The sequence below is a fragment of the Phaseolus vulgaris genome, chromosome 1 (genome assembly GCF_051622355.1).
Source record: "Phaseolus vulgaris cultivar YP4 chromosome 1, ASM5162235v1, whole genome shotgun sequence".
In the NCBI taxonomy this organism is placed as follows: Eukaryota; Viridiplantae; Streptophyta; class Magnoliopsida; order Fabales; family Fabaceae; genus Phaseolus; species Phaseolus vulgaris.
This window is the reverse complement of record NC_143498.1, coordinates 19,525,852-19,597,940: the sequence shown is the minus strand read 5'-3', so window position 1 is coordinate 19,597,940 and position 72,089 is coordinate 19,525,852. Positions and strand designations below refer to the sequence as shown.

The 72,089-nt window shown below is 37.7% G+C and overlaps 2 protein-coding genes, 1 long non-coding RNA gene and 2 pseudogenes across 6 annotated transcripts; 2 read left to right on the top strand and 3 right to left on the bottom strand.

Moving 5' to 3' along the window:
• Nucleotides 1-19,239: 19,239 nt before the first annotated feature.
• Nucleotides 19,240-33,055, bottom strand: LOC150029545 (uncharacterized; annotated as a pseudogene).
• Nucleotides 33,056-34,255: 1,200 nt separating this feature from the next.
• On the top strand, nucleotides 34,256-34,361 carry LOC137816796 (small nucleolar RNA R71; annotated as a pseudogene).
• Nucleotides 34,362-41,429: 7,068 nt separating this feature from the next.
• LOC137815581 (uncharacterized) lies at nucleotides 41,430-43,832 on the bottom strand. Its single transcript, XM_090295823.1, has 5 exons — nucleotides 43,563-43,832; nucleotides 42,785-43,070; nucleotides 42,093-42,631; nucleotides 41,845-42,042; nucleotides 41,430-41,801 (listed from the first exon to the last, which is right to left on the bottom strand). The coding sequence occupies exons 1-5, from the start codon at nucleotides 43,830-43,832 to the stop codon at nucleotides 41,430-41,432; spliced, it is 1,665 nt and encodes a 554-aa protein (XP_090151949.1).
• A 10,747-nt stretch (nucleotides 43,833-54,579) lies between these two features.
• On the top strand, nucleotides 54,580-59,730 carry LOC137813668 (uncharacterized). 4 transcript variants are annotated; one of them, XR_011081474.1, is made up of 3 exons: nucleotides 54,581-54,885; nucleotides 57,286-57,378; nucleotides 59,110-59,730. It is a non-coding gene; the product is annotated as an uncharacterized LOC137813668 (long non-coding RNA). The 4 variants fall into 4 exon arrangements; XR_016519899.1 differs by having other exon boundaries at nucleotides 54,600-54,807; XR_011081475.1 differs by lacking the exon at nucleotides 57,286-57,378 and having other exon boundaries at nucleotides 54,580-54,807.
• Nucleotides 59,731-64,808: 5,078 nt separating this feature from the next.
• On the bottom strand, nucleotides 64,809-66,509 carry LOC137813667 (NAC domain-containing protein 41). The gene is made up of 3 exons (XM_068616043.2): nucleotides 66,097-66,509; nucleotides 65,461-65,717; nucleotides 64,809-65,185 (listed from the first exon to the last, which is right to left on the bottom strand). Exons 1-3 carry the CDS (start codon nucleotides 66,278-66,280, stop codon nucleotides 65,003-65,005), a joined length of 624 nt encoding a protein of 207 aa, XP_068472144.1. The 5' UTR covers nucleotides 66,281-66,509; the 3' UTR covers nucleotides 64,809-65,002.
• Nucleotides 66,510-72,089: the final 5,580 nt, after the last annotated feature.

The following is a 72,089-nucleotide window of genomic DNA, read 5'->3' as shown; positions in this document are numbered from 1 at the left end:
TCTAGTCCATAGAGATCAATTGATGCCGACCGTGGGGCCAAGAGGGGCTTCAGAAAGCTTTATAGGGTAACTGATGGAAGAGGGCCAAGCACAACCTCATATAAAAGACAAGAGCCAAGACATGAGCATCCAAAGCCAAACCAAGAGCGTCTAGGCCAAAGGAAGGAGCGTCTAGGCCAAAGTGAAGAGCGTCTAGCACAAGGTGGAGAGCGTCTAAAGGGAGAGCGTCTAGAAGGAAGGGTAGACCGTCTAGGACCTATTACTAGGTCCATGACCAAGCTACGGATGTAAGACTTGGGCCAAGCTATGGATGGGAGAAGAAGCAACTTGTATATGCTATATGAAGGCCCATTAAGGATAGGTATGGAAACAAGAAACCTAATGAATTCAATTCAAATAACTATACTTGTTTTGGTTGTGGTGAGCAAGGTCACATAAAAGCAGATTGTCCTAACAAGAGCAAAGAGAAAAAGACAAGCTACAAGGAGAAGAAAGGTAAGACAAAAAGAGCCTACATAGCTTGGGATGAAAATGAGGTGTCATCTCATCAAGTGAAGATGAAAAAGCAAACATATGTTTGGTAGCTGAGAATGATGATGATTCTTGCAGTTCAAGTGAGGTAAGTTCATGTGCTTCCTTAAATGAACAAAATTATAGTGAATTGCTTGAAGCTTTTCAAGAAACACATGATGAAGCTAATAGATTGGTTCTTTCAAACAACCGATTGAAAGATCTTAACAGTGGGCTTGAAAAGAAAGTTAAGTCACTTGAAAAGGATCTGAGAAAAGCAAAAAATGATTGTGAAGAATTGGAAAATCATTTCAAAAATGCCTCTTGCAAGTGTGATACTCTCATTTGCACAAATTGTGAAAATCTTGAGAAAAAAAGGTTCACTATCTTGTTGAAACTGTGGACAAGCTTTCAAAGGGGAAATCAAACTTTGAGAATGTCTTGCCATCTCAAAGCTGTGTTTTTGGAAAGGCTGGTTTAGGCTTCAATCCACAGAACAAGCAAGATAGGTTTTCAAAAAGTTTTTTAAGAAAATCAGAAAAACAACCGGTTGTTACATGCTTTTACTGCATGAAGAAAGGCCACTCTGTTAGATTCTGTAAAATTAGAAAATATTATGTTCCTAAAGGTTTTATGAAATGGATTCCTAAGGGATGTTATGTTTCTAACAGCAAAGTAAAGTCAAATGGACCCCAATTTGTAAGGGGACCAAATCTTGCTACTTGAAATCATTTATGCAGGAAATATAAAGAGAAAAAGAAGAACTGAGCCATCTGATCAAGCTGTTGAAGAAAGAGGCAGTCATTGAAGCTGAATCAATGCTATGCAAAAGATCAAAACAGTGAAAAGGAGTTTTCTTGATCAACAAGCAATTGGCTCATTGAAGAATCAACACAAGGATAAGACTTTCTTTTATTTGTTCTCAATCTCTGTTTCAAAGTTCTTTCTTGTGATTAATTTTCTTTTAATCAATGTCATCTGATTTAAACTGCTTCTGCTTATGGTTAAAATTTCAAAAATCAAGTTTTAACTGCTGCAGAAAAACAACCAATTGTTTTGGGTCTAACAGCACTGTGAAGAAGATGATTTAATTGCATTTTTGAATTTCTATCCGTTGCAGATCAATTTAAAAGAGAGAATCTTGGTCAAAAGATCTGTGTTGAAAGCTGATCATGTTCAGAAAGAAGTTACAACAGTCATAAAGGAATATATTCCAAAATCTTGGAAATTCAAGAGCCTTAATGACTAGTCAAAGATCACATGTGAAGACCATGTGATTTTCAACTTTTTCTGACATTTTCTGTGCAGAACAGAGTCAAGTCCTCTCTGAAAATCAGGTACTCTTTGAATGAAATTAAATTCAAATTGATTCTCTTACTGCTATAAATTCCAGTGTAGATTTCTTCCACAAAGAACAACCAATTGCAACATCTCTTGCAATATCTCTTGCACCATCTCTTACAAAAATCTGTGAACCTCTGTTTTCATCTCTGCTGTCACGGAATCAACCCCTCCCACCTCCAAGAGAGTCAAAACCAGAGCTGTAAGGTCTGAAGGAAGGCTGGAAGGCTGGTTTTCTGGAGACAATGATCTCATTGAGAAATATAGATATGAGACAAGCATCAAGAAGATAAACAACCCCAAGGTTGTATGTTTTGATTGGCTGAAAAGTCAAAAGCTTGATAATGTGAGAAGGCTGCTCAAGGATCAATCTCTCAGAAAGTTCCTAGAGATGAAGGGTAACATCTATCCAGATTTAGTGAGGGTATTCTACACCAACTTGAAGTTTGAGGGAAACAATCTTGTTTCTCATGTGAAAGGTGTGGAAATGGAGATAACCCATGAAGTTTGGGTTGTTGTTGTTGGACTTAAGTTCTCAGGTCTGAGAATCAACAAGGGAAACCTTGGTGTGGTGGAGGATTTTAATAAAATCAAGTTCTACAAAAGTTGCTTGAAGAATCAACATGTTCAAGTTAGTACATGCTCGGTTGGAGGTTTGAAGCTTGATGAGAGGTTGCTTGCTCTCATTGTAACTTGGATTCTAACTCCAAGGGTGAGTAACCACTCTGTGCTAACTGAAGAAGATCTGGTTTATATCTTCTGCATCACCAAAAAAGTCAAGATCAATTGGATTCATATAATCAAAGAACACATGCAAAAAGCCATGAGGTTAGGTGATTATCATTATCCCTATGCTGTTTTAATATCTAAGTTTCTACTCTATTTTGAAGTTAATCTTGAAGATGAAACTTCTGAGCTGGTCAAGTCAACTCAAGAGTTGAACAATGGATCACTCAGCAAGATGGGTTTTACAAAAGTAGGTGGAAAATGGATAAGTAAGGACGGTGATCATGGTGCCTCATCTAGTGGTGCTGCTCATCTTGAACAAGATGAACCTGCTGATATGGATGTTCAACATGAAGATCCAACTGAAGATTTTCAAGATGCAGGATGATATGATTCCAATAGCAAGATATAGATGATTCTTTGACATTTTATGGAATCAACTTGAGTTGGACAATGAATAGGCACTTTTAATAGAAATGGATCAATGTTCTATGTTTCAAGAACTCACCAAAACTTGCACCAAACACCAAACTCACATGGAAGACCCATTTCTTGCCAATTGAACCGATTAAATTGAACAAGAAAGTAAATGAACCGATTGAAACTCTAAAGAAAGCAATTGAACCGAACAAAACATGAAAAGGATCTACTGAACTGAATTAAAATAGTAAGAAATTGAAAAGAACCGAACAAAAGTGCAAGAAAAGGAAGATGAACCGAATAAAAGAAACTACACTTGTTTTAAAGTTCATATGGACATGGAAATGGAAGAACTAAATGGAGAAGAGAGGAAACTTATGTGGATGAAGAACTTGATTGATGAACACGCCACTTGAAGTGTGATTGCTCCAAGATAAGTGTGAATTGCCGCCACTTGAGGGAACCGAGGCTCTCAAGATGAGACTAGGAAGAGGAGAAATCAAATCTCACTCACTCAATCACCAAATTGGGAGAGTTTCTTTACTACAAATTCCAAATCTGCATTAGGGCTGGTCATTTACATAGCTTATTCCCTAAGCTACCCAAAATGCTCCTAAGCTTACGCCCCCTTACTAAGCTCACTCCCCAAGCTTCTAGAATTTTCTAAACTAAAGCCTAGAGATGTTTTTACAAAAGAGGTGTCTAATGTTTCCCTCTAAGCATCTTTCTAAACACTATTCTATATTATTTACAATTTAAAAGAAACTATAAAGAGAGATATTTAATTGAAGTCCATTCTTGAAAGCTTGTAGACTTCTTTGGCTTTAGGCTTGATCCTCTCTTTATTTTATGTCTTCTTTTAATTTTGAGAAGACTAGAAGGAAGAACTTCAAATGTGAGGGTGAATGCCCTCTTCCTTCATTAATAAAAGCCTCCTTTATTGGATTCTCATCATACTCCTCGAGTTGGAGAGAATTCGTCCACGAATTCTGAATTCCTGCATATAACAAAGTCAGTTTATTTTTACACTTAAAAGTGGAAGAAAAAGGTAAACATTACTTAGCATTTGGAAACAAAGGAATTTCAGAAAAAGAGGTTCTAGAAATCGACCAAGTTGGAAAAATTTGTTTGGGAATGACGATATGTTTTGGAAAAAGACCTCGTAAATGGTGAAAACCATTAGGAGGTATGAAATCATCCCTAACACTTTTTAACCAAGATGGTGTTGAAATAGAAACCTTGGGTAATGAAAAAGGTAAGGAAGGAAAACACCTTGGAGGTGAAAGGATAAGACTCATGTCAACTTGGCTTTCTTTGTCTTTTTCATTTTTACGTGAGGGAGGTTGGTGAGGTAGGTCTTGTTTTACCTTGTTTGTCATTAAGGTTTTTTGTGGACAATGAAGAGCTATGTGCCCAAAACCTAAACATTTAAAACATTTTATATGTGAAGTTTTGGTAGGTGACTTAGGAGTAGAAGAATTTGTAGTAGAAACTTGTTTTGTAGACGTGGTTTTCAAAAGATATAATTCCATCTTGATGGCTATGCGAAGCACTTGCTTCAAAGAAGAGTACTCATTTAATTCTATAAATTCTCTAATATCTCTTCTTAAACCACGTATAAACCATTTTATCTTTGACTCTTCATTAGCATGCATATTCATTTTAGTCAAAGTTGTTTCAAAATCTTTAAAATATTCATCTACCATCCTATGTCCTTGAGGAAGCCTTTGGAACTTCAACAAGTGTTCCTTCCTGGAAGGAGGAACAAACCTCGCGCGCATATACTCTTTCAAAATATTCCAAGAAACCACGGGAGGTTTTTTGAGTACATAATGTCCATTACAATTGTACGCCACCATTCTTTGGCATAATCACTAAATTCTAAGGTGGCTAGCTTATATTTGTGCTCATCAAGGATCTTATGGGTCTCAAATATTTGTTCACACTTAGCCTCCCAATCTAAATATACATTAGGATCACTAGAGCCATTGAAACAAGGAAGCTGGACCGAAGGTAGCCTAGCCTTTGCATTTCGGTAGTAGCCATCTTCACGTTTATCTTCATGAGCATGAGGTGGTCTAAATCCATGAAAGTTGGGTTGAGGTCTCCTTCTTCTATGTTCTTCTTCACGTCCATGATCATTGGAAGAGCCTCTTGTTGAAGGGCTATGTGAATGATGCTGTCCATGAATAGAATATGAGGACCTAGCTTGCTTCATTTCAAGTCTTTGTAATCTTTCCTCCAACTTTCTTATAGCTTCATCATTGAGATTAATGGTTCGTTTTGCCTTTTTTAATTCATCAAGAGCAGCAGATTTGCTAGAAGAATGTTGTTTGGAAGAACCACTGTTGTAATATGAAGCCATTTATAAAAGAAAACAGCAAACAACAAAACAGCAAACAAAGTTAAGAAAACAAAGTTAGCAAAAAGTAATTTGGTAGCAAACTTCCGAAGTGAATTTGGCTTGACAAGAAGTCACTCTTCAAAGAAATAATGTCCCTGCACCAATCTGATCTTGAGGTCTAGGAATCCTCAAATGAAAGATGTCAAAGCAAGGCACACTAATCTCAAAGCCAACCACAACAAAACCAATGAAGCAATGAAGACAAACAAGAAAAGGTATAAGCAATAAAAGGCTATAACAAAAGGAATACTAGATGTATGACAAACTCAAAGATTAATGAACAAAAGACAAGCAAGAAAATAAGGAACTCAATGAAAAAGTAGGCACACAAAAGAATACCTAAAGAAAAGCACTAGAGTAGATGAAGAAAACAAAAACAAGCTACTGGAAAATATTTTTATACAAACTGTGCTTGATGTTCACTGATTTAACTGGAACGATATAAAGCGAACTGGATTATGAAATTTTAACCACAGAAACTTCAAGATCTTAGCTCAAAAATGGAACTGGAATTACATAAAAACAGTAAGCCAATTAATTGAGATAAATTTTTCAAAATCGCTGCCAGATTACCGTATTTTTTTCGGCAGAATTGTACACTTTTTGTATTTTATTTATCATTTTTTGTGTACTTGGAATTTTTGAGTACTTCTTTTTTTCTACTATTTTCTAACACTTTGAAGAACACAAATCCAGAATTTCAGAATTTTCCAGTGAGTAAATCAATTGCAGTAAATCGAAACAGTAAGCACGTTTTCAGAAAACAGAGAAATCCTAACAGGAATGAAAAACAGCATTATGAACTAGCAAAGACATAATGGAAAATGAATACAAGTATGAACTCAATTCTAAAACAGAAAATGCACAAAGGATCAAGAAGCAAACTCAGAAAAATTATATGACACCAAAGCAAGAAACAAAAAATCACAATAAAAGTACTACAAGAAGTGATGACAATTATGGAAAAACATGACTATGACAAAACTTGTATGGATTCAAAAAGGAAAAAACACAAACACTTGGTAGGCACAATTAAGAAAACAGCAAGAATACTCAATTATAATCCTAAAAACAGAAAAGAAACAACAAGAAGATAGAGCTCTTGAAATAAAAGTGCAACACAACTCAAAATTAAACAAGAACAAACCTAAGACTCATGATACCACATGATGTGATTCCAATAGCAAGATATAGATGATTCTTTGACATTTTATGGAATCAACTTGAGTTGGACAATGAATAGGCACTTTTAATAGAAATGGATCAATGTTCTATGTTTCAAGAACTCACCAAAACTTGCACCAAACACCAAACTCACATGGAAGACCCATTTCTTGCCAATTGAACCGATTAAATTGAACAAGAAAGTAAATGAACCGATTGAAACTCTAAAGAAAGCAATTGAACCGAACAAAACATGAAAAGGATCTACTGAACTGAATTAAAACAGTAAGAAATTGAAAAGAACCGAACAAAAGTGCAAGAAAAGGAAGATGAACCGAATAAAAGAAACTACACTTGTTTTAAAGTTCATATGGACATGGAAATGGAAGAACTAAATGGAGAAGAGAGGAAACTTATGTGGATGAAGAACTTGATTGATGAACACGCCACTTGAAGTGTGATTGCTCCAAGATAAGTGTGAATTGCCGCCACTTGAGGGAACCAAGGCTCTCAAGATGAGACTACGAAGAGGAGAAATCAAATCTCACTCACTCAATCACCAAATTGGGAGAGTTTCTTTACTACAAATTCCAAATCTGCATTAGGGCTGGTCATTTACATAGCTTATTCCCTAAGCTACCCAAAATGCTCCTAAGCTTACGCCCCCTTACTAAGCTCACTCCCCAAGCTTCTAGAATTTTCTAAACTAAAGCCTAGAGATGTTTTTACAAAAGAGGTGTCTAATGTTTCCCTCTAAGCATCTTTCTAAACACTATTCTATATTATTTACAATTTAAAAGAAACTATAAAGAGAGATATTTAATTGAAGTCCATTCTTGAAAGCTTGTAGACTTCTTTGGCTTTAGGCTCGATCCTCTCTTTATCTTATGTCTTCTTTTAATTTTGAGAAGACTAGAAGGAAGAACTTCAAATGTGAGGGTGAATGCCCTCTTCCTTCATTAATAAAAGCCTCCTTTATTGGATTCTCATCACAGGACCTAGTGCTGCTGATAGACATCAAGGAGAAAGAATGCCAACCATGTCATCTTTTGAAAGACAAATGATGGATAGGCTTGATAGCTTTGCTGAAAATCAAATGAGCCTCCATGATCTCTGTGTGAGTAATTTCCAAAGGATTGACACCAGGTTTGACAACATGGATGCAAGGTTTATGACTTTGGATGAACAGATTGAAGCTGTCCAGAATCAAATCTTTGATCTTCAGTTTGCTGATGAAGAAGAATGAAGGAAAAACAACTGATTGGTCATCGAAACAATCGATTGTTTTTGGCTGTTCTTTTCTGGTTTTAAAATTTCTTTCCTTCTGCTGTTGCTGTTTTATTCTGATGTAATGAAAACAATATTTTGTTTTATCTCTTATCTTTGTCTATTTGTGAAGACAAATAGCGAGAGATATATGCTGTGTTTCGAGTTTGTTTTAAGTTTCTGTTTTAAAGTTGATAAAACTGTTTGGAATATGTAATATGTTTCTTATATTAGATATGTTTTAAGCTTTTATGCTAACAGAATATTAGAAGTTCAATGTATTGCTCAAAGTACTATTGCAGGAATTGCTTCAGATTTAATCAGGTACAACACAAGCATCAGGGATTTGTCTTCATCAAATAGGGGGAGATTGTTGAACCAAGTGGTGTTCAATGTTTTGAAGAATCCAAATCCTTTGAAGGATGTTGAAGCCTCTGCTTTGCTTGTTGTTGCTGTGCTGGTTTAAGCTTTGTTCTGGGGTAGTTTATATTGTTTAATCCACCCTTGTATTAAATCTCATGCAATTAGCATCTCAATCTTTATGAAAGTAAAATGTTTTTCAAACTAAGTTGAAACAACCGATTGTTTTGTCGAAACAACCGATTGTTTTGTCGAAACAACCGATTGTTTATACTTAGGTGTTTTGAGAAAGATTGAAAACTGTTTTTGAATGGTTGAAACTGTTAAGTACCAAAACAACCGATTGATTCGAGGAAACAACCGATTGTTTGTTTTGGAACCATAACAGAAAAACTGTTTTCTTTGACTGAGCTTTAAATCCTTTAACTGTATACGCTCCAGTCATTAAATGCTTTGACCAATCTTTTAATGCAATTTAAGAGTTTGTTAAGATTTGATAACAAACTATATCTTTGAATATATTAAGAAAAACAGTTTTAAGAATTAAGGATCTTTTGACAAAGTTTTTCTAAGAGTTTTCAAAGTGCTGAGATTGCTTAAGAGTTGTGTGATTGATCAAGGTGCTGGAATAGGATTCTACTTGTATTGATTTCAGATATTCATCTGTAACAAGTGTAATCTTTGTAATTTTTGAACAATTTGTTTCTCTGTTTGCTGAGATTGGCTGTGTGTTCTTGAGGTGTTCAAGATCAGCAATCTTAGTGTTGGCCAAGGAGAGTGTGTTTCTTGAGGTGTTCAAGGTCATTCTCTTGGTTGTGGTGTAAGTGATCAAGTGGTGATTGCTTAGTGGATATCCTCAGGGTTTCTGAGAAGACTGGATGTAGCTCTAGTTTGGAGTGAACCAGTATAAACAATTGTGTACAATCTCTCTATCTCGAACTCTTTAAATTCAATTTATTTGTTGTTTGCTGGTATAAACAACCGATTGTTTCTACGAAACAACCGATTGTTTTTCTGGTACTACAGCTTTTGCTTGCTGGTTTGGCTAACTGAAGTGCTGAATCAATTGGTTTCTGAAATAAATTCATTCTAGTTTTGAAAAGTTTGCGAAAACCCCTTTAAACAATTCACCCCCCCTCTAGTTTAAAGCCATCTTTTCTAACAGTAGTGCCTAAAGAAACTTGTCATGTCTTATTGAGACAACCATTGCAAAGTGTACAAATTCTCATAAAGAATGGTTGTAACAGCGAGACTATCTTTACACATAAGAGAAAAAGTCTTCATGAAGGAGAACTCATAGGCCAAATTAGAGTTGATAAAACTCTAGAGCTTTTAAAAGGAAAACTTTTGTCACCCATGAGAAAAGAGGTTCAAAGACATTACCTTAGGTACAATTCTTGTTTTCAAACTACACCTAAGGCAATGTCTCAAGAACTCTATACTCCTTCACCTTTTGTAAATGATCCTTGGAAAGACACAAACTTCATATTAGAGCTTCCTAAGACAACAAAAGGTTTTGATTCGATTTTCATGGATAAACTCTTCTCTAGAGAAGTGCTACATCTTCATGGTTTATCCTCAAGCATAGTGTTGGACAGAGCTCCAAATTTCGCAAACCATGATTTGAGGATTCTCTTTGGAAAACTTGCAACTAAGTTGTACACTTTAAATTCTTATCATCCTCAAAGGCATGGTCAAAATACATTTGAAAATCTAGCTCTTTCTACTATGCCTAGAATAATCATAAAGGACAAACACAACTCTAGAGATGAGCATACATACCATAAAGTAGTTCACAAAACTACTTGTATTTCTACTTTTGAGGTTATATGTGGGCTAAATCATCTTTCTCCTTTTAAGTTGTTACCATCTCCTATAGGATTTATGCCTAAAGAGAAAGTAACCACAAATGAACATTTCAAAATGCATAAGATGATTAGAGAACACGTACAACAATCAAAAGAGAAACATTGTCCAAAGTTGCCAAAACCAAAAGAAAAACAAAAATGGCAACATAGTAAAATTGATTTTCAAACTAACACCTATGCTTTATTTGATGATTTCTATAGGTGGACGTTTGATCCAGGAGGACAAGCTTTGGCGAAACAAGAGGCTGCTATTCGAGATCAAGTCTGTAGATTTGAGGATAGATCTTCTCAAGAAGGAGGAGGTGATGGACACCATCCAGCCACATCCATCCCCCTAGTTGAAGAAAAAGTGTTGGATTTGAGGACAAATCCTTTTCAAGAGGGAGGGGATGATGGAAGAGGGCCAAGCACAACCTCATATAAAAAGACAAGAGCCAAGAAGTGAGCATCCAAAGCCAAACCAAGAGCGTCTAGGCCAAAGGAAGGAGCATCTAGGCCAAAGTGGAGAGCATCTAGCACAAGGTGGAGAGCGTCTAAAAGGAAGGGTAGACCGTCTAGGACCTATTACTAGGTCCATGACCAAGCTACGGATGTGATACTTGGGCCAAGCTATGGATGGGAGAAGAAGCAACTTGTATATGCTACATAAAGGCCCGTTAAGGATAGCTTAGTATTAGTTGTGGTGTAAATAGCATAAACTTGATTCCATGAGACTTGACCTAGATTTGCTAAAGATTTGGTCACTTTCTAGAAGGATTGATGGCAAATTCATGAAGCTCTTCTTAGAATCATGTGAAAGATGGTGCAGAAGCCATGGATGTGTATGTGCAAGATCCTCCTAGGAGTTATGGTGATCTTGAAAGTGCATGATATGTATGGAAGTAGGGAGGTTCGGACAGCCCTATGGTAAGTGAGGAAGATGAAGATTAGAGCCTAGAAACTAGGTAGAAGCAAAGCATGGCACAATGTTGGCAGCATAACTTTACTCACAATAATCTTGAAAAATACGAGATGGCCTTCCCTTTTATAGGCTAATGGGCCGTGAAAGCTAAGCTAATTACACATGAAATGCATCTCAAATGAAATGGAAAATGACAAGGCACATGGCACATGGCCGGTCATGTGTGCTAAGGTTCTAGAAAGTGCACAAATCTAGGGTAAAACATATATAAGACAAATTTGTGCTTTCTAACACTACCCTAATTACTAAGCCTCCCCTAATGGGCCTCCATGTAACATGTACAAGGTCTTCTCCTTCTAAACCGTAGCTTTGACCCTTGTGTGCGTGAAGTGCTTGGTCCTAGACGGTCTAGGCTTCCTCCTAGACGCTCCTTATGTAGCCGCTCCTCATCATGGCTAGACGCTCTCCTTTTGAGTCTAGACGCTCCTCATCATGGGCTAGACGCTCTCCACATGGTTCTAGACAGTCTAGACTTGGAGCTTGGCTTTCATAGTGTGGTGAGCTTGGGCCTCTTCCATCAAGGATTCTCCACATGGCCATGTGCTCCATGTGATGTAAATTTGCATTTCATTTTGATTAGCATTAGGGTTGCATTATGGTCCTCCTTAGCCTATAAAAGGAGGAGCCTACACCTTGTATTTTCAAGATTGAATAGAGTATTGTTATGCTGCCAATTTAGTGCCATACATTACTCCTTGCCTAGCTTCTAGGTTTTAATCTTCATTTCACCACCTTCAAAGGGGCTGGCCGAACCTCCCTATTTCCACACTCTTCATGCACCTTCAAGGTCACCACACCTCTTAGGAGGACCTTGTCCATCTCCTCCATTAAGCTTCTGCACCATCATCAACAACATCCAAGAAGAGCTCATAGGAAATCCATCAGTAACCACGAGAAACATGACCAATGACACCAGAGGGACCGAGACTGATAAGATGGCCATCCTCCTTGCCCTTCAAAGGGAGATGGCCGAACTGAAATGCAAGAATGAAGCACTAGTGCAAAACAATGTCAAAAACTATTGTTTTTTTTTTTTGCAATTACACAGCGGTTTCGAGTACTTTGTCTATTAGTATGTAGTCTGTTGTATTGCAGTATAGGCGATGGCTCTAGAATTGTCGTTTATAAGTCACACACAGAAGGCGGTTATGGTCATAGCCGTCATTTATACCCTTTCCTGACACTGCTCAGAAAGTGCACATTGTTGAAGTATAGATGATGTCGTTTATACTCTTCCCTGACACTACTAAAAAAATGCACATGGTGGAGGTATAGGCGGCGGTCATGACCATAAAGACAAATTATACCCCTTCCCCGGGAGGTATAAACGGTGGTTATGACCATAACTGCCATCTATTGTGGACATTGTTTTTAGTTCATTCTATTTTATGCGTTTTCCAATCTTAAATAACCTGTTCATTTAAACTCAGCCGCCAGATACATAAATTAAGTAAATTATGTGGCTACTAAGTAGAAAATTATATATTTTGATAAAATGTATAATTAAGGAAATATATTAGAGTTATATTAATTAAGGAAATATGTGGCCCAAGGATTTCTAACATAATTTAGGGCGGCCAAAGGCAATGGTTGCTGATCCATAAAAAACTGCATTACAAAATAAGGTTCACATTAGTGTTAAGATACATATACTTTAAAGAATTATAAAGAATAATTTAAATATTATTACATGCTCTCAATCTTTTCGAATGCCTAGTCTTACAATGGTAACCATCCATTACATAACATAGTAGTCACACTTATAGCCTCTCAGTTATTTATTACACTATAATTTGATATAGATTAAAAGTTAATATTGATATTTTGATAAACAATGAAAAGAGGAAGACAAAAATTACAAACCTTTAGGTTCAACCATGTCAGCTTTTTATAATTTGCACTAGGTCGACCTCTGAGTATGCTATATCCACACCATGCCCTGATTAATACAAAAAACCTTGTTATTTGACGTTTAAGTAAGATACACAATTAAGTTTATAATGTAATTACACATAAATTATTTGCTTCAAATGTGTGGATGTGAAAGTGAGAGTCCATGTGAAGGAGACTTATTAGTAGTGAGGCGTATGCTAGGTCAAGTTTTAAAACCTTTTGATGAAAGTCAAAGGGAAAACATTTTTCACACTAGGTGCCTCATTAAGGATAAGTTGTGCTCCTTAATTGTGGATGGGGGGAGTTGTGCAAATGTGGCAAGCACAAGAGTGGTAGACAAACTTGGGTTACCTACCATCTCTCATGCAAAGCCCTATAAACTTTAATGGTTAAGTGAAGAGGGGGAGATCATAGTAAATAAATAAGTCTTCATAGCCTTTTCTATTGGTAAGTACAAGGATGAGGTGTGATGTTGTCCCTATGGAAGCTACTCATATTCTTTTAGGTAAGCCATAGCAATATGATAGGAAAACCCTTCATGATGGCCTTACCAACAAAATCTCTTTTACCTTCCATGGGCATTAGGTCACACTAAAATCTCTCTCACCAAAAGAAGTCCATGAGGACCAACTTAAAATGAAAGAAAAGAGAGAAAAAGAAAAATATAAAAAGAATTCTAAGAGAAGCCTTCTCATTTCATCACAAGAGATTAAAAAGGTAATGCTTTCACAAAAGTCTATTTCCATAGCTTTTCGAACGAAAACCTTTAGGAGTGAGTCGGCGGTAGATAGTCCTAAGTGCTTGGAAAATTTGGTAAAAGAGGTTGAAGATGTGTTTCAAGATCCCTCTAAAAGACTACCTCCTCTAAGGGGAATTGAGCACCAAATAGACTTCAGACCCGGGGCTTCTTTACCAACTAGGTCAGCATATAGGACCAATCCAACCGAGGCCAAAGAAATTCAACAACAAGTGGAGGATTTAATAGCTAAAGGGTGGGTGCAAGATAGCTTGAGTTCTTGTGCTATGCTTGTGATTCTTGTCCCTAAAAAGGATGGGAGTTGGAGGATGTGTACAGATTGTTGTGCTATAAACAACATAACCATTAAGTATAGGCATCCCATTTCTAGATTAGATGACTTGTTGGATGAGTTACATGGGTCTCAAATATTTACCAAAATTGATCTTAAGAGTGGCTATAACCAAATACGGATTAAATCGGGAGATGGATGGAAAACCGCCTTTAAGACCAAGTTTGGTTTATATGAGTGGTTAGTCATGCCCTTTGGCTTGACCAATGCTCCAAGCACCTTCATGCGACTTATGCACCATGTTTTAAGGCCTTTCATTAGCATGTTTGTAGTGGTCTATTTTGATGACATTCTTATCTATAGCCTGCTGTTCCCGCCGATTGACTCGAACGGCAGCCTTTGGCCCTCCTATCTCCACCTGAGAATCATACTTCCTTGATCAAAGAATCTCTCACCTACAAAGACAAAGGGCTCCTTGACGACCGTTTGCACTCCGACGCTCAAGTCAGTATAAGGGCAAAGAAACACCAAGTGTATAAAGTAGTTTCAGTCTTACAAATTGTGTACCTTACTAGGGTTCTTAGCACCCTTTATATAGGTTGAAACTAGGGTTTACCTTTGTTTCCTTTCCGGTGTCTAGGGTTCCTTGGAGAAAGCCCCTGCGTCACTATTACATAATATCAGCGTAATCTGGCACATGAGACTTCCCTTAACTTGAGTGCAACAACTAACAGAGTGGTCGCCTGGGTACCAACCTGTGCACATAATCTCTGGCGCCATCTGTTCTGCGAGTGCCCAATGTATTCACGTGCCATGCATGCAGCTTCCCTTGGAAACCCTAACCCTAATGGGCCTTAGCGCCTCCAAAGATGACTTACTCGTACCGCGCCTGAATGCGTTATACACACCACATGCATGGATCCCTTGTGACTTAGGCTTTTCTCATATCTGATGTTTTAACTGATAACTTAGTATAATTATGGGACCCACCTTACGTGGCCCAATACAAACGTTCAGACCGTCGATGTCCGATCTCTCCCTCTGTTGGCGAGGTCCGATCTCTCCTTCTGACGTCGAGGTATATGGTACCGATGTCCGAAGATTGACCAATCCCCTGATAGGTGCGTCTGGGGCCCACCTCCACTATCAGGCACCGGTGCCTGATGTCTGAGGTTAGTCACTGGAGTCAATGACCGAGGACTGGTCGAGACACAAGCCCCCCAGTCTCGAGTTGTAACTTGTTTCAGCAAAGAGACTAAGTGATTGCCCTAGGCGACCTACGTGGCACTAGGTAACGGGATGTGAACAGTACACCGAAGTGACGTCTCACCACACTTTTTAAATCAGCGTACACGTGGCAAGATCAACGACTATTACTTGTTGGCGCTTGCGCTTCTTCGTATACTATTCAAACCTTTAAACCCTTACGCTCTCTTCACTGTTTCATTACTTTCACTTAAGCAAATCATTTCTCAAGCATTTCTTCGAAACACTCTCTCTTCTCCTTCCAAAACTCAGAACTTCAAACCCTACTTGATCAAAGGTGTGAACTTTATTTGTTTCTTGCTCTTGCCTTATGATTCCGTTGCTCATAACATGCTTATAACTGTTCTGAGACTGTTTATGTTTTCTGCACTTTAGGTTTTCTGCATTTTACGTTCCCCTGTTTTTCGCTTTGCATCTCTGTTTTTCTGGGTTTGCTAGGTCGCACCTCTTCTAAACCATTGTTTTCTCCCTTCTTCTCTTTCCATTTTAGCTTTTCTCGAGATGGCCAAAACCAAAACAACACTGAACCCTCCACCCCCTATTAACTACAAAGCCCTTTACCATTGGCCCCCAATGACCTCTTAGCGGAATCCTCCAAATAGACCTCCAACCAAGACGTCATAACGTACAAGGAGGGTGAAGCTGACGAGAAGTGTCGTGTCTTTGGGAGGGAGCACGATACGTACGTATCGGTTCTGCCTTGTGAGAAAGGCGAACCTGTGTGCGCTGATGATCGCGCAAACCCAGTTGGAGGCCATTTCTTCTTCATGTATTCTACTGTCTTCAAGCGGGTCAAGATTCGCCTGTCGCTAACGGGGTTCGACCGCGCGTTCCTCACAAAGGTCAACATGGCCCCTTCTCAGTTGCATCCCAATAGTTGGGCCTTCATAAGGACCTTCAGCATTCTATGCAATCATCTCGACCACACACCCTCCGTGGATGTCTTCCTATACTTCTTCGAGGAAAAGAATCCTGGAAAAAGGCTATGGCTGAGCTTCAATGGAGTGGCGGGGAGAGTTCTCTTCACTTTTTTCATCAATCCTACAAGGGCTTCAAAAAGAAGTTCTTCAAGGTGAGTTGCAGTGTCCACGACCCCGCCCTTCTAGACGGGTTTCCCCTCTATTGGGTGGAGAAGCCTGGACTCAAAAAGCCTAGGAGTCTCGAGGATCTGACCCCACCCGATCGTGAGATGTGTCAACTCCTTTCAGGTTTGGGTGCAATGTTTGACACTGCCAAGATGATCAAGCTTGAATTCTTCGCCAAAGCTCTCAAGAGTTATATTGGTATTGTTCTTATTTATGCTTCATCTTTGTCTTTACTTGTACATTATTGTCAATTGCATGTGGTGTGGAGTCAACTTCTTATGCTTTGTTGTTTCTATGCAGACATGACTCTTAATGCAGAGAGTAAGAAGAAATTGGCAGATCTTCTCGTCCAACGCAGGACTGTCGTTGTTGGTTTGGGCACTACAACTCCTACAAATCCTCCTCCTTCTACCACCTCTGCACCCAACACATCAGAACCAGCCCCTGTTGACAACAGGCAGAAAGGGGTGGTGGTGGTGGCCGCTGACTCGGAGGATGAGGACACCTGCACGGGCCTCGTCTTCAAGAGGCCAAGGGTGGGCGACGTTCAGGTGGCAGCACACTCTGCTTTCGATGGTCATGCGCCATCCTTCCGTGACAACCCTCCAAGCGTTTCTTCCCCTCGCAACCTTATAGTGCATGAAGGCAGGGGGAGAGCGCTCCTGATAACTTTCTACGGCAAGTGCACCGCGTTTTTCAAAAGTAATAACTGTCCATATGGACGGATATCGATCCCACAAGGAATAGTGAATTATCAAGTACAATATTCGCTAAATATAACAATAAAACAATAAAAAAAAGTGTTGAATTGAGTGTGTTGACAATGATCAATAAGAAAACAAACAAAGAATTAGTTGCTTCAGTTGGAAAAATAGGGATTAGGTTTTATCTCTCTCACTCTCATGTATTTTGATTAGCATGTCAATATTATGTTCTTTGATTGAAATTGATGCCCGTAGAAAATTCATTTATATCGATCTCTCGCATATAAAATTCTTAAAAATGTTTCCTAAATATCGATCTCTCGCATACTTATAAAAACAACATAGAAATCACAATCAAACGTTAATGCCAATTAACATTTCAAGTCTATCTCTAGCACTCAAATATGTTAAGTATTGATGTTTATGTCCGAACCCTAAAAATACCTCTCGGTCTGATTTAAGATTCTCAATTTGTCACGAAAAGTTAAAAGTAAAAAAACAATACCAATAATCAATCAATAACTGAATATTAAGATATAAGATATCACCTCAATACATAAGAGTTTGAGTAGATTACTCCCAATCCCAAAGGGTAGAATTAGCCACGCATACTTCTAGCACCTTCCATTCTCCCAAATGGGTTACAATAAAATCTATGGTGTTTTCCTTTCAATCTGGCACACTACGGTTGAACCTTTAGCCCCCTATCTATCCTAATTTTCTAGGGTTAGGTTGCTTCATGTGTCGCGCTAATGGGTTAAGTGATAAAACATAAAAAAGACCCAATCTTTTTTTGAATTATGGGACCTTCCAGCTTTCTCTTTTTATCTCAATTTATTCTCTTTTACTCCAAATCTTCAATCCTCTTTAGAAATCTGCAATTAACACCAAATTTGGGAATAAAATGCTCATATTCAAATAAAGCTCATAAAAAATGTAAAAAGATATAAATTCATAAATTAATGATTATTTTATATGTAAATTAGCAATAAATCCTCATAAATGCCTATATTTTAATATGAAATATTACTGAAATTAGACACTTATCACTCTTCCCAACTTAGAATCTTGCTTGTCCTCAAGCAAAGTAAATGAATATATTTGAATTTAAATATCAAACAACTTAATTCATTAAACAACAGATCAAATTAAAAACTTATGATGCTTCCAAATTCAAATGTAGAAAAATATAGACACAGTCAACTTCCAAGATCAAATCAAAACAAATAAAAGACAATTCACCAAGGAATATCATCTCATATGCTCACGGGTAAGTGTTTCTCTCTATTTTCACTGAATCATAACAAATCATAGTTGTTTTTCATTTCACCTTCAAATCACAAACATATTAGAAACATCAATCTTGAGGTCTTTTCCAGGGTTGTAATGAGGTTGGGCTTCCAAAAAATATTGGTTTTTCTTAGATAACAAAATGCACATCTTAAAGAAGAAGAACATATCTACAATCCAATTTATAGAGAACATATATGTTATCTAATCACCATTTTCTTTCAAGATCACACTTTTCCTCAATCATCTTCATGTTCTTTTATGATGTAACAAAAATAAAAATTAAGCAACCACAACTGTCAATTCATCAATAAAACTCTCAAAACTGGTTAAATTTTCATGTATCATAATTTTAACTACATTTGAATAGGGATTCAATCATATTTTATTTTCTAACCTGTGTCTAATTCATCTCACTATTTAATATTGAAACACAAATTCTTTTTTCCACAATTCAAAATTAATATTCTAGTTCTTTTTTATTTTAAAAATAAAATAAAATAGAAAATAAACAAATTAAAAATGAAATTTATTCAAGAAAGATAATTCAAAACCTAAAACTAACAAACTAACAAAAACAACAAATTTATTCAAAATACAAAATAAGCAATTAAAACAAACTAAAAAAATAAGCAAATAGACAAAAAACAAAATAATCAAAAAATAAAATAAATAAAAAACTAAACAGAAAATAAAAGTCATATAACTTAAAAGAAAAGATAATTAGAAAGATAAAACTTGCTTCATTTGCTGGATTTGCCCCCTTGAATAATAGAACTTGTCCCCAAGTCAAAATATAGAACCTGCAAAATGATTAGGAGGCATACATGATTTTTTTTATTTTTTTTTTGAAAAATTAAATAAACAAAGGTAACAATATAAAACAAAAATATGGATTGGGTTGCCTCCCAGTAAGCGCTCGTTTAACGTCATATAGCTTGACGCCTATTTATTTAAGGATCATCTAAAAGGATTATCGTAGCAAGGTTTTCCTGTTCATTACCCAAATAAGGTTTTACCCTTTGACCATTTACTATCCATCGTTCATGTGATTATGGATCTTCTAATTCTATTGCTCCATAAGGCTTCACTTCTTTCACCACATAAGGTTCTCACCATTTAGATTTTAACTTCCCAGGACAAAGTCTTAATCTAGAATTAAATAACAACACATATTGACCAGGATGAAAATTTCTTTCCACAATCCTCTTGTCATGATATTTTTGTGTGTCTTCTTTATAAAGCTTTGAAGAACTGTATGCATTTAACCTCATCTCTTCAAGTTCCTGGATTTGAAGTTTTCTCTTTTCCCCTACTGCTTTAGCATCTAAATTTAATGTTTTTAATGTCCAATATGCTTTATGCTCCAATTCCACCGGAAGATGACAAGCTTTCCCGTAAATAAGCTTCATCAAGTTTGATTGACCAATCTTTCCTTGATGCAGCCACTGTTTTTTCTAATATTTTCTTGATTTCTCTGTTAGAAATTGCTGCCTGCCCATTCGTTTGTGGGTGGTAGGCTGATGCTACTTTATGACTAACCCCATAATGCTCTAACACTTTCTTCAACTGGGTATTACAAAAATGAGATCCACCATCACTTATCAATACTCTTGGAGTGCCAAATCTGCAAAAAATATTCCTTTTAAGAAATTTAATGACTGTCTTGGAATCTGTATGTTGTGCTGGAATTGCTTCCACCCATCTAGAAACATACTCAATTGCCACTAGTATATATTCATTTGAAAAAGAAGATGGCAAAGGCCCTATAAAATCAATGCCCCAACAATCAAAAACCTCAATTTCTTGAATATTTTGTAATGGCATCTCATGTCTTCTAGAAATGCTTCTTGTCCTTTGGCACCTGTCACATCTTTGTACTAATGCATGTGTATCTTTAAACAACGAAGGCCAGAAAAAACCTGATTGAAGAATTTTTGCAGTTATCTTTTCCCCATTAAAATGTCCTTCAATGCTGAATTATGGCATTGCCATATAATTTTCTTGGCTTCATCTGAAGAAACACATCTTCTCAGCAAATTATCTGCACCAATTTTAAACAAATGAGGATCATCCCACACATAACGATTGGCATCCTTAAAAAAAAATTCTTTTTTGATGTCAGTCCAAATTCTCCGAGATTGTTCCAGTAGCTTTAAAATTGGCCATGTCTGCAAACCATGGCCTCTCTTTGATTATCAGTAGCTTCTCATCTGGAAATTCAGCAATAACCTTCGGCTCCAATGTGGTTACCTCATCATTTGCTAGTCTTGATAAATGATCTGCTACATTGTTCTCACATCATTTCTTATCTTTGATCTCCAAATCAAATTCCTGCAACAAAAGTATCCATCGTATAAGTCTTGGCTTAGAATCTGCTTTATTCAATAAATATTTTATTACAGCATGATCAGTGAAAACAATGACTTTAGAACCTATCAAATAAGATCAAAATTTCTCAAGTGCATACACTATAACTAGTAATTCTTTTTCTGTTGTGGTGTAATTACTTTGAGTTTCATTCAAAACTTTACTCGCATAGTGTATTACTTGAAAAATTCTTTCTTTCCTTTGTCCTAAAACTGCTCCTATTGCATAATCACTAGCATCACACATTATCTCAAAATTTAGTTTCCAATCAAGAACATTTATGATAGGTGCATAAATGAGTTTTTCTTTCAAGATATCAAAAGTAGTTAAACAATTATCATCAAATTTAAAAGGAGTATCCTTATTGAGAAGGGTGCATAGGGGCTTTGAAATCTTGGAGAAATCTTTAATAAATCTTCTGTAAACTCCAACATGCCCTAGAAAACTTATGATTCCTTTGTGTTGACTGGTGGAGGTAACTTCTCAATGACTTCAACTTTTGCTTTATCTACCTCCAGCCCTTTATGAGAAATTTTATGGCCTAAGACAATTCCTTAAGTGACCATGAAATGACATTTCTCCCAATTTAGCACAAGATTTGTCTCCACACATCGCTTCAGTACGAGATCAAGATTAGCTAAACAATGATCAAAAGAAGATCCAAACACAGAAAAGTCATTCATAAAAACTAAAATGCATTTCTCAATCATATTTGCAAAAATAGCAAACATACACCTTTGGAAAGTTGTTGGCGCATTACATAAACCAAATGGCATTTTCCGATAAGCAAAAACGCCAAATGGGCAAGTAAATGCTCTGGATTAACCACAATTTGATTATATCCTGAATAACCATCCAAAAAACAATAATATATTTTACCTGCCAATCTTTCCAACATTTGATCCATAAAAGGTAATGGATAATGATCTTTCCGCGTAGCTGTTGACTTTTTACGGCAAGTGCACCGCGTTTGTCAGAAGTAATAATTGTCCCTAAGGACGGATATCGATCCCACAAGGAACAGTGAATTATCAAGTACAATAATCGCTAAATATAGAACAAACCAATTAAAAGTGTATTGAAAGTGGTTGTGTTGGCGATGATCAATAAGAAAACAGACAAAGAATTAATTGTTTCAATTGGAAAAATAGGGATTATGTTTCATCTCTCTCACTCTCATGTATTTTGATTAGCATGTCAATATTATTGAAATTGATGCCCGTATAAAAATCATTTATATCGATTCCTCGCATATAAAATCCTTAAGAATGTTCCCTAACTATCGATCCCTCGCATAATTATAAGAACAACTTAGAACGAAGCTCAGACGTTTAATAGCAATTAACATTTCAAGTCTATTCCTAGCACTCAAATATGTTAAGTATTGTTGTTTAGGTCCGAACCCTAAAAATACCTCCCGGTCAGATTTAAGATTCTCAATTTGTCACGGAAAATTAAAAGTAAAACAACAATACCAATAATCAATCAAGAACTGAATATTAATATATAAAATATCACCTCAATACATAAGAGTTTGAGCAGATTACTCCCAATCCCAAAGGGTAGAATTAGCCACGCATACTTCTATCACCTTCCATTCTCCCAATTGGGTTACAATTCATTCTATGGTGTTTTCCTCTCAATCTGGCACCCTAAGGTTGAACCTCTAGCCCTCTATTTATCCTAGTTTTCTTGGGTTAGGTTGTTTATTGTGTCGCGCTAATGGGCTAAATGATAAAACATAAAAAAAGGCCCAATCTTTCTTTGCATCTTTTTCCATTTTGGGACCTTCTATCTTTATTTTTTTAGCTCAAATCATTCATCTTTAATCCAAATCTCCAATCTTCCTTAGAAATTTGCAATTAACACCAAATTTGGGAATAAAATACTCTTATTCAAATAAAGATCATAAAAAATGTAAGAAGGTATAAATTCATAAATTAGGGATTATTTTATATGTAAATTAGCAATAAATCTTCATAAGTGCCTATATTTTAATATGAAATATTACTGAAATTAGACACTTATCAGTAGCTTGATTTAGTTTCCTATAATCAATGCACATCCTCCATCTTGTAACAGTTCTTGTAGGAATTAATTCATTTTTTTGTTATAAATAATTGTCATACCTTCTTTCTTAGGTACCACCTGTACCGGACTAACCCACGCACTGTTTGAAATGGGATAAATCATTCCTGCTTGTAAAAGCTTTTGTACCTCCTTTCTAACAACCTCCTTCATGGAAGGATTTAAGCGCCTTGGTGGTTGAGCCACAGGTTTGAAATCTTGCTCCATGTGAATTTTATGCATGCAATATGATGGGCTTATACCTTTCAAGTCAGCAAATGTCCATCCTATAGCTTCTTTATTTTCCTTCAGCACTTTTATCACCTTTTGTTCTTCCCCTTTGGATAAATGGTTGCTTATGATAACTGGCTTCTCCCAATTTTCTTCAAGAAAAACATATTTCAAATGAGTTGGCAACTGTTTCAACTCTATTTTCTGAGGGGTGTTAGCTTTGTTCAATTCTAATTCATCAAAAATCCCTTGTTGAACTTCTTTTGCCTTTCCTAGCTCTAACAAACTGTACCGCCCTGGTAGTCGAAAGTGATGACGTGGCATCCAGCTACAGTATAGGCGTGTTGACAAGGCGCCAGGTTGGCAGAAGGGGAGGAAGTCGGGGGGCTCGTGAAGTCGCCAGTTATTAAGTTGGCGTGTTCCGATCTCCAGCATACCAGAACCGGTGATCACCGGGTTAAAGATAGAGTCGCCAGATGTAAACTCAGGCGACCAAGTGATTGGAGATCGCCAGAGCAAGCACATCGCCAGAGATGAAGGTGGTGCAGATTATGAAGGCGGCCGGCGAGACCACAGGGAAGGTGTACGAAGGCACCCTAACTCGCCAGTTCCAGTAGAGATCGCACTCCCAAGTTAGCTATGCACTGGGCAGTACCATGCATGAGTAACTTAGCCAAAAGAGAGTCAGAAGCAGCGCCCAAGTCAAGGAGGCTCCAGATGATAGCACGTGTACGACTGGATGCGAGCCACGTGTCCAGGTTTGTAACTGCCAGGAGAGAGAAAGTGACCAGGTATATAAGAGTTCTCAACGAACTTCTGAGGTACGCACGTTCAGATTATACTCTTTACACTTGCGAGTTCTTGAGCATACTGTGAGAGAGAACATTGCACGGTTCCTTGAGAGTTCTTGAGTGTTCTTGCTCTTAGTATTTGGTGGTTCGGTCACTGACTTGGGCGTTGGAGTGCGATCGGCCGCAGCGGCGCCGCTCTGTTCTTTTACAGGTTCTTGAGGTGGATCGCGACGAAGGACGGAGGTAGAAGCGGTGCACACGTCGATCCAAGTTTGACGAGGCAAGTTCCAACGTTCTGGTCAACATGCAGGATCATCAGGCGCCCACCGTGGGGCCGTGTAAAACCTGTTCAAGTCCAGTTGCGCCCGTCGCTGCTGAAGGCGCCGCCGCCATGACCATGGCGCAGATGGCAGAGATTATGCGCTCGTTGCAAGCGACTGTGGAAGCCTCGCGCATAGAACAGGCGAGAATGCATGAGGACCTGGCCGCCTCTCGGGCCAGGAATGATGAGCTTAGCAAGGTGACTGAGGAGCTGCGTCAAGCTCTTCAGGAGCAGCAAGGGCGTCCTGTAGCTGAAGAGGTCGCGCCGTCGACGCCGCCTCGTGTGTTCCCTATGCCTTTCGTTCAGGCGATTACTGACACGCCTACTCCTACGAGTGTGGTACCTGTTAAGGCCGTTTTTACCGGCGTGGAGGATCCAGAGGCTCATCTCACCACGTTCCATACGCAGATGATGCTGTCAGAGGGATCAGACGCCGTGTATTGCAAGATGTTCGTGAGCACGCTCCAGGGAACGGCGCTGGAATGGTTTGTGAGCCTGCCTAACGGTCACATTACCAATTTCCAACAGTTCTCGAAGATTTTCGTCGAGCAGTACATCGTGAATAAGGCACCGCCCAGGGTGTCTTACGACCTGTTTGATATAAGGCAGTACCAGGGAGAGTCCCTCAGGGACTACTTGAATCGCTTTGGGGCGCAGATGGTCAGATCGCCGGCTAAAGATGAGGAAATGCTGGTATATGCATTTAAGAAGGGTGTGCTGCCGGGACCATTCTGCGAGGCGCTGATCAGGGCTCACCCCGCCACGTTTGCTGAGGTTAGGCGACTTGCGGTGGCCCACATCGCCGATGAGAGTGAAGTCGTCGAGAAGAGAGGAAGCGTGGCTCCCGCCAGGCCACGCGCCCAGACCAGAATCCAGCCACAGAGGGTGCTGGAGACAGCGGCGGCCAGAAGGGATCAAAGGACTCGCCATCCTTATGATCCAAGGAAGAACAAGGGCAGAAGCCAAGGGCGCCAGCAACCAGCACGCCGGGAATACAATCGCCCGCCTAAGCACAAGTTTGTCATGGGATTGGCGGACCTGATCGCCATTCCCAATATATCTGCTAGGTTGAAGGCGCCAGAAAAGGTGGGCGACAAGGTGCTGGGACCAAAGCCAGATGCCTGGTGTGAGTTTCACCAAGGCTTTGGTCACACCGTGGATTCGTGTTTAGCTTTAGGATACCAGCTCGACGATCTGGTAAAGAGCGGGTTCCTGAATGACTATTTGCTGGATAGAAGGACGGGGGGCGCGTCGAGCTCCCAACCAGCAGGTGCTGAGGCTCAGCAGCACGAGATGCCTACGCACGGAGAAATCCACACCATTGCAGGGGGTTTCTCAGGAGGTGGATGCACCGCATCACAGAGAAAGAGGTACGCGAGGTCTGTGATGACGGTGGATATGTTTGAAGACCACTCGCCGGAAGTGGATATTACATTCACCAAGCAGGATCTCAGGGATGTTGTGCCTCATGACAACGATCCCATAGTAATTTCGTTGATAACAGCAGGAAGAAAGGTCCACAGGGTACTGGTGGACCAAGGAAGCTCGGCAGACGTGATGTTCTAGCCGACTTTCACGCAGTTGGAGCTGCCCCTTGACCAGCTGAGGCCCTATGGAGGGTGTTTGTATGGTTTCGCTGGCGATCAGGTGGAGGTCAGGGGGTACATAGAGTTAAGGACTACGTTTACAGATGAGGAGAGTTCGAGAACGGAGAAAATCAAATACCTTGTTGTAAACGCTCCTTCAGCCTACAACATCCTGTTGGGAAGGCCCACGCTCAATCGGATAGGCGCTATACCGTCGACTCGACACATGAAGGTGAAGTTGCCGTCTATGGAGGGGGTGGTGATCACCATCAAATCCGATCAGAAAGAAGCAAAGAAGTGCTATGAGAATAGCCTGAAAAACAAAAGATCGGTGAGTTACGTAACAACCACCCCGCCTCCCGGTGTGAAGCCCAGATCGACGGTGATAGAAGAGACTGCCGGAAGAGACGTGGAGATGGTGGATGCTGATCTGGGGGAGGGGAACGCTGGTCTGGAGGAAGAAGAGGCAAGGAATCGCCCTGAGGAAGCGAGAGAGCTAGGAATCGCCAGGGCGGTGATCGCCAGAGAAACCAGACCAAAACCCGTCGAGCAGTGGCTCGAGAGAGAAATCGGGGGAAAGATCTTCAAGCTGGGGAGATCCCTGGAGGTTGAGCTCCAGGACCAGATCGCCAAGGTGATTGAGCGGCATCTGGACGCGTTTGCATGGTCCGCTTCGGACATGCCCGGGATCGATCCCGACTTCTTGTGCCATCATCTGGCGATGGACAACTTGGTGAGACCAGTGCGACAAAGAAGAAGGAAGTTCAACGAGGAGAGGAGGCAGGCGATCAGGGAAGAAACACAGAAACTCCTCGCTGCAGGCCACATCAGGGAAGTCCAGTACCCTGAATGGCTGGCAAATGTCGTGCTGGTGAAGAAGAGTAATGGGAAATGGCGCATGTGCGTTGATTTCACCGATCTGAATAAAGCTTGTCCGAAGGACTCATATCCTTTGCCAAGCATTGATGCCCTGGTGGACAGTGCTGCAGGGTGTAAGTTGTTGAGCTTCCTGGATGCCTTCTCGGGGTATAATCAGATCAAGATTGCATCCCATGGATGAAGAGAAGACCGCCTTCATGACTGAGAGGTCGTGCTAATCGGGTGTTGCTGAGAGGTTTGAAGAGAAGGCTAGAGAAAGCCAAAGGAAGCTGGGCTGAGGAGGTACCCCGTATAGTCTGGGCGTACCACACCACTGAGCAGTCAGGAACCCATGAGACCCCGTTCAGCTTGGTCTATGGATGCGACGCAATGATTCCAGTGGAGATCCAGGAGAGCTCGCCGAGATTCCAGAACTTCGTAGAGGAAGACTCGAATGAAGAGAGAAGGCTGAACCTGGATCTACTGGATGAGGTCAGGGAAGAGGCGAGATTGAAGGCTGAAGCGGTGAAGAGGAGGATTGAACGAAGATATAACTCGAGGGTGATGCCGAGACAGTTTAGAGAAGGCGACCTGGTGATGAGGAAGGCCCACCAGTACGAGATGGAGAATAAACTGTCGCCCAAGTGGACTGGACCGTTCAGAATAACCGAGGCGCTCGGGAACGGCGCCTACCGCTTAGAGACATTGGAAGGAGGGGCGATTCCTCGCACCTGGAACGCCACGCACCTCAAGTTATATTACAGTTGAGAACTTTGTAAGTAAAGATAAACACGAAGTTACATTACAATGTCTCTGTTAAAACAGTTTGAAGGGGGCACTCTTTTTTCCCTAAGGAGGTTTTTTAATGAGGCCACCCAATAAAGAGAAGTTTTCAAAGTACAAGTTGTTTTAGATTGCGTGCCTGTTGTTTTCAGAAAGTTTTGGAGAAAGACCTTTTCATTTATATGTGACTTAAGGCAAGTTTAAGATATATTGCATGCTTTCTAAAAAGTTTTAAGTCCTCATCGTTTTTCGGCGATCGGAGGCATCAGTTAAAGTTTTAAGTCCTCATCGTTTTTCGGCGATCGGAGGCATCAGTTAAAGTTTTAAGTCCTCATCGTCTTTCGGCGATCGGAGGCACAAGTTAAAGATAAAAGACCTCAACGCCCTCGCGCGTCCTGAGGCGAGTTAAAGACCTCCTCGCCGTCGAGCGAGTGCAGGCGAGGAAGAGTAAAAAGTCCTCAGTGTTTCTGGGGGCGAGAAGATGTAACCCCTGGGGCAATGTAGAGGCACCAGTAAAAAGTCCTCAGTGTTTTTGGGGGCGAGAAGATGTAACCCCTGGGGCAATGTAGAGGCACCAGTGAAAAGCCCTCAGTGTTTCTGGGGGCGAGAAGATGTAACCCCCGGGGCAATGTAGAGGCAAGTAAAAGACCTTCTCGCCTATGAGCGAGTTCAGGCGAATTAAAGACCTTCTCGCCGATGAGCGAGTTCAGGCAAGATAAAATCCTTCTCGTCTCGAACGAGTTCAGGTATGGTGTTGAGGGTGGACGAAGTTTGGAAGGTGGCTAAGGTAGGTTCGAAGAGAGCGCCTAGCCACCCGGTCTTTTGTTCTGAAGTTCAGGAAGGTAGAGAAGGATCCGAAAGGCTCCTCTACCCCCAGATAAAAGAACAATGGCCAAGGTATGAAGCCAGAAAGAAGCTGATATCGCCAAGAGTCTTTAACGACCAGGAAAAGTCCAAACAGTGGCGAGAAAGTTAAAGACCCGTTTTGATGAAGCAGATCGGGTGAAGCAATGTTTTAAGCCAGTAGTTGAGTTAAAGTTCGTTGCTTGAAGAGTAATTTTACACTAAGGTTAATTGCCTTAAGATTACAAGCTATTAAAGTGATTATTGTTTGAAGTTGAAGTGGCTCGAAGCAGTTAAGTGTATGATTGCGCTTATGAAATTACTAAGTCATTTCTCTGAAGTAAATCACGCAAGGAAAGTTAAAGCAGGCAAAGAAGTTACAGGAAGAAATACAACGGCAATTTCATTAAGTAAATATCAGTTCGGGGTACAAAAACAGGAAAAGAAGAAAGTTCATTACAAAATACAAAGAGAAAGCATAAAGGTAGTGGATGGAGGAAATTGATCAGTCTTCAGCGGGAACCACCTTTCCATCCACCACCTCATTGTTGAGGGACACCACGCTAAGATCCAGATCAGGGAATAAGCAGACGAACTGTTCCCGTGCAGCTTCGAATCCAGCAGCCAGAACTTGGGCAGAACTCAGATTAAGCTCTTCAATTTGTTTCTTGAGTTCTTCAGTTCGTTCCTCCAGCCCCTTGTTCTGCTGCTCCAGCTCTTCAACTTGTTTCTTGAGTTTTTCGTTGGCTTCTTGAGCCTGGAGAAGGTCTTCAGCAACCTTCTTGGATTCTGCTTGCACTTGGCCCAATTCAGCAGCGATCTTCCCCTTTTCTTTGTTGGCTTCGGCAAGCTCAGCCATGGCGTCATCCCTCGCTTTCTCCACCTTTCCAAGGAAGACCTCCCGGTCGGCTGACCTTTGCTCCAGTTTCTTCACCTTGGCGGTGTCAGTTTTTATGAGAGCCTCCAGGTCAGCCACCTTGACGCGATAAGGCACGATCTTGCTCTCCAGCTCGATTTTTTCTTGAGCCAAGAGTTGTACCTTATGGCGGAGGTCAGTAGCTTCCTTGCGCGCCAACCGGAGCTCAGTGCTCATCGCATCTTCTACTCGGGAGTGTTCAACCTCCGCGAGTGTCAGATTGAAGGACAACTTCTCCACCTCAACCCTCATAGTGCTATTCTCAGTTCGGAGGTTGAAGAGGTCGTCCTGGAGCTTCCTGGTGGAGCTCTCCACAGCTCTATAGATAATGGTGGGAAAGTCTTCTACCATCATCTTCAGTTTAGCAGAGAAAGGCTCCCACATCCTCTTAACCTCGGTGGAGAGACCTGCCTGTGGAGGCGCCGGTTGGGCCTGTTGTTGGCTCTCGCCGCCACCTTCTTTAGTTGGTTGATCAGCAGGTGCTTCTTGGCGAGGTGGCGACGTCGGGGATTCAGTAATTAGAATTGGAGAGTTATGAGCAACTTCATCCCCGATTGGAGCAGCGTCTGCGGCTGAGGCATTTGAAGGAGGACCCCCTCCAGCTGTTGCACAAGGCGTGGAGGCGCTCGGGGGGTCCTCCATGAAGTTTGGCTCGGGAGCCTCAACCGCCGGTGGCGCAGATGCCAATGGAATGGCTTGGACTGGTGAAGCAGGAGCTGGTGGAGGTGGCAATGATGGAGGAGGAGCAGGCGTAGACGGCGGTGTTGATGTTGGAAGAGGGGGTGGAGCAGGTGGAGAAGAAGGTGCCACCCTCTTCCTCTTCGTGATAAGGCCATCTTCGGTTACCTCGTCGTCTTCCTCTTCCTCCTCATGGACCACTTGGGGAGCTTTCCTCTTGGGTTTCCTGAGGACAAGCTTTTTCCGTTGATTGGCGGGTTGGGCCTCAGAGGATGTTGGGCCCCTGGGTGGCGATCTGCCTTGAGCAGCAGCGATCTCCACCACAGAGTTTGGCACGGTTTGGGAACCCGATGCCAACCCGTGGGTTCGGGCGAGCGCCCTCAGTTCAGCGAGCTTGCCCTGGCCCAACATATTATCTGCATAGAGCAAAAATGCATGGGTTAGTTCAGAGAGAAAATAAATGCATAAGGCAATATGCAGCAAAGCAGATAAAGGGTGCAGAAAAATAAAACCAAAGTCTTGCGCACAACGCACAAGACGCCCAGAAACAGTTAACAGAAGTAGTATTAGAACAAGAACTTAAGCGTTCTAACCTATTCGAATTTCGAGTTGGTCCTCGAAGAACTCGAAGCAGATGAGTGTGGTGGTGAGGAAGGTGATGTTGGCGTCCGCCACACTCTTCCAGAAGAAACAGAGATCTCTGTCCAAAGCGCCCATGCTATCAGGACTTCTGGGTCTCCTGAAGCAGCTTTTGGACTCTTTGTTCCCCTTGTTTACCCAGTACAAGGGGAAACCGTCGAGCAACGACGCGTCTTTCTCGTTGGGGCGTATCTGGACAAATTTGCCCTTCCAGTCTTTATAGGATTGCTGGAAGATGGAGAGGATTGACCTCCCAGCAATCCCATTCAAGCTTACCCACAGGCGGTCTCCTGGGTGCTTGGCTTCAAAGAGAAACAAGAAGACATCTACAGATGCTGGCAACCCCAGGTGGTCGCACATGACTTGGAAGGCCCGCACAAACGCCCAAGTGTTTGGATGAAGCTGGACGGCGGCGATGTTGAGCTCGGTGAGAAGCTCCCTCTCAAAGCGAGTGAAGGGAAACCTGAGTTTCACCTTCTTGAACAAAGTTGTGTAGACGAAACAAAAGGGTCCATCATTGTTTGCCTTGTCGTCAGCGCAAACTGGCAGGTCGGAGGGGCAAGGTAGCACCGTCATTTTTTCGTCGTGCTCCTTGTGGAATGATTGGTAAGGCTCATCCCCCTTCGTCAATCGCAAAACTGCCCCAGCAGTGTTCACAGAAGACGTTTCCCTCAACAGGGTCGAGTTGGCCCAGGGATAGAGTTTTTTGAAGTCTGGTGGGGGGACGGAGGCTCCTCCGGTGACAGGCGGAGTCGCCTGGGCCAGGTTGGGGCGGGAAGGTGCAGGCCTCTCAGCCTGAGAAGAGGAAGCGCCGCGTGCTCGCGGTGGGTCGTGTGCTTGTGAGGAGGGGTTTCGTGATGAAGGAGTAGGATTTGGGGTGATCTTAGAGCGAGTCATTGTTGAAGCTGCAAAGGAAAAAGAAAAGGAAAAATGATCAGGGTTCGCAGAGGCTGACTCGATCATGGGAGAAGGGTGAAAAACGAACAAACGTAGGTTCGTTGCAACGATTGACGAAGCCCTAAGTTACGAGAAAGGAGAAATGGAAAAGACAACCCACAACGTATGCACCAGACAGTTACAGGATGATGCGAATCGGTTAAAATGCAGGAAAAACCAGCAGAAGAAGGAAAGGAAGTACCTTTTTATGATCAGGAAGGCGATGAAGAATGTTGGTGATTCGGGAACTTGAAGAACGTTGAGAGCTTTTTTGCAGAGGAAAGTTGGAGCGTTTGAGAATACGAAGAAAAGTGATGGAACAGTGGAGCGAAAATGGGTTTAAGGGTTTTTCGAAATGGGTTTGGGAAGCGCAAACGTTAACTGGAGGCAACCGTTGATGAAGCCACGTGTCGAACGATGGGGAATGTTTGGTGGAGCGTCAGAGGAGCAGAAAGTGCAACCGCTTGGAATTCTGCGCCAGTGCCACGTAGATGACGTGACTCTTTTAGTCTTTTCGCTGGACAAGTCTTCGCTTAAGACTGGGGGGCTTGTGTACCGCCCTGGTAGTCGGAAGTGATGACGTGGCATCCAGCTACAGTATAGGCGTGTTGACAAGGCGCCAGGTTGGCAGAAGGGGAGGAAGTCGGGGGGCTCGTGAAGACGCCAGTTATTAAGTTGGCGTGTTCCGATCTCCAGCATACCAGAACCGGCGATCACCGGGTTAAAGATAGAGTCGCCAGATGTAAACCAGGCGACCAAGTGATTGGAGATCGCCAGAGCAAGCACATCGCCAGAGATGAAGGTGGCGCAGATTATGAAGGCGGCCGGCGAGACCACAGGGAAGGTGTACGAAGGCACCCTAACTCGCCAGTTCCAATAGAGATCGCACTCCCAAGTTAGCTATGCACTGGGCAGTACCATGCATAAGTAACTTAGCCAAAAGAGAGTCAGAAGCAGCGCCCAAGTCAAGGAGGCTCCAAATGATGGCATGTGTACGACTGGATGCGAGCCACGTGTCCAGGTCTGTAACTGCCAGGAGAGAGAAAGTGACCAGGTATATAAGAGTTCTCAACGAACTTCTGAGGTACGCACGTTCAGATTTTACTCTTTACACTTGCGAGTTCTTGAGCATACTGTGAGAGAGAACATTGCACGGTTCCTTGAGAGTTCTTGAGTGTTCTTGCTCTTAGTATTTGGTGGTTCGGTCACTGACTTGGGCGTTGGAGTGCGATCGGCCGCAGCGGCGCCGCTCTGTTCTTTTGCAGGTTCTTGAGGTGGATCGCGACGAAGGACGGAGGTAGAAGCGGTGCACACGTCGATCCAAGTTTGACGAGGCAAGTTCCAACGTTCTGGTCAACAGGCAGGATCACAAACATTCCTTGACTTCCTTCTCCTCCCAGTCCTCGCAATTTTCATTATCATTTCTCTGTGATTTTCCAAATACAGTTCATCCAGTGCATCCATTCTAAAACAATCCTTCTGATCAATCGGATGTTTCATTGTTTCAAATACATCAAAGCTAACTTCTTCATCCTGCACTCGAATCTTCAACTTTCCTTCATCCACATCAATCATAAATTTTGCAGTCTTCATAAATGGGCGTCCAAGAATGAGAGGTACTTCAACATCTTCCTCTATGTCCATGATCACAAAATCAACTGGGAAGTAAAATTTGTCTACCTTCACCAAAAGATCTTCTACTATCCCATATGGATATTTTATTGATTTGTCAGCTAATTGCAATGTCATCCTTGTAGGCAGAATTTCAACATCCCCGATTTTCTTCAATATAGATAGTAGCATCAGATTTATGCTTGCCCCAAGATCTAGTAATGCTTTGGCCACTGTAAAATTTTCTATTATGACTGACAAAGTAAAACTCCCAGGATCTTTAGATTTTTGTGGCAATGATTTTTTAATAATGGCACTACATCCTGCTTCTAGCTCCACAATTCCTTGTTCTTTTAATCTTCTCTTCTTGGTCAACAAATCCTTCATAAATCTGGCATAAGTAGGCATTAGTTCCAAAGCTTCAGTGAACGAAATACTTATCTCTAGTTGTTTTAGAATTTCACAGAATCTGATAAACTGTCCTTCTATATTCTTTTTGGAGGGAGCATGTGGATAAGGTAAATCTACAATTGGAACACTTCTTTTTTCATTATCTTTTTCCAGTTTTTTCTTTTCTTCTTGTACCCTCTCATTTTTTTTCTTTCTCTTCTCCCTCTTCACTCTTGTGTTTTTCTTCCTCTTCTTTTTTCTCTCCCCTCTCATTTTTTCTTTCCTTACTTTTCCTATCTTCCTCACTCTCTATGTCTCTTTCCTTACTTTGTATATTATCACCAATCCCCTTTCCTACAACTACTCCACTTCTAGTAGTGATTGAATTACATTTCTCCCTAAGTTCCCTCAACTCTTGTGTAAGTTGCTTAATTTGTGTCTCCAGATTCTCAACGTTCTTTTGCACGGCCAACATGGTGTGTGTAGATTTTTCTGTAAAATCTTCCATTTTGCTCATTCTCTCTTGGGACACAGGATCTAATAGTTGGAGTTGTTGAAAAGTGTCTTGCTTTCCTTGATCTTCCATGTAAATTACTTTTTCTTCAGAAGAAATATTTTGGTAAGCACAGCTCGCACCTTAATTCTTGATTCTGACTTTGAATAGCATGTAATTGTTGAGGCAATTTTGCCATTTGTGTGGTTAACTGCTCAATCTGCTATGTCAAAATTTGATTTTGAGCCAATAGTTTATCTTCCTTCCATCCTTTCTTATGAGTACTTTGTCCATCATACTGGTCTTCAGAATCCGCTAATGCCAATGCATTAATAATCCTTGTTGCTTGTTCTGCATCAAGAGTCATTATTGTGCCGCCAGCTCCGGCATTTAAGAGCATCTACATATCATATTTGAGATCATTAATGAATATGCTCAGTTGAGCAATGTCTTCAAACCCATGATTTGGGCATTTTCTCAATATCATCTTGAATCTTTCCCATGTCTCACAAAAAGACTCATCTGCTCCTTGTCTGAACATAGAGATTTCAGAGTTAGCTTTAATGTAGCGAGAGATTGGAAAAAATCTTTGCAGAAATTTTTCCTCTGCATCCTTCCAGTTAGCGAGGCTTTGAATTGGAAGTGATCTAAGTCAATCCTTAGCCTTTCCTGCCAATGAAAAAGGAAACAAGCGCATACAAACATTATCAACATCATCTGATTCAAAGTCCATTACTCCCACCAATTCATAAAATGTATTCAAATGTGAATATGGATCCTCATGTTCCATTGATGTGAATTGATGGGCACTAATAAGAGTGAGAAAATCGGGATCTATTTCCAAGGCCTTGGCGGTAGCAGGTATTGCAATACTAAAAAAATGCCCTAACCCTTGGTACATGACATAATCTCCAAGTGTCTTCCTTGCTTGTTCTTCTGCCATGTTGCTTTCCTAAAATATTAGTAAAAAATAATATTATAGTATATTTTTTTATTATTATTTAAAAAAAAAATAAACAGGAATTTATATTTCTAACTAAAATAAAATCAATAACTGTCTAAACTACAAATTAAAACTTAAAAATAAAATAAAACAAAAACAAAACACTAAAATGACACTAAAAAAATAAAACAAAAATATTCAGAAAAGAAAAAATAAAATAAAATAAAATAAAAACTAAAAACAGAATAAAAGAAAACAATAAAAACAAGAAATAACATACTTAAAAATAACAAATAAATACTAGGAATAAAAAACAAAATAAAACTAAAACAGAAAATTATAATCTCGTAAACAACTAACTAACTTATTTTAAAGATACTACGTAAACTAAGTTTACGTAAAAATAAAAACTAAAACTAGTAATAATAAATAATTAAAACAAAAAATAAAAACTACCTAAACCTAAATAAAACTACGTAACTAAACCTAAAAGGAACTAAAATAAAATATAATAAAATAAAAACTAAATCAAAAGAAAAATCAAAATAAATCTGAAAATAAATAGAAACAAATAAAATCAAAATAAGAATTAAAATAATAACAGCAAATCAGCAAATTAAATAAAATCAGATAAAATAAAAATAAATCTATTTAAAACAAAATTAAAACACAAAATTAAAATAAATCAAAACAATTAAAATATTCACAATATTTAGTAAACTATACTCAACAAATCAAACTTGTTCCCCGGCAACGGCGCCAAAAACTTGATGACTTTCTACGGCAAGAAGAGTGGATTATCAAGTACAATATTCGCTAAATATAACAATAAAAAGAGTATTGAATTGAGTGTGTTGGCAATGATCAATAAGAAAACAAACAAAGAATTAGTTGCTTCAGTTGGAAAAATAGGGATTAGGTTTCATCTCTCTCACTCTCATGTATTTTGATTAGCATGTCAATATTAAGTTCTTTGATTGAAATTGATGCCCGTAGAAAATTCATTTATATCGATCTCTCGCATATAAAATTCTTAAGAATGTTTCCTAAATATTGATCTCTCACATACTTATAAAAACAACTTAGAAATCACAATCAGACGTTAATGACAATTAACATTTCAAGTCTATCTCTAGCACTCAAATATGTTAAGTATTGATGTTTATGTCCGAACCCTAAAAATACCTCTCGGTCATATTTAAGATTCTCAATTTGTCACGGAAAGTTAAAAGTAAAACACCAATACCAATTATCAACCAATAGCTGAATATTTAGATATAAGATATAACCTCAATACATAATAGCTTGAGTAGATTACTCCCAATCCCAAAGGGTAGAATTAACCACGCTTACTTTTATCACCTTCCATTCTCCCAATTGGGTTACAATTCACTCTATGGTGTTTTCCTTTCAAACTGGCACACTAGGGTTGAGCCTCTAGCCCCCCCTATTTATCCTAATTTTCTAGGGTTAGGTTGCTTCATGTGTCGCGCTAATGGGCTAAGTGATAAAACATAAAAAAGGCCCAATCTTTCTTTGCATTATGGGACCTTCCAGCTTTCTCTTTTTAGCTCAATTTATTCTCTTTTACTCCAACTCTTCAATCCGCCCTAGAAATCTGCAATTAACACCAAATTTGGGAATAAAATGCTCTTATTCAAATAAAGCTCATAAAAAATGTAAAAATGTATAAATTCATAAATTAAGGATTATTTTATATGTAAATTAGCAATAAATCCTAATAAGTGCCTATATTTTAATATGAAATATTACTGAAATTAGGCACTTATCAAGATCGTCAGGCTCCTTTTGTTGTTGAGCTTCCCACCATCATCCAACAAGCCCTCAGACGCGAAGGTGGTGGAGAGCCTTGGCGGGAACCTCCTCCAAGACCGCGCGGCTCAAGGCCTCGAGGATTTCCTCATTGTGTTCAACCTTGCTCTGAGTAAGGTGCAAGACGCACAAGACTCGCGGGCTGAGACGGCAAAGCTGAGGGAAGAGCTAGCCCTCCAAGCCAAGGCCTTCTCCAACCGCGAAACGGCCATGTACCAGGAGCTGGCGAGTCTTCGTCAATTTGAGAAAGAGGTCAAGAGGCTTATCTTCGAGAAGTCCCAGGAAGCCCTCCAATTGGAATCGAAGATCTTTCCTCTCTGTTGTTGAACAAGATGTTTTGATGTCTCTAAATCCTAGTGGAAAGCTTGAAGACCTTGTTGTTGTTGTGTGTGTGTGTGTCTAGTTGTTTGAAACTTGTTAATTCACTCCTTAAGTTGATCCAAGCTCAATTGAATCTTTAACATTTTGAAAAGATGGATATTCTAAACGGAAGTGAAATTTCAACAGATTGAAATTTCGTTTAAAAAGGTTGTTTGACACTCAGTGGATTTTAAGCTTTGTCTTTGCCTTTGCTATCAAACAAATTTCAATAGGTTGAAATTTCGTTTTAACAAGTTGTTTGACACTTAGTAGATTTCAAACTGATTCGAAAAAGCTTTGTCTTTGTCTTTGCTGTCAAAGAAATTTTAACAGGTTAAAATTTCGAAACAACAAGTTATTTGACACTTAGTGATTTTGAATGTTGTCAAAAAACATTCAATCGGTTATTTCGAAAAATCAACTGATTATTTTGTTGAAAACCTTAACAAAATGTTGTTAGGTGGTTTTTCTGTTTTGAATGATTCCAACTGCTTTTGGGTTTTTGTTGTAAACTATTTTAACCATTTGATTGAAAGATAAAAAGGTGTTTTTTAAGCTCCTATGTAACAACTAAGAAAGAGATCAATCAAAAACAGTTTTGAAAAGAGCTTTGGATCATCTCAAGTGTGTTGAATAGGATTGGGTCTTGTATTCTGATCTTTGATCTTGTGATTTACCCAGGTGTTTTCTATTCCCTTCCTTATCAATAATTGTATTTTTGTACTGGTGTTTCCAAGAAGTGTTGTGTGTTCTTGAGGGGATCAAGATCAACATTCTTGGAGTGTGAAATCCTGTAAAGTCAGTGGGATTCTGGCTTGGGGTGTGTGGTGTTATAAAGAGGGTGAGTGGGCTTTGTGGGATTCAAAGTCACCTCTTTGTGGTTGTGTAATTTGTAATCTGTGATTGATTACATAGTGAATTCTCAGTGGTTTCTAAGGACTGGATGTAGCTTAGGTGTTGAGTGAACCAGTATAAGCATTCTGTGTGAATCTCTCTATCTTACACTCTTTAAATTGCTTTAAATCTGTTTTGATAAAATTGCAAATAAAAACAATAGGTTGAATATATGCATCAAGTGTAAAACAGTTTTTCCATTGATTAATTCTTTATAGCCTTTCACTCTACCTTCAATACTTGCGAAAATCTTTCAAAAACAATTCACCCCCTTCTTGTTTTAACCCTATAATTCTAACATCCGCAATAAGGTGGTCAAACTGGAGGAGAAGATCAAGGGGATGCAGGCCCAAATGGCCAAGCTGGAGGAGAGGGCCACCCAACGCGAAGTTCAGTTGGGGCAGGTGGAGGGGGAGCTGGATGAGAAGGTCGAGCTCTTCAAGAAGACAGAAAAGGAACTCAACAATAACACTGCCGATGCTTATGGCAAGGGGTTCCAAGATGCCATGGCTCAATTTGCCTGCGTGCATCCTGAGGTGGATCTTTCCCCTTTCGCAGAGTCGAAGTGGGTTGTTGATGGGCAACTCGTACCCAGAGAGTAGCCTTCTTTGAAATTTTAATCTTCTTGACGACTCGTACCTTGTATGTGTATATATATTTATGAGCATCTGCTCTTTCTTTAATCTCTTTGCCTGAGTTGCTTTTCTTTGTATTAACTTCGACTAACAGCGTCTTCGGCATAGGTTTATCTCGTATTAACTTTGACTAACAACGTCTTCGACATAGATTTACCTCTTAGGTAGCGCGCTTCACTCACTTACTTTGGCTTCTCTTGACCCTTATTGTCTTCAATGCCCTGGTGATACCTGCGTAAACCCTCAGCCTAATATTTGTCCTACGAGGATAAGGAAAACTCCTCATGCTGCTTTGATTTTCCTCTTGCAAGATACGGGAAAGGTCTCCCTGTCGATCTCATCCCTACCCTCTTCAGGTCAACGAGAATGCCCTGCTGGTAACACTGGTGAACCACACCGCTCTCGACCTTGACTTACAAACAAGGGAGAAGTGTATCCTTCCTATCTCGACCCTACGTTACGAGGGTAAGGGTGAATTTAACTGGTGAACCATACTTTTCGACCCTGGCGTTCCCGCATAAGAGGGAGGCTCACTCAGGAACCATACTATTCCTAGCCTTGGCATTTCTAACCCAGGTGAATGGTCCGTAACTGACCTTGTCCTTGCCCATGGGGTAGGAGAGGATGTAACTATCAAACCATATTGTCCGACCTTGGCGTTCCCACGCAATAGGGAGGCTCACTAAGGAACCATACTATTCCCAACCTTGGTGTTTCTAACCCAAGTGAACGGTTCTTGTCTGACCTCGTCCTTGTTGTACGAAGTCAAGGGACAGGTTCTTAATAACTGACCGCTACCTTGCTATATGAAGTGAAGGGACGGGTCCGAATCACTGACCGCAACCTTGCTATAAAAAGTCAAGGGACATATCTTAATCACTGACCGCAACCTCGCTATAAAAAGTCAAGGGATAGGTTTTTAATGTCTGACCCGCTACCTTGCTGTAAAAAGTCAAGGGACAAGTTTAAATAACTAACCGCAACCTTGCTGTAAAAAAGTCAAGGAACAGGTTTCAACTGGCGAACCATACTATTCTTCGCCTTGGTGAACTCACATAAGAGGGGGCTTACTGGGGAACCACACTACCTCTGATCTTGGTGTATCACTTCGAGGAAGAGGTTCATTAACTGGCGAACCATACTATTCTTCGCCTTGGTGAACTCACTCAAGAGGGGGCTCACTGGGGAACCATACTACCTCCGCTCTTGGTGTATCACTTCAAGGGAGAGGTTCATTAACTGGCGAACCATACTATTCTTCGCCATGGTGAACTCACTCAAGAGGGGGCTCACTGGGGAACCATACTACCTTCGCTCTTGGTGTATCACTTTAAGGGAGAGGTTCATTAACTGCACTGTACACATATTTCTTAACTAAATAACTGAAATTTTATTCAGTGACCTCGTTAAAAAACCCTTATAAGGGAAAAAGAGTGTCCCACTAAATCGTGTACAATGCAAAACATCTTAACTAAACTAAACTTAAGGTTGGTCGCGTTCCAAGTACGAGGGACCGCACCACCTTCTAACGTCTCGAGCCTGTAATTCCCAAGGGCCTCTGTCACTCTGAAAGGACCAGTCCATTTGGGGGGCAACTTGTTTTCTAGTTAGTACGGGTGGGCCTTTCGCATCACCAAGTCGGCGACCTGGAACTGCCGAGGTCTCAGCTTGGAGTTGTACTTGTACTTCACCCTCCTCTTCAAGGCTTCAGCCTTAATCCTCGCTTCCTCCCTTACTTTGTCCAGCAGGTCCAGGTTCACCTTTCTCTCTTCATTGGACTCTTCGACCACGAAGTTCTGGAAACGTGGTGAGTTCTCCTGGATTTCTACTGGAATCATTGTGTCTGAATCGTACACCAAGTTAAAGGGTGTTTCTCTGGTTGTGGACTGGGGAGTAGTGTGGTAAGCCCACACAATTCTAGGAACTTCTTCTTTCCAGGTCCCTTTGGCTTTTTCTAGCCTTCTCTTCAGACCTCTGAGCAGAACTCGGTTGGCAGACTCGACCTGCCCGTTCGTCTGGGGGTGTTCAACTGATGTGAACACTTGCTTTACTCCCAGCTCTGTACATAACTTGCCCAATTGTTGGCTTGCAAACTAGGTACCATTATCAGAAACCAACCTCTTTGGGATTCCAAAGCGGCACACTATATTCTTCCACACAAAGTGTTGGATCTTATGGGTTGTGATCTGCCCTACTGGCTCAACCTCTATCCACTTTGTGAAGTACTCTATGGCAACCACGAGGTACTTCATCTTCCGCACTACCAAAGGGAAGGGCCCCAGAATGTCGATCCCCCACGTATGAAATGGCCATGGGCTGTAGATCGACCTAAGCTCTTCTGGAGGCACCTTATGTCAGTCGGTATGTTGTTGGCACTGTTTGCACCGCTGTGCATACCTCTTGCAATCTTCCCTCATGGTTGGCCAATAATATCTCGCGCGAATGGCCTTCGCCGATGTGGCTACGGCATATTCCCTCATGCAGTTCTGCCATAATGCGCGTGCACTGCTCTACACTTACACACACCAGGATAGGGTGGGTGAACCCATGCCTGAATAACTTTCCATCGATGAAGGTCTACTTGCTCGAATTTTCCTTTATTTTTCTAGCCTCTGTGGGCTCTAGCAGAAGTATCTCATCAGCCAAATAGCGTTGGTAGGGTGTCATCCAAGTTTCTCCTGTTTCAACTTGGTAAACCTGCGACAACATCTCCCCAGCAACCGGGTACACGCTTATTGTGGGCGTTTCCAACGTCTCATGCGTTAACGACCGATGACTCCTCCTCACTCCCTCCGATGTGTTGATCTTCTGGACTTCTGCCATATTTTTTGCGGTAGTTCGAGGTGTCCTCAAGGTCTCCTGAATTACTATCCTCTGCCTGCCCCCCTTACCCGAACTAGCGAGCTTTGCAAGCAAGTCTGCTAGGGCATTTTATTCTCTGGGAACGTGGACTAACTCAAACACCTAAAACGTTTCCTTCAGAACCAGGACGTACTCTAGGTATGCGGCCATTTGAGGGTCCTTAGCTTGGTACTCCCCCGTGACCTGACTTGTGACTAACAAGGAGTCACTCTTCGCCAGCAAACCTTTTGTTCCCATCTCCTTAGCCAACAGCATTTCGGCGATCAGGGCCTCATACTCTGTCTGGTTGTTATTGGCCTTGAAAGCGAACCGTAGGGCTTGCTCAATTAGCAACCCATCTAGTCCTTCCAAGATGACACCAGCCCCACTACCTTGTTGGTTGGAGGAACCATCTATAGAGACTACCCATCTGAAACCTACTCCTTCTTGGTGTATGGCTGTCGAGGAGAGCTCTACTACAAAGTCAGTGTAAACCTAGCCTTTAATGGGGCCACTAGGTTCATACTGCACATCGAACTCTGATAGCTCTACCGTCCATCGCACCATCCTTCCTGCCACATCTAGCTTCTGTAAGACCTTGTGAATTAGAAGGTCTGTCATCACTATCACGGTAAAGCTCTGGAAGTAGTGGCGAAGTCTTCGCGCTGAGAACACTACTGTCATGGCTGCTTTCTCTAAGGCCTGGTATCTCACCTCTGGCCCCTGCAGCACTTTGCTAACAAAGTAGATCAGCTTTTGCATCTGGTCCTGCTCTTATAGCAGAACCGAACTAATCGGCTTCTCTGTAACTACGAAGTATAGGCGGAGGGGAGTGCCTAGTTCTGGCTTGCACAACACTGGTGGACTGCCCAAGTACTCCTTCAATTTTAAGAACTCCTCTTCGCACTCTCTAGTCCATATGAACCTGATGTTTCTCTTCAAGCACTGGAAGTAAGGATGCCCCTTATCTCCTCCTACTGATACGAATCTGGACAGAGCGGCCATGTGCCCTGTCAATTGTTGTACCTCCTTAACTGAGATCGGGCTCCTCATTGCTATTATCGCAGCGCACTTCTCAGGAATTACCTCTATCCCACGTTCAGTGAGTAGGAACCCCAAGAACTTGCTTGCCTCCACCCCGAACACACATTTCTTCGGGTTCAGCTTTAGCCTGTACTTATCTATTGTGGTGAATAGGTCCTCCAGGTCTGCTACGTGTTGCTCCCTCTGTTGGGAGGTGACCACCATGTCATCTACATACGCTTGGACATTCCATCCTAGCATGGGCGTTAACACTCTGTCCATCAGCCTTTGGTATGTAACCCCTACATTTTTAAGCCCAAAGGGCATCACCTTATAACAATAACAAGACAACTCTGTCATGAACGCTGTCTTGCACTCGTCCTTGGGGTGCATCATGATCTGGTTGTAACCAGAAAAGGCATCCAAGAAGCTGAGCAGTCTGCAGCCAGACGCACTGTCTACCAAAGCATCGATACTGGGCAGCGGGTAGGAGTCCTTCGGACATGCCTTGTTGAGGTCTGTGAAGTCAATGCACATCCTCCATTTCCCGCTGGCCTTCTTCACTAGCACCACATAAGCCAGCCATTCAGGGTATTGTATCTCCCTAATGTGGCCAACCTTCAGCAGTTTCTCTCTCTTCGCGAATGACATGACGCCTCTCCTCATTGAACTTTCGGTTTCTTTGGCGAATAGGTCAGACCTGGGGGTCCATGGTGAGACGATGACACAGGAAGTCAGGATCTATGCCAGGCATGTCAGAGGCAGACCACGCAAAAGCATCAAGGTGTTGTGCTATGACCTCGACAATCTGATCCCGTGTCTCTTGGCCCAAAGATTTGCCAAGTTTCAACACCTTCCCACCTATCTCTCGCCCTAGCATGTCTCTGGCGGGTTCGGGCCGTCTCTCCTGAGCGATCTGTGCGCAGGTGACCCCTTCTTCCCTTGGAGGCTGAGTGGTAACAGCGAACACCCCTCTCTTCGTCTTGAGGCTATTTTCGTAACACTTCTTAGCCTCTTTTTGATCAGACTTGGTGGTGATCACCATACCCTCGAGGGAAGGTAGCTTCATCTTCATATGCCTCGTAGAGGCAATCGCTCCAATCCTATTCAAAGCAGGTCTACTTAACAACATATGGTAGGCTGATGGGGCGTTAACAACAAGATACCTGATGTGGCAGTGCATGAAGTTGTGCCATCTGTGAAGGTCGTCCTCAGCTCTATATGCCTACGTACCTCCACCTGGTCTCTAGCGAAACCGTACAAGCAATCGGTATAAGGTCTCAACTGGTCTGGAGACAGCTGCAACTTGTTGAAGGTCGGCCAGAACATCACATCAGTTGAACTTCCTGGGTCTATGAGGACGCGATGCACCCTTCTCCCTGTTGTAACTACCGAAATTACCACCTGGTCATTGTCATGTGGTATGACATCCTGGTCTTCGGCCTTGGTGAAGACGAGGTCGACATTGAGAGTTTGATCTGTCTCTTGTACCTCAACTGCCATTACCTTTCGTGCGTACTTCTTCCGCTGGGAGGCAATGCATCCCCCTCCAGAAAATCGTCCAGAGATGGTGTTGATCTCACCATAAATGGGCACTTCATGCCCCTGATCTGCCCCTGTGGTTACCACTGCGGCTCTTGGAGGTAGTCCTTCAAGAAGCGGCTTTTCACGAGCTCATCCAGTTGGTGCGCAGGGCTAAGCAATTGTGTATGGCGTGGTCATATGCTTGGTGGAATTCACACCAAGCGTTCTTGTTGGGCCCATCTTTCTTTCTGTCTGAGGGGTATCTTCAATCTTGTCGCTATGTTAGGAATAACGATCAGCTCCTTGAGCTCTACACGAAAATTATGTTTCGTGGGCGGGTCCCTTCGCGTGCGCGTCCTCGCCTGGGACTGTTCGTAGGGTTTCCCCGCGCCCTTCTTCTCTATGTTCACCTCGTGCACCTCATGGGCTGAGGTCAACCTACTGCTCGAGGTCGGACAGGACCGACGAGACCACGTTTCTCTGTGACTTGATCGTCCGCAACGATGTGCGCCAAAGCCCAACGTCTGATATCGTTGAACGTCTTTGGGTAGAATCTTAGGAGTGATTCACTGAAGGGTCCTGACAGCATTCTCTTAACGAAGGCGTGCACCATCATGGCCTTATTTGTGGGTTTCAACCTTACTACCTGGACCCCAAACCTTTTCAAGAACTCCTTTAAGGACTCTCCCTAGTACTGCTTAATGTTAAAGACATCATAAGAGATTCAAGTGCGGGCCCTGTTAACAAGGTATTGTTCTTTGAACAGCATCGCGAACTGGTTGAAGGTAGTGATGTGTCCATCTGACGAACCACTCCAACGTCGCGCCTGCCAACGTGCTCATTAACAGCTTGTAGTACACAGGGTCAGATCCCCCTGTGAGCATCATCTGGGTGAGGAACATCGTGAGATGAGCCTTTGGGTCCTCTACATCTGTGAAGGTGACCTTCGGGCCCAAAGATGTGGTTGGCAACGCTGTATCCATGATCGCCTGAGAGAACGGCATGGGACGTGCCCTAAGTGGTACGGGTGGGGCACGTTCATCCACCGTGCGCTCACCCGCTTGTTGCAAATCTCTGTACAGTTCCTCATTGGTTATGTGCAGCTCTTCATTGTCCGCACGTGATGCGGCAATCTCAACCCTAGATGCTGCCACCGCCTCTTGGAGGGCGCGCATGGTCTCCAAGAGTTGTTGCGTGGTAACGTTGTCTCCTCCAGGCGGCGCAACACCTGCGGCTACAACAGATCCTTGCCTCGTACTCCTCATATCGTTGGTAAAAACTTTTAAAATGATTATGAGTGGGACCTTGTTTTATCGGGCCCCACGGTGGGCGCCAAATGTTCTCGCCGATTGACTCGCTTCGTCGGTTGACTCGAACGGTAGCCTTTGGCCCTCCTATCTCCGTCTGAGAATCGTACCTCCTTAATCAAAGAATCGCTCACCTGCAAAGACAAAGGGCGTCTTGACGGCCTTTTGCACTCCGACGCTCAAGTCAGTATAAGGGCAAAGAAACACCAAGTGTATAAGTAGTTTCAGTTTTAAAAACTGTGTACCTTGTTAAGGTTCTTAGCACCCTTTATATAGGTTGAAACTAGGATTTACCTTTGTTTCCTTTCCCGTGTCTAGGGTTCCTTGGAGAATGCCCATGCGCAGCTATTACATAATATCAGCGTAATCTAGCACATGGGACTTCCGTTAACTGGAGTGCAACGACTAACAGAGTGGTCGCTTGGGTACCAACCTGTACATCTAATCTCTAGCGCCATCTGTTTTGCGGGTGCCTTAAGTATTCACATGTCATGCATGCAACTTCCCTTGGAAACCCTAACCCTAATGGGCCTTAGCGCCTCCAAAGATGACTTACTCGTGTCGCACCTGAATGCGCTATACACACCACATGCATGGATCCCTCGTGACTTGGGCTTTTCTCATATATGATGTTTTAACTGATAACTTAGTATAATTCTGGGGCCCACCTTATGTGGCCCAATACAAACGTTCAGACCGTTGATGTCTATTCTCTCCCTCTGTTGGCGAGGTTTGATCACTCCTTCTGACGGCGAGGTTTATGGTACCGATGTCCGAAGATTGACCAATCCCTTGATAGGTGTGTTTGGGGCCCACCTTGCGTGGCCCACCTCCACTATCAGGCACCGGTGTGCGATGTTTGAGGTCAGTCACTAGAGTCAATGACCGAGGACTAGTCGGGACACTTGTCTTTAGAGGACCATAAGGAGCATGTTAGGCAAGTGTTGGAAACCCTTAGGAAGAAAGATTGTATGCTAATCCAGCCAAATGTTCCAATAGACCATATAGTCTTTCTAGGGTTTGTTGTGAGTTATAAAGGGGTGCATGTGGATGAGGAAAAGGTTGCAGCAATTAGACATTGGCCCACACCCACCAATGTTAGTGAGGTACGAAGTTTTCATGGCCTTGCTAGTTTCTATAGGTGGTTTGTGAAAGACTTTAATACCATTGTCGCACCTCTAAATGCCATAGTAAAGAAGGATGTGGTGTTTAATGGGGCCAAAAACATGTGAAAGCTTTTGAAACTTTGAAAGATAAATTGACTGAGGCACCCATTTTAGCACTCCCTAACTTTACTAAGACATTTGAAAGAGAATGTGATGCCTCCAACATAGGCATTGGGGTTGTCCTCCTTCAAGAGGGTCACCCCACAGCTTATTTTAGTGAGAAACTCAAGGGGAGTCATCTCAATTACTCTACCTATGACAAGAAGCTTTATGCTCTTGTGAGAGCCTTGTAAAATTGGCAACACTACCTTTTTCCAAAGGGATTTGTGATCCATAGTGATCATGAGTCCCTTAAGTATTTGAAAGGCCAAATCAAGCTCAACAAGAGACGTGCCAAATGGGTAGAGTTCATTGAGCAATTTCCTTATGTGATCAAACATAAGCAAGGTAAAGCTAATGTGGTTGTCGATGCTCTTTCAAGAAGACAAACCTTGTTAAATGTTTTGGATACTCAACTTTTAGGATTTGATCACATAAAGGAAATCTATAAGGATGACCTTAATTTCTCTCACATCTATCAAGAGTGTTGAAAGGGAGGACAAAAAGACTTTTTTTATACATGATGGTTTTCTCTTTAAAGAGAAAATACTTTGTGTTCCCCAAGAGTCTTTGAGGCAATCTCTTGTTAGAGAGGCACATGAGGGTGGTCTTATGGGACACTTTGGGGTAGCTAAGACATTAGACACATTGCATGAGCATTTCTTTTGGCTTCACATGCGCAAATTCGTACATAGCTTTTGTGATAAGTGCATAACATGTAGGAAGGCTAAGTCTAAAGTACAACCCCATGGTTTATATACCCATTTCCCCATCCCGAACATGCCTTGGGTAGACATTTCCATGGATTTCATTCTAGGTCTTCCCAAGACATTAAAGGGTATGGACTCTATCTTTGTGGTAGTGGACCGGTTTTCTAGAATGGCTCACTTCATTCCATGCCACAAAGTAGATGATGCTTGTTTTATTGCAAATCTCTTTTTCAAGGAAGTAGTTAGATTGCATGGGCTTCCTAAAAGTATTGTATTAGAAAAAGATTCTAAGTTCTTAAATCACTTCTGGAGGACCTTTTGGGGAAAACTTGGAACTAAACTCTTGTTTTCTACTACTTGCCATCCCCAAACTGATGGTCAGACAGCAGTTGTTAATAGGACTTTGGGTCAAATGTTGAGGTGCCTTATTTCCGAGAACCCATGGGTGTGGGAAAACTTGATACCTCATATTGAGTTTGCTTATAATAGAGTAGTAAATTCTACTACTTCCCACACTCCTTTTGAGGTTGTGTATGGTTTCAATCCCCTCACACCCCTTGACCTCCTTCCTATTCCCATACTTGATGAGGTGTTGTGCAAAGATGATTTTGAAAAAGCTTCCTTTATTAAAGACTTGCACCACTAAATCAAGCCTCAAATTGAAAGGAAGGTAAGCAAGTATGTCGAGCATGCCAAAAAGGGGTGTAAGGCATTAATCTTTGAACATGGAGATTGGGTTTGGCTTCACTTGAGGAAGGATCGCTTCCCTACTCAAAGGAAGACCAAACTTCTACCTCGTGGTGATGGCCCTTTTCAGGTCATTAAGAGGATCAATGACAATGCATATGAGTTGTATTTACCTGATACATATTTAGGTAGTAATTCTTTCAATATCAATGATCTGACTCCTTTCTTTGCCAGTCTTCAAAATGCGTGGACGAATTCCCTCCCACCCGGAGATCATGATGAGGACCCAGGAGGGAGTGTGCCTATGGACCAGGCCCAACCTCTAAGGAGGAAGACTAGAAGCATGTCTCAAGCCAAGATTCTCCAATCACTACCTCAACACCTAGTTTGCCCTAGAGGATCACGAGGAGCAGAGCACAGGCTTTGGGTGTTGAGCATCAGTGGGTTTCATTATTGTTAATTTCAATAGAATAGAATATGTTATAAATAATTTGGGCTCACTTTAGGGGTCCAAATAGAAAAGATAGGCTAGAAGAAGGTGCCTTTAGCATAATAGGGGTGTAGGTATTATTTTAGCTTGTTCCTAGCCCTTTAGGAAGGTAATTTGACCTAGTTTCTAGAATGACAAGCCTAAGGTGTGGGTTTGACTTAGTCAAACCCTAAGGCTTCCCATTTTTCCCTTTTCCCATCCTACCCTCTTGCTTGTGTTCCAAGGCTCCTTCACCTATAAATAGGAGGCCTACCCATTGAATTTTACAAGTTGAATTTGAATGAAGTAAAGAAACTCTGCACAAATTGTGTTAGCTCTTAGTGAGGCTTATGTCCTCTTAGGTTTGAGGTCTTATCTTGAGTGATTGGGAAGCTCTCCAGTGGTGGCCAACACACTCATCTTGGAGCACATCACCCTCCAAGTGGCATGAAATTTCTCACCCACAATCATAAGTTTTCTCATTCCATTTTCCTTCCATTTTCTCCATTCCATTTTATGTGTTTGTCTCTTAGTTTATCTTCTTTGTTGCTCTTGGATTTCACTCATAAATGAGTATGGTTCATCATTTGGGAGGCCATGACCACCATTGATGTTACCTTGTGCCCATTTTCAATTTTGCAATTGCATCTCATTCTCACCATATCTTGTTTTTCATCTTTGCCTCTGTGAAGTGAACCTTCACACTTACTTAACACTTGGTTAAGTTCGTGTCCAGTGGAATCTTCCTTAGGTCCTCACTATTAATTGTTAAAATCCCAATCTTAAGTAAAAGTGTCACCATAAATGAAAACATCTAAAAATCAACTCACATCACATAGAGACCATGAGAGCCCTCCAAGAAGCAAACGAAAAAGCCAAGGTTGACCAGTTGAGGCCATACGATGGATGTTTGGTCGGCTTTGTGGGAGATCAAATAGAAGTATGAGGGTACGTTGAACTGAGGACGACCTTCGCTGATGAAAATGCGACCAGGGTCATTGCCATCAATTATATTGTTGTTAACGTGTGTTCTACTTACAACTTGCTTTTAGGTTTAGCATCCTTGAACAGGTTGAGAGTAGTAGCCTCGACAACCCATATGAGGATGAGATTTCCTTCTGATGAGGGAGAGGTAATTACCATAAAAGTCTAGCAGAAGGCGGCCACGTGTACGCTCCATGTTTAGTAAGGTGAGACATCTTTTCACAAGGTGCTTCAGTAATCGCGCCTCAACTAACCCCTGAGAAAACATCATGTCAGCCGCCAGTACTGGAAAGCCTATTTGCCTTGTCAAGCTCGGCTCGAGGCTGGGGGCTTGTGTACTAGCTGGATGTTATCGTGTCCTCGACCCAAGCACTTAAGTGTAGTAAGCTCGGTTAGACAAGTTATACTCAACTCGGCCTTGGGCAGGTATAGGCCCAATGATATGTTACGAGGTCGGCCTAGATATTTGGTAGTGTATACGAGAAAGATAATTATAGAGAAAACAATAGAAGGAATAATTGAATTAGTTAAAGTCTGCATATATTTTAATATAAATAAAAGTTGTTGGGAATGATGTGGCATTGCACCTGAAAATAAAGGTGCACGTAACAAAATGCTCTTGTTGTTGACTTATATTGTTAATATTATATTCTTGTTATTGAAATAATATTCTGATTGATGAAAATTGTTGAAGGAATATCTATAAAAGGGGTTTAAGACCCCGGGTAAAGGTACACTCTTTTCTAAATACTTTGTACTAAAACATATTTTATAGTTTGAATGTTCTCACGGTCATGATCGTCGGAGTGTGATTAACAAGTAAAGCCCTCTTCTGTCACAAAGCAATAGCATCTCGAGATGTTCATTGAAGACAAATCAAGCGGAGTTAACCATCTAGTCCGACCGAGGTCAACCGGCGATAATAGATAATAATATTCAATTACATTTTTTCAATTAATCATAATTAAATTATTGTTTTTAAAATATTTTTTTTATAATAAAAGTTATTAAATTTATCTTAATATTAATATTTTATATTCAAAATAATTTCATATTCAAATTAATTATCCGTGCTATTTTTTAATAATAAAATAATTATTAATTAATTTTATTCTAATAGTTATATTTTATAACATTTTTAATACTATGAACTTTTTTAATTTAAATATTAATTATCATTAATTATAACGTTTAATATTTTACATTAAACTAATTTTTTATTCACATTAATTATAAATATTATTTTTTCATTTTAAGTTAGCATTAAAATAATTATTAATTATTATTATTTATAATTATATTTTATAACAATTTTAATAATACTAAGAAAATAATTCAAATATTATTTGGTTTATATTCACATTAATTATTATTATGACTTTTATGTTAGCAGTAAAATAATTATTAATTATTGTTAATTATAATTATATTTCATAACATTTTTAATAACTATAAAAAGTTAAATTTAAATATTACTAATAATAACGTTTAATATTTTAAATACTTTTATTAATTTTATATTCACAATGTTTAATATTTTTATTGTAACGGATGTTGAATTGTGATTTAATTATCTTAAAACACTTTTTAAAATTATTATTTGGTAAAGAAGATGATTTGGTTTGTTACTAAAATACTACTTTCGTTATATGTGTCATATTCATTAGATTTGATTTGTGAACTACATAGACTAAAATACTACTTTTCTTATGTCTCATGTCTCATGTTAGACACACTTCATCCACTACAAGAAAATCATCAAATAGAAACCAATTTGTAAAGACCAAAATAATTATTTGCAATAGTAACTAGATTAGAGATATTTTAGAAACTAAAAAAAAATGGTTTCTCAATTAGTTTTTATTATTGTTAAATAGTTTCTAAATTGGTATCTAATTAGCTACCAATGTTTTAACTACCAATTATTTAGATTATAAATTTGGTAGCAAAAACTTTGGTTGCTAATTAGATACCAATTTAGAAACTATTTAACAATAATAGAAACTAATTTAGAAACCAAAAATTTATTTAATCCATAAAATGTTATATAATTTAGTCACTATAGCAACTAATTATTTTTTGTCTCTAAAATTGGTTTCTATTTCATGATTTTCTTGTATTGACCGACTTCTCATAATCATTCGTGTAGATATTTTTTATTCCTTTAGACTAAATATGACTGTAATTTTTTGTCTAACAAATAGTACTTATGCTATTTGACTAGTGAAGGTTTCATTAAGAAGGCCAAACTTAAAGCGAGATACTTTTACAAACACATTTCAATAGTTTTCGTATGATGAAGGTAAATGTTTTTTTTAAGAATAAAACATAACAAATATAATCAAAATGAAATAGTCAAAAAAAACTTATTTTGAGCTTATCTTTTCTAGCTCAGTAGGGTCATGCTAGACACAATTTTTTTAGCTTAGCTAAATCACTTTAGTTAATATGTATTTATGTTTACTTTAACAAGTGATTATATCATAGTTTTAGCGTTAGACTAATCGATGCAGGTGCATATCATATTTTTAGCTTAAAAATATTTAATAAAACATTGTACTAAGTTCTATCCATTAGCTATCCTTCTTGAGTTAGTTTGGATGGTAATAACATAGAATATGAAAAAGAGACAAAGGAGGAAAAACTATGTTGTTGTGGCATCAATTGTCCTATGGCGTAGGTTAAGTGGGCCAAATCACAATCAAATTGTGGCGCTTGGACTATTATGCACATAAGTAGAAAGAGTTATGTTCTGATGGAGGACCATCCTCACATTCCAGCCACGACATCTACAACTAAGATCAAAGACACCCATGAAGATCTACACAAGACATTATTTCTTAGTTTGTAGAAATCTAAATAAATTTGTATAAACTAGAATAAGTTCAACTCATGCCTTGTAATTTTGGGCAACATTTATAATAGAATAAGATACAAGCTAGAGAAAGTATGACCACCTTCTAGAAAATTTCACTTGAGAACTCAAGCAAGGGTTCCTAGAAGTAATGCATGACTTACCTAGGGTCTCCTAACCATAACCTTAACTTGTTGTAGCTTACTCCAGACACTACCCTTTCCCCATCTAGCTTATAAATAAGCATCTACGACCAATGTAATTCAAATTTGGAAAATATTCAATGAATCTTCTGCATTTCAGAATTAATTCTCTCTTAAATCCCAATCTCTTCTTTGCTAAAGTTCCTAGAGAACCTAGACTTAGAGCACCTTAAGAAGTTGGCCAAACATCTCCTTGAAAACATAGAGCACCTCCACAAATCCTTCACCAATTCACAAATCCATTCGGTGCATTTTTCTCCTCTTCATCTTTTGTTGCAAAGCCTACCACACACTCTTATGTGACTTGATTTTAGGATTGATCATTTTTATGTTGACACTTTAGTTAGATTTGAAATTTAGACAAGTATAGGTGATAACCTAAGGAAAATTCTCACTGGACATTAACTTAACCAAGTGGTTAAGTAGATGTGAAAGTTCATTTCCATAAGGCAAAGATAAAAACACAATTGAAAGGTGATTATGATGACAAATATGGGCAGAACATGAACAAGCAATACAAGAACAAAAGGATGGACCGAATTGTAAAACAAAGAAACAAATATAAGAACAAGAATAGGAAAACCGAATTGACACAAACATAATTGGAATGGAATAATGGAGGAGATGATGAAAGAAGAACTTAGGAATGGTGAAGCTAGGAGGAATCAGGCCATTTGATGGGGTGGAATCACCAAGAGGAGTGAAAGGAGGTTGCCACTTGAGAGCTTCATATCTCACAAGATAAGACCAATTTAGGAGGAGAACACTCACTCACAACTCACACAAAAAATTGAGCAGAATTTCTTTATTATAATTTCAACTTGTGTTTACAAAGGGGGAGGCCTCCTATTTATAGAGTGAGGAGCCTTGGAAAACAAGGAATGAGGGTAGAAGAGGAAGAAGCAAATATGGTGCGGCTCCTAGGGTGAACTTTAGTCAAAACCGCACCTTATGCATCATTCTAGAAGCTAGGGTTTCCTTCCTACCCTAATGGACTTCTCATGGGCCATTATTATATCTTCACCTCCTATTTATGCTATATAGGCCTACTTTTGTTTATTCTACTATTTGGACCCATCATGTGAGCCCAACTTATTTACAAAATATTCTAAACATTAAAAAGACTAGCAGAAAGAACTTTAGGTGCTCTGGTCCTTGTCCAATTCTCCCTCTAATGAGGTCTTTACTTTGAAATGACTTCCCTTTGTGTACTTTCGCATCCTTGGTCATCTTCTTGTGGGCTTGGTTTGCATCATGCCCCCCAGGTTGGAGAGAATTCGAGCTCGGATTTAGAACTCCTGCAGATAACACAATCAGTTTGCTGAGATATAAGAGAGAGCAAGAATAGAGATGCAAACGTGACTTAGGTTCCTGAAGCTTGGGGAGTTCAAAAGATGGGGTCCTATAGAGAGACCATGTTCTGAAAGATTGTTTGAGAATGATAATGCTTTTTGGAGAAAGTCCTCTTAGAAGATGAAAACCTTTAGGAGGTGTGTAAAAATCATTCCTAACATTCTTTAACCAAGATGGTGTGTAACTAGGAACCTTTGGTAATGAAAAAGATAAGGAAGAAGGACACCTTAGAGGTGCAAGTTGGAGCTTCGTCTTAATAGACATTTTATATTTTTTAATATTATTTATAAATTCAAAATATTTTCAAAGTAAAAGTGATTTTTAATATTCTTAAACTTATACATGTTTTCTAAATTTTAAAAAAATATCAAATATAATTTTGAATAGTATTTATATATTTATATATTATTACATTATATACAAAATAATAATTCTAAAAGTTGATTAATTAAATATATTTAATTTTTAAAATTTTATTTATACATTATATTAAACTAATTAAATATAAGAAAAATACAAAGCCAGAAGAAAATCAACTCACGTATCCGTTTTTGTAGTTAAGAACTCGTCCTACAGCAAGATTTTCTTTAATAAACAGCATAAAATTTCATTTTTGTTAATAAGGCGAATAGGGTGTCATCTAGGTATTTTTATTTAAGTTTTGGTTCATTATAGAAAAATTAATGGTTTATTAGTGTATTTTTTCACTGTTTATTGCACAGCCAGCAAATCACTCTATATTCATTTAAAAATATGGAAAAAAAAATCATTGACGCTATTGTCTTTATTTATATTTACTTCAATTGTTTTTCATAATAAAAATAAATATTATAATAAAATAATAGTTTATAAAATGGTAGGTCGAATATAAGTAAAAATTGAGTAGTTTGCGTTAGACTTCAATTTCTTTTTTCAATGACACGGAAGGGACGTGGCGAGGTTCCTTGAGGTGGGTAGGGCGTGATGGTGATTGAGCAAACGCCTTTGGGAGACAAACAGTGACGATGTTGATGGTGCACTGGCACGTTTAAGCTCAAAGCTTTGTACTCTTCAACATTGCAATTTGAAGCACAACCAATTTTCTCAGTCAATGCCGACAAATGGCTTCTTCATCTTTGTTTGGTAACCCTTCTCTTCTCCGTCTCAGTGATTGCCAAAGACGACAACTTTGGGTCAAAATAAACATGACCCACCAAAAAGGTTTTGATTTTGTTATTAGTTAAAAATTGGGGTTGTCATTTTCAATTTTTGGTAGCTGTGTTCTTAGAGTCTTTGTGCTGTTGAAGCGTTGCACTCTAGAACGTAGTATTTTGTGGTGAACAACTTGAGCTAGTTGTTTTGAGTCTAATTGATGTTGATTTTGTAGTGTGCTCACTTTTCTTCACTCTTTGATAATTGTGTCTTGATTTTGCACTACTTGTTAGATAGGGATTGAAAATGAGAGGAAGAAAGATGTGGGATTTTAGCACATGTTGGAATGAGGGGATTGCTCTATTCTGCTGCCGTCCTACCAAGAAATAGGAAATATTTTAAAAAGTAGCCTTGAAATATCTGGGAAGTTAAAATCTGAATGGAAGAGCCAAAGTTTTGTTGGTTTATTTAAATTACTTATACCTTTGTCATGATAAAGAATATAAAAAATATGTAATCATGATGATTGCGAAATCTATTGTTTTCTCCCAACCTTTCTTTTAATCCTTGTATCCAGAGGAACCATAATTTCTAAGAATAAATGCTTATCTACCTTGGTTTTTAACGTACCTAATCCTAGTTTCTAAAGATAGATTTGAAGTTATTATCTCTCATTCATTTGTCTTCTTCAGAAAATTGGTACCAAGATGCAAGTAGGTGTAAATATAACTTTCCCCACAAGTATGAATATTGCTTGTTGTGGTTTAGTTGGTTGTATATCAAAATATGTCATGCACAATTGTGTGGACGATCTTACTATATTGAGATACTTTAATATTGGTGGTCATACCACGAAAGTTCCAAAAATTATAGCAATGTTCTGGAAAGGTCTGTTGTGGGTTACGTTAAATGCAACATTGATGATGTAGCTAAAGGGGCTCTTGGTCTTGCTGCTTGTAGTGATATTTTTTGTGACATGCAAGTGAAATACATTGATGTTTTTGCTTCCTTAATTGGTATAGTTATGGTTTAGGAAGCCAAATTGATGGGTGCTATTATTGCTAATAAGATTGTGGTTGCTAGAGGTTGGACTTCTTTATAGTTGGAATATGATTCCACTCTTGTGGTTGCTGCTTTGAAGAACACCTCTATTGTGTTGTGGTCCTTTAGAGTTAGATGGACTTGCTGCGCTGCTATGAACAAAGTTATTAACTTTAAGGTGTCACACATCTTTAGAGAAGGAGATAAATGTGTTGATAGACTTTCTAGTTTAGGGATAGACTCCAAAAGTGATTTTATTAGGTATGATATAGGATGCCCGATTGTATTAGACATTATTTTTTCTAGAGATCGGTTTGGGTTTCAGAAATATATATTTGTTTGATTAGGCTTGTTTGTCCCATATATGAGTTTGGTTTGACCCCCCATGATTTCATGTATTATGTTTTCTCTCTTTTGTTTTCCAATGCATTTTTTACTTTGGTGTCACATTGTTAAAGAAAAATCCAACAATCCAGATTTTGATTAAGTGCTATTAAACAACAAAGTATAAAACATGACTAGACTTCGTTTGTAAGACGAAATGTTTTGCTTTACAATCAGTGTTATCAATAATTGGTTATGGCATCGCCATGGTGGAAAGCGGTGGAGGACTTTCTAGTCATTGTCACAACGTGGCGGTGGCGATGTGGGTTTTTCATGGCGGCCCATGATGGCCGCTTTTTGCATCACCAGATGCTAACGGTGAACGGAGATAGCGAAAAAGGCGGAAAGAATGAGGCTTGTTGCGGCGGCGCAAGGTCTGATGAGAGTGAACAACGACGACACAGTTTCGATGACAATTTGCGGCAGTGGTGCGTAGTACCGGTGTGTGCGGCGACGACAGTGATGTTGTGTGTGAGTGAGGAACACTAACAATAACATAGCTGACCTAAAATGAATTGGCCACATAATACCTGACCCAATTAAAATATTAACAATAATCCATACAACTGGCAACATGGCTTATGGTCGGCTAAAAACCAAAAATTGCAACAACAAAAATCTAAGAAGAATTGGGCCATATCATACCTGGTCCAAATAAAATGCTACAATCTAATCCAATAACAACAACCAATTGTTGTGACTAAACCTAATAACTGTAGAAAACCCTCAATTAAATTGGGCAATGTCATACCGGCCCAATTAAAATATTATAAGTTAATCTAGTAACATTTTGTTTATGCTTATTTTATTTTGCAGAGAATGTTCGCTTCATTTGTCTATCAAGAAGATTCATAAAAGCTTATGTTATATCAACAATTTCTTGAAACATGAGCTAAAGTTGTTGTGCTTTAATAACTCCCTAATGCTTGCTTTGTTAACACTAAAAAGACTATCTAGCCTGTCCAGTTTCGAGTCAGCTATTGTTAGTGCTTTACACAATTTCGAGTTAAGGCACTTTGACCAAAGAATGATAAATTCTTCCAGCTATTGGGATGTTGCTTCAAGATGAGAAGAGATTTAATGCATGCATGGAGTGCATTCAATGCATCCTCTATGTTCAAGCTTCCCAGACATAAGGTAAACATTCATAAAAGCTGAAGCTGCTCAATGGTTAGAAAAAGATTTGCAACAACTCTTTTCTTCAATGCCTATATAAAGTTATCCTTCAAGAAGAAAAGCATAAGAGTTATGATTTGCAGAGTGCCAAAATGTTGTTAAAATGTATATGCCTTAAAAGCTTTAGGTGAACACTTTTCTGTTCATTAGCAAACTAGAAAAGAGAGCTTGAACTTTGTATACATTGAAAGATGTCACCCTCTCCAATGAGCGAACCCTTTGTGATATTTTTTTATCACATCTTACACAAATATTGTCGTAGCCAGGAGTGACTATTTGTTATACAATCCAAAACAAAACTCGGGTTTTTAGTCATAAGTGGCTAAGTGTTTAAACAATACATAACAAGTTAGCTAGGAATGGTTACATTTTGAAACAATACTTAACGGGTTATCTAGGAGTGGTTGCGAGCCAAAAAAATATTGGTGTTGTAACTTGCAACGTTAGTTTGCATAGTGCAACTTAATTTGTTGATTAAGAATTAAATGTAGTCTAAACTATTAGACGAAACAATACAAAAATCTCTGATTAATTTCTTCATTCCTTATCATGTTAAAATTGCATGTTACTAAATTGCACTACCCTAAGAAGTTTCTGAACTTAGTTTTGAAAGTTTTTGACAAATCGTCTTTCATGTTTAAAACTATCGTATTATTGCATATCATCAGAGATATTTGTGAATTCAACTCTACCTTGTGTGTTTTGACTTGATTTTTCACAGACATTATTGATGGAGTTGTGATGTGTCAGTCTAGTTGGGATGTCAAGGTTTCATTATGATGTTTTCTAGGGTAAAACTTTTAAAGAAAAAATGTTTAATTAAGTTTTAAGTTCCTCATAAATTTGGGTATTTTCAATTGAGTCCCTATTAAACTTTTTTATTTAATTGAGTACAATCTTTTTTATATTTTTGAATTGAGTCCGTGCCTTTTAATTTTTCCATTAATTGGGTGACATTACTGTTATTTTGTCCATCATTACTTGTCTCCATATGTTAAGAAATATGAGGTTTAGAAGTTAATTTAAAATGATATTGTCGTTAATGACAAGTGACTTTGATTGCTTTTATTGAAAATGTATTGGATAACAAGATTATCATGCTCCTCAATGGCTTCCACGTCACACCTAGAGCGACCAAGGGACTGTGGTGACTACGAAGTCCCTTGAACATGTTTTCAATGAAAACAATGAAAGTTACCTGTCATTTTTTCTTTAGCTGCAATATTGTTTTATAATAAGTACAAAACCTTCAATTTTTTAACACATGGAGACAAGTTAGCAAGATAACACGACAAAATAACAACCATGTCATTGTCAACAAAAAAATTAAACAAGTTATAAATTTTTTTAGTACTCAATAGTCCAAAATTTTTTAATAGAGACTCAATTAAAAATACCCAAATTTATGAAAGATTTGAAACTTAATTAAGTAAAAAAAACTATAACTTTCCTCAAATTCTTGATGCTGTCAACTATGAATTTAGTACATGAGAGACCAAAAATTGAATATCTTGTTCTCCAAACAACTTAGATTTCTGGTTTTGGCTTCAAAGAAAGACTTTGATGTTGCAATTATGATGGTTAATGCATGATTTATAAAAGAAATGGCAATATCTTGATGATCTTTATTTGGTGCCTAAAATTTAAATAGTTTGGAAGTCTGAACAGAGTGTTTCCCCTTTCTTGTGGCAGCATGGAACACTGTGGAAGTGCTTCATAAGAAATTAAGTGAATATGAACAAACCATTCTCATTAATTTTTATTGATGTGAACTCAAGAGTATTTACATACAAGAATAAAGCTGCAAAAGGGAAATAGCAGTGCTGCTGTATCAACTCCATGAGACCACATGGCTGTGAAAAAACACACGCACAGCTAGCTGTGAAATGTGAATAAATACACATCTTACTTGCCCTCAAGCGGGTGGTTGGTGAATATCAACCACACCGAGCCTGGTATGGAGTTTGCTGAAAGGAGTGAGTAAGAGAGCCTTAGTGAACGGAGTAAGTACAAGAATCTTAGTGAAAAAATCAGCTGCTTGATCTTTTGCGGAAGTATGCAGCTACTGCATGAGGCCATATGACAATTCTCCCACGCAATGTGACAGCTAGTTCTGAATGGCACACGTATTTTGATTCAGTATTTCTAGTGTAGTTGCTTAATGTCGTGTACATTATAGTAGTTGTGAGTTTGCTCAATCGTGAAAGAAAATTTGCAGCTTCAATCATAGAATTGTATGTTAGCTTGGTTGGTCATGTAATTATGGTATGTTAAGCTACCACTTATTTTTTAAATGTAATCGCTTATTGGTCAGTGTCTCTCTCAGAAAAGTGACAAAAATTGGTTGTTTAACCAAAATGAACTAATATAAACGTGAACTTAAGACATTCAACTGAATTTATAGTACTACATATGGTAATAAGAGTAAACTAAATGATGTAGCTGGCTGAAGGAAGAAATACTTTAAATTTCAATTTGATAACTCGCAGTGATAATGTACATTTGCTAGTTTGCCATGTTGCATTGGACTGCTTAATATCGTTTTCGTAATAAAAGTAACTATTGTAACTGTTTTCTTATCTTTGTCTCCCTTCCATTTCAGGGAAAAATAACATTAACTTATGCTATATTCTTTATTTTTTATATTTTGAAGTTATATATCCTACTTGTGCTTGTTCCTTTACTCTTTTCCGAATTAAAATATGTTGTATTAATTAGGAAAACAATCTCCTTAGCCCCTTCAATGATTGATGGCATTCTTTGTCTTGATAATTAAGCTTTTCTAAAAGGGAAGGACACAATTCAGTGAAAGTAGATAGATTACCATCACTATTCTAATATATCAATTATCATATCATATTAAGAGAAGTCTTAATCCCCCATTGCTTTGGGGCAATGATCCAGGAAGTTGAACCGAAAGCTATTAATTTGGAAATAAATTTGTATTATTTTATTTTGGTGATGCTTATTATTGATGCTACTTATTCTCAACTTTGTACAATGAAAGTCTGATTGCATTCTGAATTCAAAGATATTAAGCATTCTACCAAAATGCTGGTAGGATGTGGTAAGGACCTTTACAGTAGTGATGAGGGTGTTAACAAAGTGTGTTGAGTGATGGTGGTAGGGTAGTGGTGATAATGATGGGAATGGTACAGATCTTGGTGGTGATCAATGACAGAACACCACTACCCCCACCCCCAAAATGTATGTTGGCCATGCTCAAATTCAAAGAGAGTGAGTGTAAGAATAGTAACTTACGAGTTTAATTTTGTCTATCCTCCATTTCATTTTTTCTTGGTAATTAAAATATAGAAATTACTTCCTTTCTAGATTTGTTATGTTCTTCATTTTGAGAAAAACGGTGAGGGCATAAATTCACCTGTATTGTTACTTTATATTTATTCTCTATCCTTAATTTTGTGTTTCTTCTTGTACTTGTTTAATTATTAATATGACTAACGCAAGTGATAGTTTGCTCAACTATAAGATTGGATTGAATAGATGCAACATTTTGATTCTTGATAATCATACTTTTTGTTTACACTGTGCATCCCTAATAATTGTCATAATGTTTTAAAATCCATTAAATATAAACAAGTAAGAAATGTTCCTTCATGCATTAATGTTGTCCTTTGAAAGTATTGACTAGTTTTCTCCGTAGATAACAAAGATTGGTGTAATTGGTACTGTTGCCCTTATGCTGGTTGCAGTAAGAGCATTCATCTTTACTCCCGCATGGTTGGAAATTAACCAAGTTCAGTAAGAGTACCAAAGTAGGTGAAACATTACCTCGTTAAGTTCTGCATTAGTCCCACTCATTTCCATAACATAAATTTACCACTTTCTGTATCCTCACAGTCTACAATCTGCATAAAATATTAAAAAAAAACATTTAAAATATGGGGAATACAAATACAAATGATGGACCTGTTTGTGTGTACACAAACACTCTTATTGGTTTGGAAGATAACGAATATAATTTCAAAGAAACTATATTGGATGTGAGACTGAAGAACATTTGAGAAGTATTTTAGTGTATATGTTTTAAATTTAAAATGACAATGCTGTACTTCATGTCACTGCATATTCAACAATCACTATATGAGGGTAAAATGGTAATTTTGTACGTTATTATCTATTAATAAATCAATCAATTCACAACTTTTAAAACATCTCTTATTCTATTTTCACTCATTTCTATTTACCAAACAACTAAGCATTTAATTTATTTCTTGCCTATTTCTCTTCAATCAACTTATTTATATTCTGTTTTTTTCCACCGAATCAAACAAGCAAAGAGTTAGGTTATTCTTAATGGATGACCTGGAGTTATTATCTGGGTGTCCTAAGATCAACTAACTAACTGGGTGGAGAAATCAGCATCTCAAGTAAATCTGGAACTGATGGCATACTAAAATTGGATGGTAGATTATCATTAATAAGCCAATGTATAATTGATGAATGTTAGTATATCACGAGGAAAGTGTGTTATAATTAGGTAAAGACAACAAAGAAAAATTTTCTCTCTATTTACTCTTCCTACTTCATTATTCTAATCAAAATCTTCCATGTATGGGTTTAGTGAATGAAGCTGTTTTTAAAGCTTATGTTCAAAATTTATGGAGGTTGTTGAAATTGAAAATTTGGCTAAGTTTCGAAATGTAATGCTTTACGTATTGGGGTACAATGTCAGAAATTAACCTGCTTGTATATTCATTTACTTCGCCACTCGAAAAGAAAGCATGCATTCAGTTCCATACTTCATTTATTATTATAACTATGTTTTTTCTTGCTCAAGATTTTTTATGTTGCCATATAGCATGTTAGTGCAAATGAGCAGCATGCCCTGTTCTTGTCTAGCTTGATTGGTGCAATTGTTAAGTATCATATTGTGAATGATGTTACATTTCCTATATTGAATGTCACGATGCTTGTTCTTGTTGAAAAAAAATATGACGATCAGTATTTCTCTTTTGCTTGTGATATTCTCTCTCTGCCCTGATTTTGGGAAAAATTTGATGATAGAAATCAAAAATACATTTTTCAGTTAAACAAACACATCCATAATTCACATTACAATAACTTCATGTTTGGCAGCTCCATTAAATGTTAAAGCTGCACAAGCACAGAACACCTTATAGTACGTGGATTTGATTCTATATGGTAATAATAGCTTGGATTGAATGCTATCTTCATTATTGAATATACAAAAACTTTGGCGGGAGAGAGTGAATCTGTGATGACCCTTTACAAAAAAACTTGAGAAACTTCAATTTAGACAAACTGTAGTGTGAATTTGTGTGCATGATTATACAAAATTTAGAAGGAGAAATGAGGAAAAAAGATGAAGAAAGGCGTCGTTATCAGCACCTCCCAATTTTTTCGCTGTTCATAAAATCTTGACTACGATAGTAAAGAAACTTTTGTAGATATGGTCCAGTATGTAGGTCTGTTTCATTTGACAATTTTGTCCCGGAAAGTCAGCAAATACTACGCAACCTCACATTACTGTGCATGATGTCAGTGACGTGAGGAATTTTACAAGTGATGCACAAAAATCCCTATATCAAAAGATTCTACTACCGTAGCGGCAAGAAACTTTGGTCGGCAGTTCTCACTCAGTTACTTTTCAACATGGCTCTTTTCTTTACACAATTTGAGAGATACCACACACGCTTGTTGAATCCAATGTCTTAACACCATGTCCAAAGTATCCCTACTTTACTATTTCTAATGAAATGTGTCTATCATGTATACTCCTCATAACAAAAGAGGAGTGTTAGCAAAACCTGTTTTTTGGATCATCTATATTATAAAGGATCCTACTTTAACTCAACAAATTATACTATATATGCGCGTTAAAGTTTTCTCTTCAAGTATTTCATATTTTAACTTACTTTTGAATATTAGTAAAAGTAGATCGAAAAATGTAAAGAAAATCCGAGACTCATAAAATTTATTATTATTATTATTATTAGTGTTTTTCTTATAACATAATATTTGAGCATTTTGTAATCAATATATACAGTGGGATATGGTTCATGGATATCAATATCTTTTAATGATGTGACCAGGAGTTTAATTCCTAAATAGTATACATGAAAAAAATATTTGTTAAAAGTGTCAATGTTTTAACTTAATTGGATCATAGAATCTCAAGATACTCTAGTACGATCAATAAGTTGTAGTATTATGCACCTCATTTATCAAATACCTATGAGAGGGTTATTAAATTTTCATAAAAGATAAGAAATAATTTGGGACAACTATCTAAGAAAATGAATGTGGTCCAGAACTACTTGCAGGGGGAATGGGATTCAATGTGAAAGAAGTTTATGGGATTTCCAGTTTTTTTGGCCTATAATATTCCGATATCTAATAATGTATCTTATAATAAATATTTTCTTAGTAAGTTTACATATTTATATCGGTACGAATACGATTTTCATAGTAGATGGTTTCAAGTTTCATGTACGCAAAAACAATATTTAAAAATCGTCAACAGTGGGCATTATTGGGAAGAATCTTATTCTCAATGCAGGGGTTGCGTTATCTGAGCTTGCGGGAGAATCATATAAGAATATTTTGTGCCTTCACCCCTTCACCTAATTGACCAACACCAAGTTTTCCCTTTAGTGCCTTGTTCGCTTCACTAACTCACCAACGCCAAGTTTATGATTCAAATATTCTCATCCTGTAGAATACTTATCATATGCATCAAGGACAAACTATATAGGCAAGCTATAAACAGACATGGACAGATTTTAATTAATTTTTCGAGGACTAAAGGGGCTATCAATCATTATAACTAACATGCATTTTAAGTAAACTATTAAGACAACAATAAGATGCAATTGGTATAAATTTTACTTTTGGTACAATAATTAAAATCTACTTTTATTCCTTGAACCATATATACTCCAAGATGTTCAAATATCGATTTTCCTTATCACTTTCACCAAGAAGAATAATTTTGTCCTCCTTAACGTGAAAGGAAGAATTTCATAAATGGAGCATTGAGTTCTATAGAAAGAAGGATGCGAATCAAATCCATGTGCTGATGCTTCAAAAACTTAGGCACTACCATCCTTGTTGTGAGGCTTGTATATATGCTTACCCATACATAGGGAATCGCTTATTTTTTCATAAAGATTGTGATTAGATAATAGAGAACCTCTTTCCTACTTTGATTGGATGCCCCTTTTGTATGTATTCTTGGATTATTGTTATCATACTTTGGATCGTGTTTTTGTCTTAAAAATCATTTCCCTTTTGATAATCCTAAGCAACAGTCAACGTTATTCGGGATGGAGCATGATAAGTATTCTCAATTTGACAAAATGAAATAAAATAAGGCACGTTAGCGAAGAGTAGCTAGCTAGTACCAATGAATAATAAACAGTTGCATCTTATTAAGTTAATTTATGAGCCCATACACAAAACAAACTCCCATATACACAGATCATGCACACCAGAAAAGATTTGATAAAAGTTGTTTTGATGCCTATGGGGCTTCACAATTGACATCTTACAAAAGATTTTGAGCAACTTAAAATCTAACTAACTAGGCAGTTTGACTGCCTCAGGGGGTCCCAGGAGGGGGAGGACCAGTCTCAGTGCCACACTCCACTGTGAAATCAATGACAGTGGGTGTCACATCCATAGCCTCTTCAACATTGCTCCTGTTAGAGGTCACCCCTTCAGACCCTTTTGCCTTCTTTCCCCGCTTTGTTTCGAATATGCGGCACACAGCCATACCTGTCATCTACATTAGACTTCAAAATTCAATAACAAAACCACCAAACCAAAGATATAAGCATTTGAACGTGAGATAGGAAGAAAACAACTTTTTTTAGTGTTCATAAATGTTCACCTTATTTTGGGGGTAAAAAGATGAAACAAAGTCAGGAAAAAAACATATAGAGAGAGAAAATAATAAATGAATAACCGATTAAAAAATAAAAACGATTAAAAGCTATATGAAAAAGAAATTGAGTGTATGTAACAAAGGTGGTGAATGGACACTATTGTATTGTTTACCTTGGATGGATGTGACTTTAGGGCAAGACGAAACTCATGCATCACCCAATTTGTTTTGGCAAGAGAGTTGCCCTTGGCTTTCCAGTAAACCAGAACGCTCTTTTTTGCAATGACTAGTTCGTCAGGAAACTCAACCTCTTGATCTTTCTCCACTACTTCCCATTGGCCTTTCCCAGCATCTCTCTTTTCAGGGTTTTCAAAGACATGGGTCCTCACATCATAGAAGAAAAACCTATGCCAATTCATATACTTCCCACCTACAAAAAACAACAAAAACAAGCACACATTTTGGAAACAAATAAACTCAGAATACCCAAAACACCATTTTGATCCCATTGTTAGTTCAGTCCGGGCTTGGAAAAATTGGATCATTTTCAGACACATTGTCCACTCACAAAAGAATCAGAAAATTCCAAACCTGTCACTCGGTTAACAACACACGCTAACCTTCTGAAAAAACCTGAATTTAATTTCTGCAAAGCAAATCTAAAAAGAGAATTGAAAAAAAAATTCAGACTGAAATTAATAGGTATATCTTTGGGGTCCATCAGAAAGCCAAGAAAACGTAGATTAAAACACCAAACAAAGAACGGAGGATGGAAAGGGAGGAGTTGTGTTTATGTGTTTCAGACCAACCTCCTGGGAGAGCCCAAGGCTCAGTCTGGTGAACATCACAGTCTTGGATGAGGTCATTAGGGAGTGGCTGTGCCATGATCCTCTTCCTGAGGTAGTAGCCTGCAAGAATTTCATCAGTGGGGTCGAACCTGTACCCAACTGGGAGCCTATAGGTCTTGCCTTCAACTGGGTTTAACACTTCCATGAGTGTCGCCACACCAAAGACCTTTTGCCTTTGGAGAGATGAAGGGACTTGTCTTGAAAGAAATCAATTTATAGATGTGAAGACATGCAGTGCGGTGGATGTGTTTGACTAAGAGAGAGACACAAGATGTGGAGAGAGAAAAACATATGAAACCACATTCATGGTTACAAATCTTTGGCTTCTATTTGACTTTGGGAGAAATGGACCATTTTCCTATGTACTTTTTTTTCAAGATGAATTATGATGCACTTAGTAAGTATTAAACCAGTAGAGGAAATTAAATTAGTTTGGATTTAGTATTAATTATTTTTTAGAAAGATAGACTCTGTACAAATTACAACTAATGTAGTACTGGACTGTAGGTGACGTGAATGAATAACTTTCTTTTGCTTTCAGTCATTTGACCATGGACCCGTTACACTGCTCAAAATGTGTGACACCTTTGACAAGGGCAGTTTCTTTTAATCAATGGCAATTTATGAATTACTCTAATTGGCTATGACTAGACTAGAGATCAAACTCAAGTCTCGTCATCCTAATCCCCGTATGTAGATAAAGAAATGAAAGGATATCAGCTATTTGGATATAAGGTTGTGTGGAGGAAGAGAGAGAATATACCTGTGAATAATAAATATTCTCTCTTTTCAAAATAAAGAGATGTAGAGGAAAAGTCATGTCAGCATCCTTTATTTCCAAATTTACCCTCATTTAAATGTGTCACAGTGCTTCATTTGAATGTATTAGTATTTAAAATTTTTTATTGTACAATGTTTAAAATATATATATGTAATATTTAAAATGAAGAAACAAGTCATCATAAATTTTAAGGAAGTTTTAAGTTTTTTTATTATTTTATAAAATATAAATTATATAAATAATGATAAACCAGTGTAAAAAAAAATATAGTTAAATAAAATCTTCTATTTTTATATTAGTTATTAGAGTAAATCAAGTTATACCTATTTTTCAAGTTCTAATAAGATATTTTATTAAATATGGTTGACTTTAGTTTTGTTTAAAGAAAAGAATATACTATATCTAATTAACATTGAATCATGGGCATCACCAATACTTAAACATTTTTTATTTTATTTTATTTTATCCTTATTTTTTATTATAATTTGTTATGAAATTTTTTTCTATAGTTAATTAAGTTATATTTTTGTTGATGTAGTATTTTTTAGATTGCTTTATTGTGAGGTTTTTAAATATTAAAAAATAGTAATTTTCTATTTATATAAAATGTGATTTATTTTCTAATTTTATAATATATGTTTAATATTTAAAGAAATTATTTGAAGTTATGTTTTTATTTAATTTGTTGTTGTGTTTATATTAATATATTTTTATGTATAATTATTATGTTTATGAGTTATAATTTATTTATTATATTTTTTTATGATTTTTTTTCTATTGTTAATTACGTTATATTTTTTTAGTATTTTTTATTACTACAGAATTTTTAATATTAAAAAGTAATATTTTTTATTTATATAAGATTTGATTTATTTTTCAATTTTATATCACATGTTTAATATTTTAAAGAAATTACTTGAAGTTCTGTTTTTATTTAATTTATTGAATACATATTTTTTTTCTAATTATAATGTTTATGTTATACATATTTATATTTAACATACTTTTTCTATTTATAATTTTTAAATCTACGAAATATGTGAAAGTTGTTCATTTTTAAACAAAAACAACTCATTTTATTATTAATTTTTGTAATAGGCAATGGTAAATCTGTAAAGTAACATTTCACACATTTAAAACAAATTAAAATTCTCTCACAACCATCACATCACTCATAAACTCCCATAAACTTTCCTCACACATCCACCCTAACATACCCCAATCCAAACACTTTCATTTTCTTCACACATCCACTCCCTCAAATCCTCACACATTCCCTCTTTAATCCAAACAGAGCCTAAATTAAAAATTCATTTTTCTTTATATATAATTAGACTCTCCAATGATGAGGATTAATTCGGATTTATATTGTGTTTCTTTTCACATATTTATAATAAGAAAGAAATAGTGGTTAGTGTTTCTTATGGTTTAAGGTTGCGTTTGAACCAAAGAAGGGATTTGTGGGGGCGAGAGAGAGGATTTGTGAGGATTAGGGAGGATGTGTGAAGATATGTGAGATTGTTTTTGATTGAGAGATAATAGAGTAGATTTGCAAGGATGATTTATTGAAATTTGTGAGTAATGTGATAATTAGAAGAGAATTTGGAAATTATTTTAAAGATGTAAAATGTAAGTTTACAAATTCATCATTGTTATTAAAAAATATTTGAATAATGAATTATGATATATTTTTTTTTAGATTTGAATTAATTAAATTTTTATAATATATAATATTCACAATTACTTGTATTTGTCAATAAAAAATGAAAAATAAAATAAAAAATATTTTGTGTTAAATTGAAATAAATGTATTAAATATATTAAAAACTATAAGAATAATATTTATTATTATATGTTTGTTATTTTATATAATTTGTTGTTGATATTATAATTTTATTTTTTTTATTTTTTTATTTATAATTATTTTTTTATTAGTAGTATAATTAAATATTTTTGAATTATTAAATAAATTTATTTAATATTTAATTTTGTATATTGTATATTATAATAATAAATGCATGTATAAGGGTATTTGGATAAATTTTGATAATCCTACATGCAATTAACACAAATCTCTTCATTTGTGTTTGGAATTAATAAATTTATTTCAATTTAACACAAAATTATTTTTTAATTTTTTATTAAAAATACAAGTAATTATGGATATTATATATTAGAACAATTTAATTAAATCAAACCTATAAAAAAATATATAATAATTCATTATTCAAATATTTTTTAATAACAAGGATAAATTTGTAAACTTACATTTTACACCTTTAAAATAATTTCTAAATTCCCTCCAACTATATCACTCACAAATTTCAATAATTCATCCTCACAACACAAATATAGTATATCATCCCTCAATCCAAAAAACCCCACACATCTTTACAGGTTTTCTCTAATCCTCACAAATCTACTTCTTCCCCTCTTCACAAATCCACTTCTTCCCCTCTACACAAATCTTCTTTTCAATTCAAATATATGGTTGAGGGTAAAAATGGAAAATGTAGAAAAAAGATGAGAATTAAAGTGGAAAGTTGTTCTTTTAGATGCAAAGAAAATAAGTTGAATTTAAGTGAAAAGTTTGTAGATGATATAATTAAAATATAAAAAAATTAATTTTATAATTAATTCATTTGTTGAAATATCATTGTCTTGAAATTATAAAAATTAATATATTTTTATTTAAAATAAACATGAAAATATTAAAACAAACATAATTTATAAAAATATTCTTATTTATGAAAATATTTAAAATTTGTGGGTTCATCCTATAAAACTATGGTCAATCTCTTATCTTCATCTTCATCAGACAATTCTAAATCATCTGTTAATCTTCTATCCATGAACACATAATTTCTTACACATAAATATTTTATTCATATTAACGATAATTATAATAATTATTATTATAATTTGAAAAATAATAATGTTAAATATAACTAAATAGTTTCATTCATTATTTCATATATATATATATATATATATATTATTTATAATTACAAATTTAAATTTCAATTCACCATCCACTTTTAATAAATTTTTTTTCTAATAGTTATTGTTTACTTGTAATAAATAATAAATAAATAATATTTATTTTTTCTTATAATTGTTATACAGTCAAAGAATTCTAATTTCTACAATATAGTCAAATTTTGGATTAAAAATTACCAATAATTTTGTTAATTATTTTTTATTTCTTTTAAAAAATTGGAAGGCCAACGTGTAGGCCTGGAAACCTATAGTTATGCCGGGTGGATCAAATATATTAACACTGTTTTATTAGTATCATTTTGCCCTAACTCAATTTTTATGGATCAAGTACATTGATTTATTATTTTTATTTTTATTATTATTTTAATTTAATTAAGTATTTATGTATGCATTGTAGTAATAGTATTAAAAGTATAACGACATTTGAAGTAAAATATTAAATATAATATTAAAAAATTGTTTTCTTTGTTTAGTTGAAGTTAAACTTTTTATTATTTGTTAAAAATATTTATTAATAAAAAATTAGTTTTCTCATTTATAAAGTATCATTTTATTTTATTATTATTCATCACTTTTTTATTTAATAAATTTTAAATTTTAAATTTTTTCCTTAAAAAACTGTTAATCCTAATAATGTAAATTATGAGTTCATTAATATTTTCTTTTCACCTTTCCTTGTTTGAAATAAATAATAAATACAATAGTATTAACATTGTATTATTGACCATTTAACATATGATTTTAAATTTATGAAGTAATAAACACACATTAATATATATATATATATATATATATATATATAAAATTAAAATCTGTACACGTGATTTCTAATAAAAAATAATAAAATTTTATTTCTAACAAATTTCAACAAGTACAAAAGTTAAAATTAATATATTAAAAAAATTGTATTAACTTTTCTCTTCTTAATTATTATCTCAGTTTTATTATTTGTTATAAAAATGTATTCAATAGAATATAATAATATTGCTAGTAGTAATATTAATAATAATAATAATAATAATAATAATAATAATAATAATAATAATAATACTTTTTTATTTCTTACAAATATCAACAAGTTAAAAGATATATTAATAATCTTTTATTAAATTTTCCTTTTTAATAATACTTTCAATAATTTAAATTCAATTTTTAAATAATTTTAACTTTTATTTCAATAAATAGTTATTTTATATTATTTGTAAACCGAGATTATATATCAGTTTAATAATTATTTAATAAAACGTTGTTATTACTTAATAAAAGTGCAAATAATAATTATGTAAATATTATTATAAAAATGAGAAGATAATAATTTGTAATATTTTTTTTTTAACTTTGTGATATTAGTAAGAATTCATATATAAGAAAAATCGTAGGGAATATCACATGGATAAATTTGTAGGTAATCCTATAAATTTTATTTTTAATTTTTTAATTTTTTATTATTACTTACAATTATTATTAATGTAAAAAATAAATTGCACGGAGAGACTCGAAAGTTAAGTGATCTAATAAACTTTAACCATTACTTCAGATAAATTTTATTATTAATATTATTAACTTTATAAATACTATTAATAATATTATTAATATTATTATTAATATTAATAAAAGTATTAATATCATTAATATTACCAATATTATTAATATTTTAAATATTATTATTACTAATATTATTAATACTATTAATATTATCAATACCATTAATACTAACAATATTATTAATATCATTAATATTATTAATACCATTAATATCATTAATATAATTAACACCATTAATATCATTAATATAATTAATATCATTAATATTATTAATATTAATATTATTAATACTATTAATATTATTAAAATTAGATTTAATTACCTTATCCGTCCCTATATTTGATGTCAATATTCAATTTAGTACCGTGGTTTTTTAAAAAATCAATTTGGTCCATATGTTTTTTAAAATTTATCCAAATTGGTCCTTTTCGTTAAGTCCCTCCAATAGCGTCAGATATTGCTTACGTGGCAGATGTCTATGTGGCAGAGAGAGAATGTCTATGTGACAGAGAGAATGTCTATGTGGCAGATAGAGGGTTTATGTGGGAGAGAGTGTGTTTATGGGGAGACAAAGAGATCAGATTGAGAACTATTATTACTATTATTACTGTTATTATTACTTTTATTA

Bases quoted from the DNA above. Each gene is read 5' to 3' on its own strand.
- LOC137815581 (XM_090295823.1), bottom strand. From the start codon at position 43,832: ATGGCAGTTGAGGTACAAGAGACAGATCAAACTCTCAATGTCGACCTC. The intron at 43,071-43,562 runs GTACGTAGGCAT...TGCCTGGCATAG, and splicing joins TCGCTAGAGACCAGGTGGAG to ATCCTGACTTCCTGTGTCAT. The intron at 42,632-42,784 runs GTGCGTCTGGCT...TTAAAAATGTAG, and splicing joins TATCGATGCTTTGGTAGACA to GGGTTACATACCAAAGGCTG.
- LOC137813667 (XM_068616043.2), bottom strand. From the start codon at position 66,280: ATGGAAGTGTTAAACCCAGTTGAAGGCAAGACCTATAGGCTCCCAGTT. The intron at 65,718-66,096 runs GTTGGTCTGAAA...TGTTTTTTGTAG, and splicing joins GCCTTGGGCTCTCCCAGGAG to GTGGGAAGTATATGAATTGG. The intron at 65,186-65,460 runs GTAAACAATACA...AGTCTAATGTAG, and splicing joins TAAAGTCACATCCATCCAAG to ATGACAGGTATGGCTGTGTG.